The sequence below is a fragment of the Triticum aestivum genome, chromosome 2B, assembly GCF_018294505.1.
Source record: "Triticum aestivum cultivar Chinese Spring chromosome 2B, IWGSC CS RefSeq v2.1, whole genome shotgun sequence".
Taxonomy (NCBI): domain Eukaryota; kingdom Viridiplantae; phylum Streptophyta; class Magnoliopsida; order Poales; family Poaceae; genus Triticum; species Triticum aestivum.
This window is the reverse complement of record NC_057798.1, coordinates 520351366-520423454: the sequence shown is the minus strand read 5'-3', so window position 1 is coordinate 520423454 and position 72089 is coordinate 520351366. Positions and strand designations below refer to the sequence as shown.

The following is a 72089-nucleotide window of genomic DNA, read 5'->3' as shown; positions in this document are numbered from 1 at the left end:
GAAATAAGACGAACTGTGTGAGCGATGTCGGAGACATCAAGCACGAATCAGATTAGAGTTGTGTGTGCGATACGTGGCATACAGTTGATCCGTCCGAGCTGTTTTGATGGAATAAGCCATGTATGTTGCGGGAAAACGCTTGCTGGTATATAACCTTAAATTTAACCAACAAAATTTTAATGCATGTTACAAAAATTGTATAACTAGAAACTATGTTCAAATACAAATCCAATGATATAATCTTTGGCGGCATGCATTCGTATTTTATTAGTTAAATCCTACTTATAAACCAGGACAGGGGTATATTAGGTAATTAAATCGCAAACATTGTTTTATTAACCGTATGTGTACGTATCCTTTCGTCCTCCTCTCGCGCGTCTTGTCACCCCGCTGCCGCAAACGGCTTACAGCGCAAGCTTGCGCAGTGCGCGGGGGTGTTCTTTTGGCCAAATGGTGGCTCAAAGTGGCGCCAATGAATCGTCAGTAAGCCCGTTTCCGCGCAACCTCACAGGTTACCGCGCCAGCTTCCTGCTCGACCCGGTGAAATCCCCCAAAATCCCAATTCTTAGCGGCCTGCTATATAATCCCTCACGGCCGGCGAGTCCTCTGTCGCATTTTCCCCTCCCTCCCTCCCTGTAGATTATCTCGTCTGACACAATCGCCAATGACACCGGTCCGTCGTTGTCGCTCAGCCACTCTACTGTCATCAGAGGACAGCTCCAGCTAGGAGGCTACACCATGGCGGCGGCGCAGTCCCCGGTTTAGTGTAGTGCGCGTGGCGTCCCTGTTGGGTATGCGCGGAACACCCACCACACGCTCCGCCGCCGCTGCCCGTCGGCAGCTGTTGCCGGCCCCCGTTGCCTCCACACCACCATCGAAAGCTACGGCCATCGGCCGCTCCGCCACCGCGGCCCGAAGGCGGGAGGTGGCCGTCGTGGCCTCCACCCAACTGCTAGCAACTGTGGCCATCACCCGCTCCGCTATCGTGGTCCGAAGGCGTGAGGTGGTGGTCGTGGCCGACACCCCATCGTTGGCCGCCGTGGCTACCAAACCACCGTCGATTGCCGGGATCATCACCTATTCTGCCACCGCCGCCTGAAGGAGGGAGGCGGAAGTGGAGGCCTGCACATGCAATAGTGACCTTGCGCGCTACATCGAGTTTCTGCGGGAGGAAGAGGAGCGCCTCGTCGAGCACGCAAAGAGCCTTACCGCAGCCGTGGCCGCAGCACATGCAGACGCAGAGGCGAGGAATCAGGAGATCTACGAGCAGTCTGGCCGCTTCGAGAGGGGTTGTCTGGAGTGGCAGAGGGCATTCGAGCTGGTGAGCGTCGCTAAACATGCAGCAGCGGCAGGCACTATATTGCAGTTGTCCAGCTCATCGGTAGGCTCCTCCTCCTCCTCTGCCTCTTACTGAGTGTGCGCGACAGAGGAGAGGCTGCCGGAACTAGTACAAAGCCCCTCTGTAGTAGTATTTAGGGGCTATTTTGTTCTGTTCATCTAACTATAGATGTGGTGGAACTGTAGAACATACTTAAAATTAGCTAGTATATATAGTTGAACTAGCTATTTTAGTATGTGTTTGGCAACAATTGGGAAAAAGTTTGGTCGGTTTAGTTCTCGAGTTGAACTGTTTTTATAAATAAAGAGTGACTACTTAATCTATGAATGAAATCTATGCTTAATTACTGAATTTTAGTTGCAAAATTTTGATAGTGCTAGTGATTTTTAGCTGCATATTTTGACAAATCACAGTGTTACAAGGATTGGCAAATGGCAATGTTACTAGATCAACAAATGTCAATCTTTCCAGTTTGACAAATGGCAACATACTCACTATGACAGATGCAAATCTTACCAAATTGTTTGTACATGGTTGCACACGGGTCATCCAAAACAACCGTTTGTGTTGAAGGGATGCACAAATCCTGCTCGGCACATTTTCCCTTGGCTTCCTGGGGAAGCTGTCGGTTTGCATATGGGTGTTCTAACTAAAATATTTGTGATCAGGAGCTGCACAAATCCTGCTTGGCACGTTTTCCCTTGGCTTCCTGGGGAAGCTGTCGGTTTGCATATGGGTGTCCTAACTAAAACGTTTGTGATGAGTGTTTTATATTTAAAAATCGTATTACACTGCGGCTAGGTCTCCATTAATGGAGAGGATGCGAGCAAGGCGGTCGGCCATGGAAGTCAAAGGGCTCGCTTCCTGGTGAGCCTGCGCGATGTATAGCTCGCATGCTTCCCGGTGAGCCTTGCATTGGAGTACAGCTCACACGCCTCCCATTTAGTCAAGCACCTGTCCGCATGGCACCACCTAGCCATTAAAAGAGTGATGTGTGGCATCACGTGAATGGTTAAAATAATGCACATGATTTAAATTATACGAAACGTTTGAGATGTTACACTGGCAGCTATTTGTTTCAAAATGCCTTTGTTGGCTATTATTCGAGTGCGCCTTCTCTCAAAATGGACACAAAAATACCACAGCATGTCGGGTGCCATTCCATGGTAGCATGCCAAGTTTCATGAATTTCAGACGAGTTTTGGATTTACTAGAATTTAAAAACAAAGTATCTCAACATTTTGCCGGCAATCAACAGTGCCCCGGTGTTTGAAATTCATTCTAATTTCTTGCATGGGACCTAAGCATGCACCCAATGACACAGGTTTGATTTTTCAACCAATCTGTATGCACTGGAGCATGTGCATGTAGTTCAAATTTGAATTATGCACATAAAATGCCTAGAAAACCCAGTTAATGTATAAAAATATCCAAACGAACCCCAAAAAATTCCAAAATTTAACACAACACTCGTGTTGTTTTGTGTTGACACTAGAAATTTTCTAAAAGAAATAAGAGGCAGCGAATATCATTTCGTCCCCAAAGGTGGCACGTTCCCTACCGAAACCATCAAGCTTGTTGTGAGAATCTTATACCCAAACCTGCCCCAAATGGGACAAAATTTTGCCACGACATGTTGATGTCGCTCCATGATAGCATGCCAAGTTTCATGAATTTCAGACGAGTTTTGGATTTTCTAGAATTTAAAAATCATTTATCTCAATGTTTGCGGCCGAGTGACGGTGGCAGGGTGTTTGACATTCATTCACATTTCTTGCATGGGACCTAAGCATGCAACTAAGGACACATATTTGATTTTTCAACCAATTTATATGCATTGGAGCATGTGCATGTAGTTCAAATTTGAATTATGCACATCAAATGCTTAGAAAGCGCAATTAATGTATAAAAATGTCCAAACGAACCCCAAAAAATTCCAAAATTTAACACGACACTCATGTTGTTCTATGTTGATACTAGAAATTTTTTGAAAGCAGTAAGAGGAAACGGATATTTTTTTGTCCCCAAAGGTGGCATGTTCCCTATCGAAACCATCACGCTTATTGTGAGAAGCTTATACCCAAACCTGCCCCAAATGGGACAAAAATTTTACCACGACATGTTGAAGCGCTCCATGATAGCATGCCAAGTTTCTTGTATTTCTGATGTGTTTTGGATTTACTAGAATTTAAAAACCAGGTATCTCAATGTTTGCGACCGAGTGACGCTGGCAGGGTGTTTGACATTCATTCCCATTTCTTTCATGGGACCTAAGCATGCAACCAGGGACACAGATTTGATTTTCAACCAATTTATATGCATTGGAGCATGTGCATGTAGTTCAAATTTGAGTTATGCACATAAAATGCCTAGACAACCCAGTTAATGTATAAAAATATCCAAACGAACCCCAAAAAATTCCAAAATTTAGCACAACGCTCCTGTTGTTCTATGTTGACACTATAACCAGGTGTGCTATAGTCTTCTTTGTGTACCCAAATTGTGCAATGACGTGGATGACCACTGTAACCAATGAAATTTGAACCAAAATTTTTGATATTCAAACTCATCACACATGGTTAAGCTATCTGAATCGTTTGTGATGTTCACATATCGTACATAGTTCTGAATAAGGGACCGTATCTGATGACACTTTGCACGCCAGTTTTTTCGCTAAACCGATTCCAATTTTTTGGCTTCCGCGGAAATATCTACCTCCCCGCCCCCTCCCCCTTACCAAAAGCCACATTTCCCCTGTTTCCGCCTTCATTTCCAAGTTGAAACCTTCACTCCTTGCTTGTAGCGCCGCCTCCTCACCGGCGACCCTCCTTCATGCTGCGCGGCCTTGTCTATCCAGACAGGTAATCCACATCCGACCCCCATCCTCCTCTTACACCCCACATGCCCCGACCGCCGGCACAACACCTTCCACCCAAATCACCAACCCCTCAAGCAAATAAGCGCCACCCTAAGCCATGCTGCACGCATTATAGCCAGGAACTCAAGGAGCATTTGGCAACGGAGAAGCAAATCGCGGCTGCACGCGCGGATGAAGTCGCGATGGCTGTCATTCGTGACGACCCCCAGATCTTGGAGGAGCACCTCACCGTCGAGGCCACCGTCGACGCCTCGCACACTGACGTCGCGATGCGGTTGGCTGCTTTAAATGACAGTTCGTGGCATTTTTTCGAGGCCACCCTCGGTGCCTTCGACGAAGACTACGAGGTGTTTTCTCAGCATGCACGTGCTTACGTCATCTCGAGAGCCAGCAGGTTGGTGCCCGGAACGGCTCAGGCAACTCATCACTACGACGAGGGCACCCACGATGCGGAGGCCTCGCCCTCTTCCATGTCCAAGGAGCCAATCATCATCGATATCTCCGACAATGAGGAGTAGCTTGTCTTATTAGCTCACTATAAGGACCCATGTTTAGTTTGCTAGCTACTGCCTTTCCTTAACAAATTCTGATGAATTGTGCTATCTACTTTTACCATGTAATCTGTTGCTCTAGTGTATATGTTCTATATGTCGTGCAATGTGGTGCTCACTTATTAACTGTTGATTAATTAGTTGTCGTGTTCAGTTAACTATTTGGTTCAATTCTCCAAATGTGATGTTAAATTTTTCATGATGCAATTTTGTATTGTCTTCCATGTGAGAAATAAATCGAATTTTTCTTTACAAAATACATGAGAAACAAATACAATTGCTATATTTCCAAGTTGTCAAGCATGCTTAGTTTGGTTAACTGTCTGATCTTCTAGTATGTTATACATTGTGCAATGTGATGCTCAGTTAATGTTTGGTTCATTTATTGTGGTGTTCAGTTAACTGTTTGGTTCAATTCTTCAATGCGATGTTCAATTGTTGTGGGTGCATTCGGTTATTGTATACCATGTGAGAAATAAATCGAATTTGGCTGTACTAAATACATGAGAAACAAATGCAATTGCTATATTTCCAAGTTGGTAAGCATGCTTGATTTGGTTAGCTGTCTGATCTTCTATTAGGAGTATGTTATATTGTGCAATGTAGTGCTTAGTTAACGTTTGGTTCATTTCTTGTGGTATTTAGTTAACTGTTTGGTTCAATTCTGCAATGCAATGTTCAATTATTATGGGTGCATTCTGTTATTGTATACCATGTGAGGAATAAATTGAATTTCGTTGTACTAAATACATGAGAAACAAATACAATTGCTATATTTCCAAGTTGTTAAGCATGCTTGGTTTAGTTAACTGTCTGATCTTCCATTAGGAGTATGTTATATTGTGCAATGTGGTGCTCAGTTAATGTTTGGTTCATTTGTTGTGGTGTTTAGTTAACTGTTTGGTTCAATTCTGCAATGCGATGTCCAATTGTCGTGGGTAGAATTTTGTATTGTTGTGCATGTGAGGAATAAATCAAATTTGGCTGCACTTAATATATGAGAAACATATACAAGTGCTATATTTCCTAGTTCTTAATCATCCTTGGTTTGGATAAATGGGTTTTCCATGTAGCTTGAATTAATCTGATGAACTTGCAATGTGCTTATTTTTCATCAATATATTTCAATGATAGCATGCGAACCCTTACTTAACCTGATGACTATATATCTTATATGTGTTGTAGGGAAACAATGGGAAGCACGGAGGTTTACAGTCGAGGTTTGCACATGCATGGTACTTTGTCTAATAACACATTATTGTGAAATTGCAGGAACCATTCTAATATTTAGGTTTTGAACAATTTGGTCTTGCACATGTAGGTCCTCCTGTCAGAGGTTTTGACCCACTGTTCGACCCTTTTTGCATATGGGGAAATGAGTTGTCCATAAATATCAGTCAAGTCAAGAAACTTGGAAAGATTGTTAGGATATCAAAATTTGCGACAAAAAACAACAAGATCTTTGTCTGCACAATGAAGAAGACATTAGTTCACTACAGGATGGTGTTACCTTGCTTTTTTATTCCTTTGCCCCATTTCCAATATAGAGAGATATTTATGCACATCCTTATTTTCAGGCCTTTCCAAAGCAATTCACTAATGATTATCTCTCAAACCACCTCTATGGTCAGGAGGCGAGGAAGGTATTCAAACAACACCCACGGTTCAATATTGAAGTGTTCCTAAAGAGGACGAATGATGGACGGTCAATCATCCACAGGCACTGGCCTAAAGTTGCAAAGACCTTCAACATCAATGAAGGCTCAATATTCGCCTTATGCTTTAGCAGTTTTCCAGATGAGATACATCTGTCTATGTACCGTCTATGATGCTAATTTCGAAAGGTTATAAATGTTGCATGTGAAACTTGGTGCTGGTGTAGTTGTGTAATGGGATAGCTGAGTGCTGAAGCTATATGATGTTGTACTCTGATGTACTTCAATTACGAAAATGAAATATATTGTGTGCTTAATATGAAATGTCAATTAGATTAATAAATGGATTATTAATAATAGGATAATTAGCCTGCTAATTGGGTTTTTCTATTGCAAACGTTTATTGAGAAAAAACCGTGGGCGATGACCTCAGGCAACGCACACATTTTCTAGGAATAAACCATGTTGGATTAATGAACAATCACACACGACATCCTTTTGAAAACTGTTTGCGTTAGGCCACCTCGCACAAACGTTTACCACATAAAAACTATGTGTGATGGACAACTTTTGCCACACAGTTTCTTTTACGCACCGTGTGTGATGCATTCAATAATGCAAACGATAAAATTGTTAATATCGTGTGCAATGGAAACGCTATCACAAACGATTTAACGGGAAAAATTGTGTGTGATGTACATGTGAACAGAAACGTTTTCCTTGGAGCGACTGTGCGGGATGTATATACGAATAGAAACGTTTAGCGAGGATTAACTGTGTGGGGTGTACTTACAACCGGAAATGATTTCGCATGTATAATTGTATTTTTGTTAGAACTTCTATACGTAAAACCGTATTTGATCGCTCACCGGTCGCATACGACCTCATTTTGCTGAGCGTGTGTGCCTAGAGGGCATATCCCCGATGGTTTCTGGGTCATGTGGGAAGGACCCCCCTATCGCCCACACTCACTAGGTGAAGGTCCCAAATACTGTCGCGGAAAGGGGTTAAAAACCGTTTGTATAGCACCTCGTTGTACTAGTGACACCTAAAATATCTAGAATTATATTAATTATACCTAAAACACCTAAATTATTTTAACTACACCTAAAACAACTAAATTGCCTACTAGAACCTCCACCAATAAAAATTCCTAAAATAATTTTTGTATCCTAATTTGATACTTAGCTAAATACCAATAAAAAAATCCTAGAATAATATTTCTGTTGTAATTTAATACCCAGCTAAATTCATATATATCACAATAGCTACCTAGGGTTTATACCAAAACCTATCTACCTAGGGTTCATACTTAAACCTAGGGTTCATACCTAAATTCACCTAAGTAAATTAACCTACTGCCCTCTTGCAAAGTATTCACCTAATGTACTACTACTACTCTGCTTAAACCTAGGGTTCATAAGTAAATTCACCTAAGTAAATTAACCTAGAGAGGAGGGGTGGGGGCACTTACAAAGAGGCTGCTCGGGGGAGACTGTGGCGGGGAGGTGCTCGGGGAAGACGGTGGCGGGGAGGGCATCGAGGGTGGCTCCAGTGTCATCTACAGCGGCTCCGGTGACGGCGAGGGATTCAGGGGCGTCGACGGAGGCTGGGACGGTGAGGAGCGGACGAGGGTGGCTCCAAGGGCGTGTGGCTACGTTGGCGGTGACGGCACGCGGCTCCGATGGCGGCTCCGGTACAGGGACGGAGGTAGTGACGGTGAGGGAGCAGGGGCGGCAAGGGAGAGGCAGGAGACACGAGAAGAATGGGGAACTGGGGGAAGGAGGGACAACCGTGAAGGGGCAAGTCAAACTTAGTGGTAGCACGGTTTCTGCAAGAGCGCTATATATAGCTACTTTAGCTATACCGCGGTTTGGGGGCAGTGCTACTGCCATAGCTAAGTTAGCTATAGCGCGTGTCGGGAAAACACGCTATAGCTAAAGTAGCTATAGCGCTGTTTGAAAACCGGCACTACTGCAATTGCTTTGATTTTTTCTTTTTCTTCAATTTCCCTTTTTTTTCTTTTCCTTTCCTTTTCTTAGTTGTAGCGTTGTCGCCTTAAACATGCTACTACTATTTGCTTAGTAGTAGCGCTGTCTGTAGACAGGCGCTACTACTATACCTAGCCTGTTGGTAACGGTGTGACAGTTATAGTAGTAGCGCTTTTTATTTGTGCCGCGCTACTGCTATTTGTATAGCAATAGCGGGCTTTTGTCTCTGCGTTGCTGTTAAATAACAGTAGCGCCTGGTTTTAACCAGCGCTACTGATAATCCTCTGTGTATAAGGTTTTTTCTAGTGTGTGCTAGCACTGTGCACTTACGCCCAGCCACACCAGAAGTCTTTTGCCTTTTTCTTTTTATTTCTTTTATTTATTTATTTTAGCCACTAAATGGATTTAGTTAAATATGAAACCTGTCATACAATTATAATGCAATAGTTTGAGAAGGCACACAATGTTTCAGGCCATTTGCAAACATTTACATTTGGGTTTATGTTTAATTGACTTAAATAGTTGCTCTTGGTGCACTTTATATATTTCTACGGGCATTTTGGGAATTCAAACAAGGTTGGTTTCTTCATGAAAATTACTTTCGGCTGATTTAGAATATTACCAACATTTTTGTTTTACTGTTTGAATAAACAATATTTTTACTTGTAATTGGAATTTGAATTTGAGTTTGATTTGGGACAAGTGGCATGCTTTTATTGCAAAACATGATGACATGGCAATAATTAAGGGGAGATCACTTTAGCTTAATTACAGGAATGTTACAATGAGTTGGACATTCTCATCGGCAACAGGGAGGCACGACGAGATATAGATTACCAAGGGAGCGAGGTGGACCGGTGAACCAATATAGTGTAGTTGTTGATTTATCGGTTTTTTGATTCTTTCGTACTAGTTGACATGAATTAAATGGTTTGCCAAAGATTTATTGTTGATTGATTTGTACCAATTGATCTGAATTAATTGGTTGACAAATATACCAAAGATTTATTAGGTTACCGTAGATTAATCCAAATTTATTTGTACCGAATAATGCGAATTTAATGGGTTGCCAAAGATAGCAGAAGATTGGCTGTTGTTGGATTTGTAGAGGTTAATCCAAATTTAATGTGTTGCCAAAAATACGAAAGATTTATTAGGTTACTGGTGACTGCCTTATTTGGCCGGTCACATGAAAACCATGTGATGCCGTGTGGGGATGGATCATTTTTGTAATTCATGATCATTTTTTTTTGTTTTGATGAACTTTTTCGAAAAATGCATGATTATTTTTCTAATACATGATTTTTTTGAATCGGTGAACATTTTGGAATCGAAGTTTGTTTGCAATTCACAATTATTTTTTGAATTTTGTGAACATTGAAAAATTCATGTCCAATTTTTGAATTTGTGAACATTTTTTGAATCCAAAAATATTTCTACAAAATCATGACCTTTTTATTTCTAGAACATCTTAAAATATCATGAATATTTATTGAATATGCAAACATTTGTTTTAATCACAAACATTTTTTTGAATCAGTGAATTCTTAATGATTTCATAATTATTTTTTGAAAATTCTCAATTTTTTGAATTTCAGAACTTTTATGAAATCCTGAATTATTTAAAGCGGGAAAATAGCACCAAAATGGAAAATAAAAAATGAAGAAAGTGAGAAAAATAGGGTGCCATGTACATAGGTAAGAGAGACGGGTGTGCGTTGCCCCTCCTCCCAGCATGCATCGCGCAAAAAAGGACCTCCCCAAGAACTGCCTCCCCCATGTGAACTCCTATCTGCAACATTTCACGGTGAATAGCAGCCCTACGAACGCCCAAACAAGAGTTGGGCCGGTCCAAAAGTGGAAGCGTTATGCAAAATTCCATAAATTAATGTGCTCGCAGTTCTCAAAAAAAAAAGTGCTCGCTAGGGGTCAAACACAGGAACTCCAGCTCTCACCTGCACGAGCCTAGCCAGTGACTGGATCGAGCAAAATTTCGTTACTAATGAGTAGCGCGGAGTCTTAAGAACTACAAACATCCATAGATTTGAAGGTTTTTTGAAAAAAATTGAGCATATTTTTTCATGAAAAAATCGATGCTTTTCTGAAATATGGACATTTTTCAAAATTTGAGCAATTTTTTTAAAACAGATTTTTTTGAAAATAGGAACACATTTTAAATTCTAAAGAAAATTGATTTTTTTGATTATTTTTGAAACTACAAACAAATTTTGTACTAAATCGGGGACATCCGATCAAATTCCCCTCGCAAACCAGCCCAGGTCCACACTCCCAAATGTTGACCAAGGCCCACCAGCCGCCAGCCCAGCCTACGCGTTACTCGGTCAAAATCGGGGACAGTCGAGAAAATCTATCGACTAGATCGCGCCTGGTAGTTTTAACATCCATAAAGTTGTCAGCCCTGTGTTCAAAAAAAAAAAGTTGTCAGCCCATGTTTAACGAACTTGTTGTATTCATATCAAAGTTACTGGCTGATAACTTTTGTACTAAGGCAACTTCATAGAAAATTTTGGCGACACCATTCAGGAAAAAAACGTCAATGCTTATCAACATATAGTCTAATTTAGATGTCCTCGTTGAAAAAAAGTGGATCATGAAGATAGATCATAAATCCGAGTAATGGTCTGAGAGAGATATCATTTTGAAGTTTCAAAAGTAACACTTAGAGAGCTGACGTCATTGCTTTTGTCGCTAATAGATGCATGCATATCGCTGGCGAATCGTTCCGCTATATTTTTTGTCCCTTTAAAATTAGCATGTATGGTCTCACATGGGATAAAAATATGGAGTGTGATCATGCCGAGCTCATCTGACGCTGTCATGCTCCAAATATGGTCAATATTTTGTTGCTTGGTCATTGTTCCACGAAAGATTAAATCAAGGCACCTCTTGTCCGAAAGTTATGCGGATTTGTCAAGCCACCGCCTGTACAAGGTACTCCGTTCCTTCTGAAGAAACAAATCACCTTTTCATCAATTGTCCGAAAGCCATGCGGATTTGCCAATAACTCATTGTTCTACCGCCAACATGGTTCCGCGCGCAAGGCGTGGGAGGGGGGGAGGGGGGTCGTTGCTAGCATAGAACAATCAAAAATTATAGATACGTTGGAGACGTATCAGCGGGTACTCTCAACTTCCCATCTTTTTTACGGTCTTCTTTGTGCCATCGCATCAACTTGGCATGCTCTTTGTTTTGAAACAAACATTTCAACCGTGGTATTATAGGAGCATACCACATCACCTTGGCAGGAATCTTCTTCCTGGGATGCTCGCCCTCGACAACACCAGGGTCATCGCGGCTGATCTTATAGCGCAATGCACCACATACCGGGCATGCACTGAAATCGTCATACTCACCGCGGTACAGGATGCAGTCATTAGGGCATGCATGTATCTTCTCCACCTCTAATCCTAGAGGGAAGACACATTAGTGCAGAACCGGCCTTTAGTGCCGGTTTGCCAACCTGCACTAAAGAGTGGGGACTAAAGCCCCCCCCCCCCCTTTAGTACCGGTTCGTCACGAACCGGCGCTAAAGTGACACCACGTGGCATGAGCCAGACCCGTGTGCGCGTAGGACATTAGTACCGGTTGGTAACACCAACCGGTACTAAATGTTTGGGGGGGGGGGGTTGGCTTTATTTTCCATTCAATTTTTTTTGTTTGCTGGTATTTCACGATACTACAAATTGTACACGTTATGCATATATATAAATAGATTTTCTCGTACGTAGAACCGCATATATATATATCATCGAATGTCTCACAACCAACACCATTAATTATTCACACATACACATGTATATACATATACAATTTCTCCTACATATGTTGCCTTTGGTGCCTCCGGAGCACGATGACAAGTGGTTCATGGGGGAGGTAGCGGGTAATAGTATTCTCCTTTGGGATCTATGACCTGGTCGAGCAAAAATCCGGCTATTTCCTCTTGAAGTGCTAGTATGCGGTCCGATGGTAGGAGCTTATCCCGCACCTCTCTGAACTATTAAGAAGGAGATCAATATGCATGTGTGTTAGTTGTGTGACTAGATATCGATAATGGTGTGAATAGTGTTCTGACAAACGTACCCAGTCCTGTCTATCAGATCTGCTCCTTTCACACGTCATCATGCGAATGTTCTCACAAACGTAGAATGCACACAGATTATTCCCCGGCGCCTGCTTCAGGGCCTTTACGAGAATGGAATTGAATCAGATAATGATTAATCAAGCATGATAATTAATTAATGATATTGAAACAAGAATTAAAGAGATGGTAGCTAGCTAGTACTACTTAATTACTTACCTTTGGTCGATGCCAAAACAACTTTTTTGCCCACTTGCCTGGAGTCACCTTGATGAACTTTGCCCATGCCCTGCCCGCCGGCAAAGAAAATTAATAAATGGGTTATTAAATAGTTCATATCAGGAAATGACAAACTAATAATAGGTCGAGATATAGTTAATAATGATTGAAATTACCTGCTGACTATCCCCTTCACGACGGTGAAGTCTTTATCTTCTTTAGTTAGTGAGTCCAGTAATTCAACTTTTCCTTCCTCAACTTTAATGTCTAACAAGACCCAGTGCCAACTGCATGCGCCCACGTTTGCATGTCTTAATTAAGCGGACATGTGCATAAAATTAATCAACTACCGTAAACCGTATACACTTAATTATTAACATCTAGCTAGCTAGTAAGCAAAAACAGAATTTGTAGTACAAGACAGTGTGACTCACGGGAAGTTGTAAGGAAGTAGTATATCTTCATTGGTATTGAGGCGCTTCAAGAACTCTAGCATGCTTTCCTCTACACCATCTTGACAATATTCAATCTGCCATATGTCCTCATTAATGGTATTTGGGTCAATGAACCCAACGCCATAGCGTCCAGATTTTTTCATTTCATACATCTTCATCCTGCATATAATACCACAGAAAAAGAATATAGTGAGGATAATTACATGTAATGATTGATCAAAATTATCACTACATAACTAGCTTGAGACTTAAATTGCAGAAAGAAATCACTTACAGACAATAGCAACTGATGATAGACTTGTCGAGTGTGTCTTGATTGTATAACTGAAATAGTTCTGGATACTCAATGGCCAGAGCTTTCTCATGGTAATAATGTTCATGCTTGACATTCATCATGAGGGACTCTCGATTGGAAATCTTGGTAATGTTCATGTACCATTGATGCAATTGATACATTCTCGTTGGGAGGTCCTTGACCTTGTCTGGATGGACCAAAGGTTGGCCCCGGACATATTTCCATGCTATTTCTGATTCTCTAAGCCGAGGCATGGGCTCGATTTTGAGGAGTTGTCCAACAGAGATATTGAGCATTTGAGCCTGCATTATATGATCCTCCGTTATTACCACATCGCCATGCTGGGGAACGCTAACGGTTTTCCCACAACAATATTTGGCGCGCGTACTCCTCTCATGTGTTGTTGGCACAACAAGCGGGGGGATCGCTTGCGCCGCCTATTCTCCCAACTAGGGAACGGTTTTCCACATTTTTTGCCAGCTGCTTGTTGGCTCGAGCTCGAGCTCGCTTCCTTCTTTAGCCGTTCTCGATGGAGTTTCCTGATTTGGTGCTCATAGTCCGAGTCAACAGGCTTGGGAGCTGGTTCTCTAGCCATACGAATGAAGTGGTCAATTACTTTCTCAGGCACTTTCTCCTTTGGCGGCGGTGCCGGTTTCGGTCCAAAATGGGCGTCCACTTGGGCTTGCACTATGGCTGCGTTTTGCTCCTTAGTCATGTCGTAAGGCCTCCGAGGAAGAGGAGCGAGGCTTGGACCATATTTATATCGCTTGTCTCCGCATGTACTTCCTGAACTACCTCGACTCGTACCGCCACGCACCAAAGTTGCGGCATGTCTCTTCTGCGATTGCTGAGATGGCGGAGATGGCTGACGTGGCTGAGTTGGACCAGGAGAAGTGGTCTGACGATGTGCCGGACTTGAAGCAGGAGGTGTGGCCTGACACGGTGCCGGACTTGAAACCGGAGAAGTGGCATGACGCTGTGCCGGACTTGAAACTGGAGGAGTCAGCTCACGCATTCGGGGACTTGGAGGAGGTGGCGGACTTCAAGGAGGAGTCGGCTCACGTGTTCGTGGATTTGGAGGAGCGGGAGTCTGCTGACTCGATGGCGGACTTCGAGGAGGAGTCGGCATACGACGCGGTGTCGGTGGACTTCGAAAGATGATGCAATCCTTTCTCCATAGGATGATACGATGTATGGCCTCTCCCAGTGTGCGCTCGTCTTCACCTCCAGGAATGTCAAGCGTTAGCCCCGAATATGGGTCCACCACTTCATCAACCATGACACGAGCATAGCCCTCTGGAATCGGGATGCAATGGAAGGTTGCTTCGGGGGTAACTGGAAAAGCAACGCCGTCCGCCACCTTCATGGATATGTTCTTCATTTTGGAGTGTAGCTCACAGTTAGTGTTCTCTATGATGTCATCCACAGGGTATGTATCCAGCAGTGTGTCGCCCGGGGCAGAACCAACGCTGCTTCTCGGCATGGATGGGATGGTGCTATCCAATGCTGGATGATCATCTGCTTGCTGCTGATGCTGCCGAGACCCCCTTTCCTGGCTAAGTGAGTCGATCTGCTGCTACTGCTGCTGGAATTTGAGTGCCAGGTTCACGTGCCTTGCTTCTAGGCCTTGAAGGCGTTCTGCGTCCTGCTTCCTCTGCTCCTCCTCCAGCTTCCTTTTCTTCTCCTCCTCCATCTTCCTTCTTTCACGGGTCCTGTAGTCCTCGTTCCATTCTGAAAAGCCCTCATACCAGGGAATAACGCCCTTGCCTAGTGTTCTTCCCGGGTGTTCAGGATTTCCCAGGGCGCGCGTAAGCTCGTCGTTCTCTCTGTTGGGCATGAACACCCCCCTTCGAGCTTCTTCTATTGCGTCAATTATCTTTTGTTTGGCTCCTTTTAGATTTGCCTTCCGCGAAATTTCGCCTGTCTTCGGGTCCAACGCCCCCCATGCGCATAGAACCAAGTTCTGCACCTGGGGGGCCAGTTCCTAGTAACCGGAGTGACCCCTGCATCCTCCATCTCTTGCTCATACTTATCCCACTTAGGCAATCCCACTGCGTAGCCACCTGGACCCAGCCTATGGAATTGCGTCTTTTCTACGGCATTTGCCTTGTTTTTCATCGACCGTTCCTTAGATAATTCTGCATCCTTGAAGGTCACGAAATCGTCCCTGTGCTTTCTTTGCTTCTCCAGTGTTCCCGTGAAATCTAGAGTCTTCCTTTCATTAGCAAGGTAGTTGGCCCATACAGTTTTCTTGTGGATGTTGAATGCAATTGCCATCTTCTTAAGAGCAACGGCCTTGACTTTCTCCACATCTGCTTCAGTGAAATGATCTGGTAAGGTGAAATGTTCCATCAGAGATTTCAAAAGGTCTTTTTTGGCTCCGTCGTCGACCCAATTAACACCTGGACGTTTAGTCTTTGGTTCTTTCCATTCTTGAATGGAGATCGGGAGTTTGTCCTTCACAAGAACTCCGCACTGACGAGTCCACTTGTCCGCAACGTTCTTAGGCGTGAGGGGTTCGCCACTAAGTTTGGTGGATTCGATGTGGTACTTTACACCATCCTTCAACAATCTGCCCGGGCCTCGCTTTGTCTTGCTGTCTATAGAAGTAGATTTGCTCGATCTGGAGGGCTGAAAGAAGAAAGATCGATTCGTTAATATATCTTCAATAAAAAAAACATGTGATGATCACCATGATGCATGCTTATATAAATATACCTCGCCGGTAGTCTTTGTTATTTGAAGATCAGCATTGTCTGTGTCATCACAAACATTGTCTGTGTCATCATAATCATAATCATAGTTCATGACTTCATCAGCTCGGTCGTCGAGATCGAATATCTTTTCATCACCCTCTCCGGTATCGTTCAGATATTGGGAGCTGTCATCTGCTTCATTCAGATCATCTAGCCTGTGAGGGCTGCATATGATGTCGAACAATTCCTCTTCTCTCTCTCTGCCGGTATTGTCCGCCATAGCTTTTACTTTACTAATATAGAAGAAATATAAAACAATTTAGTATTCAAATTACAATGCATGGATGCAATTAATCAATAAGGAAAAACTGAATCTCGAATACATCGTCTCGAATATATAATCTCGAATACATCATCGTCTTAATATATATAATCTCGAATACATCGTCTCGAATATTATATATCGAATACATCACTGGCTAGGTACCTAATAAAGATCGAGTACTACAGAAGAATCTAGGGCGCCACTCGCGGTTCCTGGGGCGCGGGCGGTGCACACCCAAAGAGAAGGAACCATCACAGGATCATATCTTCGGTCATCTGCCCAAAGAACCCGCCAAGTAGTGGAGAACCTGACGTCGTCCATAACAGCCATGTAGCGATGGACGTGCTCATCTTCCTTCCTGACACAGCGACGCACCACCTCCGGCGGGGCCGGCTGCCTCTGCACCGAATGTGGCCCACGCAAACGCCACCAAAGAAGATCAGGGTCGACGACTTGACCCGAGGTCGGGTTCCTCACCAAGCGGCGCGCCCCTCCAGGTAGCACCTCCCAGTGCCAGCCCGGCGGAGCCCAGTCCCAGACATGGGTCCTCTGAAGAAGGACGTCGTCGCGAACGGGTCGACGGCGAAGATGCGGGCCGGACATATCATCGAGAACAAATAATATGCCCGCAAAAAGTAACATTTTTTAAATGATTGGATTATGATAACTAAAATTCTATATATATGCAAATTCTAACAATCTGACATTAATCTAATTCATCTAACTAAAACTAATTCTAAAATTTCCTGATTATATAACTAACATTTCTATAACAATTCTAATATTTATATAACTAAAAAACAGAAAAATTGCTAACATTTCTATAAATATTTCTATAACTAAAAGACAGAAAACATTTATAATTTCTATATAACTAACATTTCTAATATTTATATTACTAAAAAACAGAAAAATTGCTAACATTTCTATAAATATTTCTATAACTAAAAAACAGAAGAAAAAAAATTATAACATTTCTATGTAACTAACATTTCTAATATTTATATAACTAAAAAACAGAATAATTTCTAACATTTCTATAACTAAAAAACAGAAAAATTTATAACAAACAAATTAATGTGTGTGTGTGTGTGTGTTTGTGTGTAGTGTGTGTGTGTGTGTGTGTGTGTGTGTGTGTGTGTGTAGTGTGTGTGTGTGTGTGTGTGGACATGGCGGCCGGGGCCACTAGTAGAAAACCACCCATTAGTCCCGGTTCGTAAGGGCCTTTAGTCCCGGTTCATGAACCGGGACTAATGGTTCGTTACTAATGCCACCACCCATTAGTCCCGGTTCAAACACGAACCGGGACCAATGTGGCTCCACGTGGTCCTGTGCACCGAGCCCAGTCAGAGGGCCTTTGGTCCCGGTTGGTGGCCCCAACCGGGACCAAAAGTCAATTTATTTTTTTTACAAAAGTGGCTGCTTTAGGGGTTTTGGGGGTTATTTTTAGGTTGTTATTATAGCTAGCTAATAGAGAGAAGTGTCCTCTCTTATCTTCGTCCTTGGTTTATCAACGCTGCTGCTATGTTCATTGCACCCGCAGATATGACATGCTCATGCATGCTTTGCATCATACATCATCATATATATGTATATAATAAAGTCCTACTAATCATGCATCATCATACAACTTCTACTCGTTATTAATAATAAGTCATACGATCATCATCCTCATATATAGTCATCGAACCCAATCCTACATAATTGTTCTTAGCACATGATCATCAGTATCAGGTATAGGACCTAAACACCCTTAAGGTAAAATAGCATAAAACAATATAGACCCTGACTCTCCATTATGAAGAATGGCGATCATCCTGTCTCCAATTCTTGCCTTTCGCTGCTTATTGCTTCCAAGAAGATCCTTACGACTGTCCATACATTTTTTCCAATCATTGATTGTTATGTCTCCACTTCTTTTAGAAACCCGGTATGGACAGTTGAGATTCGTAGGACGACCTGGTAGTATGTGCAAAACATGAAGGCTACCACGCGTATACATCAGATGAGGCACACAATCATTCGGGATTATCTGTTGAAAAACAGAGTAATAACTTCATAGTTAGCAATGATGTACTAGTTTTAGAAGTGTGCAAAAAGATGCACGGATGTTGTAATAGTAAAAAATAATCTTACCAAGGTATCTCCATGGTAGTTACCGTAGTTCAACACATGCACTAGTGGCACGTATTGACCATAATGTTGAGGAGTTTGATTGTAGATATTGTAATTCTCAAGATCAGTACAAAATCCGACCAGATGTTTTTTCTCCTGATAAGTTAATTCGGAGCCTTCGGTGTAGTACGTTCTGTCTACCATCTTCCGCACATTCTTTGAAGAATGAAAATAAGCTGTCAATGGAGATAAGTTGTCAACTATATATTTTGAAATAAACAATATAAATTACTTAATAACTATGTTTAGCTCACATGAGGGAAGAACTGGAGGTGTATCCACAAAGACCCAAATTGAAGGTGTCTCTTGCTCGATTATAGGATCACCAAGATCCATGGTGACAATCATACCCTCATCAAGACCATACATCTTGCAAAATGCATCCCAATTTTTGCAACCAAAATGGGTTACACTCTGAGCATTGTACAGCTTTACTTGAAAATCCACACCATGTTCGGTACTTAGGATAATTTTTTTGGTTTCGAAATTTTCATGGTCTTCAAAATCCATCCTCTCCAAGACATAGCGTCTTGCAAAGCATGGGATAAGCTAGTCGAATTGGAAAAGATGAAAAATACACGCTAAAATAGTTGAAGTCGTGCTTAATTACGAAAAAAACTATTGTCGTCGTTGTGTACCGTATGAACATCGCAAGTCTCCTCGAGCTTAATGCTGAAGCGCTGATCTTCGTCCAGCTCAATGAATCTGTCGCACATACCTCGGTCGTCGTGGCACCAGTCGCACTCCCCCGGGCGATTTTCGTTGTCCGATGAGTACGACATTTCCGGCCTACGTTCATAATTCAAATATTAAACTAGATCATTATTATTAATCACGGGTTGACTATCGATGATCGATGTACGTACGTAGCTCCTCTTTCATTCCCGAATGCATTATTATACCAAATTGTCTAGCACACGGGAATGAAGGAGAACTTATCCAATATGAGCATTCAATAAGCAAAACCAAATCACAAAATAAAGTATATATAGTATTCAAATTAGCATGCATTCAATAATTATAAGCAAAAGTACATCATCTCTTGGTGTCCGTACATCATCGAATATTATCACTAATACAACTAGAACCGTAGCGTCCGACAGGTATCGACGCGGGCGGTGGACACCCAAAGATAAGGAACCATCACAGGATCATAGCTCCAGTGAGATCCCTGAAGAACCTGCCAGGTATTGTCGAACCTCCCCTCCAATGCAACCATGTAGCGACGGACGTGCTCGTCCTCCTCGCTGACACGGTGACGTACCACCTCCGCGGTGTCCGGATGCCTCACCACCGTCACTGGCCCACGCGACCGCCACCAAACAAGGATCGGGTCAACAACGGGCTGCCTCCTCACCAACCTACGTCCCCCGGAAGGTAGCACCTCCCAATACCAACCCGGCGGAGCCCAGTCCCGAACATGACCCTGATCAAGCAGGCCTCCACCGCCGAGTCGACGACGACGAGGATGCGGGATAAGCATCGCCGACGTCGACGCGGGAACTACTTCTATATATAGTTAAATAAAAGTAGTCTTATTAATTAAATCAACTATCTAGTTCAACTACTAAACACTTACTATAAATAAATAAGTAGTACTTACTAAAAACAAACTACTTCATTATATAGTAAAATAAATTAGTTTATTAAATCAGCTAGCTAGTTCAACTATATATAAACTACTTCTTCTTTTTTTCCTTTTTCTAAATACTATGAACAAAAAAATCATTAAAATTACTACACATAATATAATACATATCTAAATTACTACACATCCAATCTAACAAAAAGATCTAAATTACACGATATGAACAAATCTAACATAAAAAAATCTAACATAAAAAAATCTAACATAAAAAATCTATTTACAGAAAAAAGATCTAACATAATATAATACATATCTAAATTACTACACATCTAATCTAACAAAAAGATCTAAATTACACAATATGAACAAATCTAACAGAAAAAAAATATAACATAAAAAATCTATTTACAGAAAAAAAATCTAACATAATATAATACATATCTAAATTACTACACATCTAATCTAACAAAAAAATCTAAATTACACAATATGAACAAATCTAACAGAAAAAAAATCTAACATAAAAAAACTAACGTAAAAAATCTATTTACAGAAAAAAATCTAACATAATATAATACATATCTAAATTACTACACATCTAATCTAACAAAAAAATCTAACATAATATGAACAAATTAATTACACAATCTACATTAACTACATATCTAAATTACTACACATCTAATCTAACCAAAAAAATCTATGAACTACAAAAAATCTAAAAACAAATCTAACAAAAATTAAAAAAAGAGGCTCACAGGGGCGACGGCGACGGCTCGGTGCGGCGCGGGGCGGCGACGGCGTCGAGGCGGCGTGGGCCGGGGCGGCTGCAGGGGCGGGCGGCGACGGCGCGCGGGGCGGCCGGGGCGGCACGGGGCGGCGACGGCGTCGGGGCGGGGTGGGGCGGGGCGGGGCGGCGACGGCGTCGGGGCGGGGCGGGGCGGCGACGTCGAGGTAGCGGCAGGGGACGCGGCAACGACGGAGGAGGAGAGGCCGGAGATATCGAAGTCGGGAGAGGAGGACGCTAAGTGCTGTATATATAGCAACGGCATTGGTCCCGGTTCTTGGCAAAAACCGGGACCAATGCCTCCTTTAGTCCCGGTTGGTGCCTCCAACCGGGACCAAAGGCCTCTTTTCAGCAGCCCAAAGGGCGGGAAATGAAGACCTTTGGTCCCGGTTGGTGGCTCCAACCGGGACAAAAGAGGGTCATTGGTCCCGGTTGGAGCCACCAACCAGGACTAAAGATGGGCATTGGTACCGGTTGGTGCCACCAACCGGTACCAGTGGACCCGTCTAACTACTTTTTTATCTTCTGCAGCTGTTTTTTTGTTGATTCTTCCTGCAGCTGTTGTTTTAGTCCCACCTCGCCAAGCGAGAGGCACTCGCAGCTGTTTATAAGCCCTGAGTGCAGATATAATGACGAAGAGGCTCAATGCTCCTGCACGTTGGTTAGCTTCAAGCCTTGCGGAATACGGTAGACTGCACAGGGCTATGTGCAGTGCAGTTGACACTATTCCAAAAGGCTTGAAGCAAATTAACGAGCATTGCGCCTCTTTTTTATTTTTAATGACTTATTACAACTCAGAAATAAAAAGAAAAAAAAATAAATGTAGCAGAAAAGAAAAAAATATATAAAAAACCACTCAGAAATAAATAGAAAAAATAAAAAGAAAATAGTTGTGATTAATTTTACTAAAAAAGGAGCATATATGCTTATTTTTAATGGCTTATCACAACACAGAAATAAAAAGAAAAAATAATATAGCAGAAAAAGAAAAAAAAACTATATAGAAAACTACTCAGAAATGAATAGAAGCAAAAAATAGTTGTGATTAACTATACTAAAAAAGGAGCATATATGCTTATTTTTAATGGCTTATCACAACACAGAAATAAAAAGAAAAAATAATATAGCAGAAAAAGAAAAAAAACTATATAAAAAACTACTCAGAAATGAATAGAAGCAAAAAATAGTTGTGATTAACTATACTAAAAAAGGAGCATATATGCTTATTTTTAATGGCTTATTACAACTCAGAAATAAAAAGAAAAAATAATATAGCAGAAAAAGAAAAAAAAACTATATAAAAAACTACTCAAAAATGAATAGAGCAAAAAATAGTTGTGATTAACTATACTAAAAAAGGAGCATATATGCTTATTTTTAATGGATTATTACAACTCAGAAATAAAAAGAAAAAATAATATATCAGAAAAAGAAAAAAACTATATAAAAAACAACTCAGAAATGAATAGAAGCAAAAAATAGTTGTGATTAACTATACTAAAAAAGGAGCATATATGCTTATTTTTAATGGCTTATTACAACTCAGAAATAAAAAGAAAAAAATAAATATAGAAGAAAAAGAAAAAAAAACTACTCAGAAATGAGTACAGATGCGCTTATAGAGGAAATTCAACTTAAATTCATAACGAATTTCAAGAGAAATCCGTATGAATTTATGCTAAATTACCTATATAAGCGCATCTATTTTCATTTTCGGAGGAGCTCAATAGGGTAGAGAGGGAGGGGCTTATAAACCGGTCCTGTTCCCCTTCGGTTGGCAAGGTGGGACTAAACTCTGGTCGCAACGGGTACCAACCATTTAGTCCCGGTTGATGGCTCAAACCGGGACTAATGGAAGCCCATTGGTCCCGGTTCAAGTCGCCAACCGGGATCAATGGTTTTGGGCCAGGAGCGAGGACCATTGGTCCCGGTTCGTCCCGTCAGCCGGGACCAATAGGTCCAGACGAACCGGGACCAATGGCCCACGTGGCCCGGCCGGCCCCCGGGGCTCACGAACCGGGTCCGATGCCCCCATTGGTCCCGGTTCTGGATTGAACCGGGACTAATGGGCTGGGCCGACCTGGACCATTGGCCCGTTTTCTACTAGTGAGCTCACCGGCGAGGCGACGACAGGGCGGCGACGACGGGCCGACGGGACGGGGCGGGGACGATAGGGCGGGGCGGGGCGCGGCGACGGGGCGGCCGGGGCGCGGCGACGGGGACGACGGGGACGGGGACGGCCGGGGCGGCGACATCGACGGGGGCGGCGACGAGGGGCGGGGACGGCCGAGGTCGGCGACGAGCGGCGGGGGCGGCAACGTCAACGGGGACGGCGTCGATCGGGGCAGGGCGGCACGACAGAGGGAGGAAACAGAGGGAAAGTGAATTTTTTTCAACTGGTGTATATATAGGATGGACCTTTAGTACCGGCTGGAGCCACCAACTGGTACTAAAGGTCTGTTTTGGCCAGGCCAAGCGGCGGGAAGCGCACCCCCTTTAGTACCGGGTTGTGGCTCCAACCGGTACTATAGGAGGGGTCTTTAGTACCTGTTGGAGCCACGACCCGGTGCTAAAGGGGGTGCGCTGGCTCCAGGCGGTGCGCAAGATTGTTGAGATCCACTGTTGTCATTCCGTACTGCGGGTCTTCCGTTACCCCGCCTCTTGTCATATTGACCCATTTGCACCAAAACAAATGGACCTTCAAATCACCTCCATAGTTAAGTTCCCATATGTCCTCTATGTAACCATAATATGTTTCCTTACCCGTGTTGGTTGTTGCATCAAAGCGGACACCACTGTTTTGGTTGGTGCTCTTCTTATCTTGGGCGATCGTGTAAAATGTATTCCCATTTATCTGGTACCCTTTGAAAGTCATTATATTCGAAGATGGTAACTGGGACAGCGAGTACAGGTCATTTTGAATATCGCCATCATTCAGGGCACGTTTCTGCAACCAACCGGCAAAAGTCCTCGTTTGTTCGTGTGTAATCCAGTCGTCAGACTTCTCCGGGTGTTTGGACTGTAGAAAATTCTTGTGTTCCTCCATATACGGAGCCACCAAGGCGGAATTCTGTAGAACTATGTAGTGTGCTTTAGTGAGAGAATGCCCGTCCATACATATTATTTGATGCCCTCCTAGCGTGCCTTTTCCTTCCAGTCTGCCCTTATGCCGCGATTCAGGAACACCAATCGACTTAAGGTCAGGAATAAAGTCAATAAAAAACTCAATGACCTCCTCATTTTCATGGCCCTTTGAGATGCTTCCTTCTGGCCTAGCACGGTTATGAACATATTTCTTCAAGACTCCCATGAACCTTTCAAAGGGGAACATATTGTGTAGAAATACAGGACCCAAAACGTTAATCTCTTCGCAAAGGTGAACTAGGACGTGCGTCATGATGTTTAAGAAGGATGGTGGGAACACCAACTCGAAACTGACAAGACATTGCACCAAATCATTCTGTAACCTTGGTATGATTTCTAGATCAATTACCTTCTGAGAGATTGCATTGAGGAATGCACATAGCTTCACAATGGCTAATCGAACGTTTTCCGGTAGAAGCCCCCTCAATGCAACCTGAAGGAGTTGCGTCATAATCACGTGGCAGTCATGAGACTTTAGGTTCTGGAACCTTTTTCTCTGCCATATTTATTATTCCCTTTATATTCGACGAGAAGCCAGATGGTACCTTCATGCTGAGCAGGCATTCGAAGAAGATTTCCTTCTCTTCTTTGGTAAGAGCGTAGCTGGCCTGACCCTGATGTATGCCGTCCTTTCCGTGCATATGTTGCTGGTCCTCCCGTGCCTCTGGTGTATCTTTTATCTTCCCATACACGCCCAAAAAGCCAAGCAGGGTCACACAAAGATTCTTCGTCACGTGCATCACGTCGATTGCGGAGCGGACCTCTAGGTCTTTCCAATATGGCAGGTCCCAAAATATAGATTTCTTCTTCCACATGGGTGCGCGTCCGTCAGCATCCTTCGGAACAGGTTGTCCGCCAGGACCCTTTCCAAAGATTACCTTCAAATCCTTGACCATATCATGTACATCAGCACCAGTACGGTGGCGAGGCTTCGTCCGGTGATCCACCTCACCTTTGAAATGCTTGCCTTTCTTTCTTACGGGATGCCTTGTTGGAAGAAATCGACGATGTCCCAGGTACACATTCTTCCTACAACTATCCAAATATATACTGTCGGTATCATCCAAACAGTGTGTGCATCCGCGGTATCCCTTGTTTGTCTGTCTTGAAAGGTTACTGAGAGCAGGCCAATCATTGATGGTCACGAACAGCAATGCCTTTAGGTCAAATTCTTCTTGTCTGTGCTCATCCCACGCACGTACACCTGTTCCATTCCACAGCTGTAATAGTTCTTCAACTAATGGCCTTAGGTACACATCAATGTCGTTGCCGGGTTGCTTAGGGCCTTGGATGAGCACTGGCATCATAATGAACTTCCGCTTCATGCACAACCAAGGAGGAAGGTTATACAAACATAGAGTCACAGGCCATGTGCTACGGTTGCTGCTCTGCTCCCCAAAAGGATTAATGCCATCTGCGCTTAGACCAAACCATACGTTCCTTGGGTCACCTGCAAACTCCTCCCAGTACTTTCTCTCAATTTTTCTCCACTGCGAACCGTCAGCGGGTACTGTCAACTTTCCGTCTTTCTTACGATCTTCTGCGTGCCACCGCATCGCCTTCGCATGCTCTTTGTTTTGGAACAAACGTTTCAACCGTGGTATTATAGGAGCATACCACATCACCTTGGCACGAATCTTCTTCCTGGGGCGCTCGCCCTCGACATCACCAGGGTCATCGCGACTGATCTTATAACGCAATGCACCGCATACCAGGCAAGCGTTCAAATCCTCATACTCACCACGGTGGAGGGTGCAGTCATTAGGGCATGCATGTATCTTTTGCACCTCTAACCCTAGAGGGCAGACAGCCTTCTTTGCTTCATACGTACTCTCGTGCAATTCGTTGTCCTTTGGAAGCATATTCTTTATCATTACCAGCAACTTTCCAAATCCCTTGTCAGATACACCATTCTCTGCCTTCCATTGCAGCAATTCAAGTGTGGTGCCCAACTTTTTTTGTCAGCTTCGCAATTCGGGTACAACAATTTCTTGTGATCCTCCAACATGCGCTGCAACTTCGTCCTCTCCAGATCACTTGCGCAGTTTCTCTTTGCATCAGCAATGGCCTGACCTAGATCATCAGCGGGCTCATCTGATGCCTCTTCTTCAGCTTCTTCCCGCATTGCCGGCTCAGCTTCTTTCCCCATTGTTGTATCATCGTATTCAGGGAACCCATGGCCAGGATAGCCGTCATCGTCCTCTTCTTCTTCATTGTCTTCCATCATAACCCCTATTTCTCCGTGCTTGGTCCAAACATTATAGTGGGACATGAAACCGGACTTAAATAGGTGGACGTGAATGGTTTTTGACGTAGAGTAACTGTGACCATTCTTACAGCCAGGACATGGACAAGGCATAAAACCATCCGCCCGCTTGTTTGCCTCAGCGCCCCGCAGAAAAGAATGCACGCCATTAATGAACTCGGGAGAGCATCGGTCATCATACATCCATTGTCGGCTCATCTTCATTACACAACACCGAATAGACAAAATTAATACAAGTTCATACATAAAGTTCATATACAACACTTAATTAAATGCAATATACAAATAACTCTCTAGCTAAAGAATTTAAATGCAACAACAAATGCGATGAAGATCACAACTAAGGTAACAATTGATCCAACAACATAATGATACCAAGCCACACTATCAATGGCATATTTTCTAATCTTTCTAATCTTCAACCTCATTTTCTCCATCTTGATCTTGTGATCATCGACGACATCGGCAACATGCAACTCCAATTCCATCTTCTCCCCCTCAATTCTTTTCAATTTTTCTTTCAAATACTCGTTTTCTCTTTCAACTAAATTTAACCTCTCGACAATAGGGTCGGTTGGAATTTCCGGTTCACATACCTCCTAGATAAAAATATCTATGTCAACTTGATGGGCATAATTTGTCATAAACACGAAATGCAACAACTAGTTTTAAAAGAGAATATACCACATCCGAATCATAACAAGGACGAGGGCCGACGGGGACGGATATCAAAACCATGGCACTATGTATAACAAACAACATACGAGTAAGATAATTATACGAGTAACTATATATCCAAATCACACAAACATCAATTTGGTAATGTAAAACATTCATGAACAAGAGCCTCACCACAAGGTGGTGCCGGCGACGGGACGGTGCGGGCGATCGACAGTGGTTACGACGGAGATTTAGAAGGCACTAAGTAAACCACACCTACATATGCAAACTAAGTGTTATTTTTGACCTCAGATTGCATATAAATCAAATACTAGCAAATATAATTCCTCCCAAATTAATCACTATACAAAGCATTGCAAGAGCTAATCTAGCAATGAGAGTTGAAAGGACAAAGTTGCTAACCTTTTGTGATCATTTGAATGGATGGGGGCCTTCAAATCTTGACAAATTTTGGGCAAAATTTGTGAGGAGCTCGAGGAAGAGAGGGGAAGAACAGAGGAAGTGAGGGGAAAGGGGAAGAAAAGAGTGGCTCGGGTGGACGAAGGGTTTATGTACGTCGACCTTTAGTACCGGTTCGTGACACGAACCGGTACTAAAGGTGCTGGAGGGGCCCCAGACTGACAACACCCTGCCACCACTCTCTTTAGTACCGGTTCGTGGCACGAACCGGTGCTAAAGGTTCGCCACGAACCGGTACTAATGAGAACGGCCGGCTAGCCGTTGGAACCGGTACTAATGGACACATTAGTGCCGGCTCAAAATCAAACCGGCACTAATGTGTCTCATATTAGGTCCTTTTTCTACTAGTGACATCCTTCTTTGCATCGTACGTACTCTCGGGCAATTCGTTGTCCTTTGGAATCATCTTCTTTAACATTATCAGCAACTTTCCAAATCCCTTGTCAGATACACCATTCTCCGCCTTTCATTGCAGCAATTCTAGTGTGGTGCCCGGCTTTTTCTTGTCAGCTTCACAATTTGGGTACAACGATTTCTTGTGATCCTCTAATATGTGCTGCAACTTCAGCCTCTCCTTTTCACTGGCGCAGTTTCTCTTTGCATCGGCAATGGCCCGCCCAAGATCATCAACGGGCTCATCTGATGCCTCTTTTTCAGCTTCTTCCCGCATTGCCGGCTCAGCTTCTTCCCCCATTGTTGTACCATCGTATTCAGGGAACCCATGGCTAGGATAGCTGTCGTCGTACTCTTCTTCTTCATTGTCTTCCATCATAACCCCTCTTTCTCCGTGCTTGGTCCAAGCATTATAGTGGGGCATGAAACCGGACTCAAACAGGTGGACGTTAATGATTTTTGACTTAGAGTAATTCTGATCATTCTTACAGCTAGCACATGGACAACACATAAAACCATCCGCCCGCTTGTTTGCCTTAGCCGCGGGCAGAAAAGTATGCATGCCATTAACGAACTGGGGAGAGCATCTGTCATCGTACATCCATTACCGACTCATCTTTATTACACAACACCGAAAAGACCAAATTAATACAAGTTCATTCATAAAGTTCATACACACTTATTCTCATAAAACAACATACAAACTCTCTAGCTAAAGTGTTTAAATTCAACAACAAATGCGATCAAGATCACAACTAAGGTAACAATTGATCCAACAACATAATGATACCAAGCCTCACTATCAATGGCATATTTTCAAATCTTTCTAATCTTCAAGCGCATTTTCTACACCTTGATCTTGTGATCATCGACGACATTGGCAACATGCAACTCCAATTCCATCTTCTCCCCCTCAATTCTTTTCAATTTTTCTTTCAAATACTCGTTTTCTCTTTCAACTAAATTTAACCTCTCGACAATAGGGTCGGTTGGAATTTCCGGTTCACATACCTCCTAGATAAAAATATCTATGTCAACTTGATGGGCATAATTTTTCATAAACACGAAATGCAACAACTAGTTTTAAAAGAGAATATACCACATCCGAATCATAACAAGGACGAGGGCCGACGGGGACGGATATCAAAACCATGGCACTATGTATAACAAACAACATACGAGTAAGATAATTATACGAGTAACTATATATCCAAATCACACAAACATCAATTTGGTAATGTAAAACATTCATGAACAAGAGCCTCACCACAAGGTGGTGCCGGCAACGGGACGGTGCGGGCGATCGACAGTGGTTACGACGGAGATTTAGAAGGCACTAAGTAAACCACACCTACATATGCAAACTAAGTGTTATTTTTGACCTCAGATTGCATATAAATCAAATACTAGCAAATATAATTCCTCCCAAATTAATCACTATACAAAGCATTGCAAGAGCTAATCTAGCAATGAGAGTTGAAAGGACAAAGTTGCTAACCTTTTGTGATCATTTGAATGGATGGGGGCCTTCAAATCTTGACAAATTTTGGGCAAAATTTGTGAGGAGCACGAGGAAGAGAGGGGAAGAACAGAGGAAGTGAGGGGAAAGGGGAAGAAAAGAGTGGCTCGGGTGGACGAAGGGTTTATGTACGTCGACCTTTAGTACCGGTTCGTGACACGAACCGGTACTAAAGGTGCTGGAGGGGCCCCAGACTGACAACACCCTGCCACCACTCTCTTTAGTACCGGTTCGTGGCACGAACCGGTGCTAAAGGTTCGCCACGAACCGGTACTAATGAGAACGGCCGGCTAGCCGTTGGAACCGGTACTAATGGACACATTAGTGCCGGCTCAAAATCAAACCGGCACTAATGTGTCTCATATTAGGTCCTTTTTCTACTAGTGACATCCTTCTTTGCATCGTACGTACTCTCGGGCAATTCGTTGTCCTTTGGAATCATCTTCTTTAACATTATCAGCAACTTTCCAAATCCCTTGTCAGATACACCATTCTCCGCCTTTCATTGCAGCAATTCTAGTGTGGTGCCCGGCTTTTTCTTGTCAGCTTCACAATTTGGGTACAACGATTTCTTGTGATCCTCTAATATGTGCTGCAACTTCAGCCTCTCCTTTTCACTGGCGCAGTTTCTCTTTGCATCGGCAATGGCCCGCCCAAGATCATCAACGGGCTCATCTGATGCCTCTTTTTCAGCTTCTTCCCGCATTGCCGGCTCAGCTTCTTCCCCCATTGTTGTACCATCGTATTCAGGGAACCCATGGCTAGGATAGCTGTCGTCGTACTCTTCTTCTTCATTGTCTTCCATCATAACCCCTCTTTCTCCATGCTTGGTCCAAGCATTATAGTGGGGCATGAAACCGGACTCAAACAGGTGGACGTTAATGATTTTTGACTTAGAGTAATTCTGATCATTCTTACAGCTAGCACATGGACAACACATAAAACCATCCGCCCGCTTGTTTGCCTTAGCCGCGGGCAGAAAAGTATGCATGCCATTAACGAACTGGGGAGAGCATCTGTCATCGTACATCCATTACCGACTCATCTTTATTACACAACACCGAAAAGACCAAATTAATACAAGTTCATTCATAAAGTTCATACACACTTATTCTCATAAAACAACATACAAACTCTCTAGCTAAAGTGTTTAAATTCAACAACAAATGCGATCAAGATCACAACTAAGGTAACAATTGATCCAACAACATAATGATACCAAGCCTCACTATCAATGGCATATTTTCAAATCTTTCTAATCTTCAAGCGCATTTTCTACACCTTGATCTTGTGATCATTGACGACATTGGAAACATACAACTCTGTTTTATCTTGTCTTCTTCAATTCTTTTCAATTTTATTCAAATACTTGTTTTATTTTTCAACTAAATCTAACCTCTCGAGAAGAGGGTCGGTTGGAATTTTCGGTTCACATACCTCCTAGATAAAAATATCTATGTCAACTTGATGGGCATAATTTGTCATAAACACGAAATGCAACAAATAGTTATAAAAGAGAATATACCATATTCGAATCATAAACCGAACGAGAGGCGACGGGGACGGATATCAAAACCATGTCACTATGTATAACAAACAACGTCCGGGTAAGAAAATTATACAAGTAACTATATATCTAAATCACACAAACATGATTTTTTATATAAAAAAGATAAGAACAAGAGGCTCGCCAAGGTGGTGCCGGCGACTGGATGGTGCGGACGATCGACGGTGGTTAGGATGGGGACGGGAAGACACTAAGTAAACCACACCTACATATGCAAACTAAGAGTTAATTTGAGCTCAAATTGCATATAAATCAAATAAACTACCACATATAATTACTCCCAAACTAAAACCCACAAATCAGTATACTTATAAAGCATTGGAAGAGCTAATCTAGCAATGAGAGATGGAAGGACAAAGTTTCTAAGCTTTGTGATCACTTGGATGGATGGGGGGCCTTCAAATCTTGACAAATTTTGGCAAAAATAAAGGATGAGCTCGAGCAATGGGGAAGAACAGAGGAGAGGAAGGAATGAAAGGGGAAAACAGAGAGAAATGGGCTCAGGCTCGACGAAGGGTTTATATAGAGGCTTCTTTAGTCCCGATTAGTTATATGAACCGGGACTAAAGGTGCATCTCTAATACCTGTTCGTGCCACGAACAGGGACTAAAAGTGTTGATGGGGCCCTAGTCTGCCACCAGCCTGCCGCCACCTCTTTAGTCCCGGATCGTGGCACGAACCGGTACTAGAGATTCACACGAATATGAACTAATGAGTGCCGCCCGCCTAGCCGTTGAAACCGGCACTAATGGATTGAACCGAGACTAATGAGGTGAACATAAGTTCATTTTTCTACTAGTGAGTTATAATAGTAGCGCTTTTTATTTGGGCCGCGCTACTGCTATTTGTATAGCAATAATGGGCGTGTTGTCCCCGCGATGCTGTTAAATAGCAGTAGCGCCTGGTTTTAACCAGCGCTACTGATAATCCTCTGTGTATAAGGTTTTTCCTAGTGTGCGTTGGCACTGTGCACTTACGCCCAGCCACACCATAAGTCTTCTTCCTTTTTCTTTTTCTTTTTTATTTCTTTTATTTATTTATTGTATTTATTTTAGCCACTAAATAGATTTAGTTAAATATGAAACCTACCATATAATTATAATGCAATGTTTTGAGAAGGCACAAAAGGTTTCAGGCCATTTGTAAACATTTATATTTGGGCTTATGTTTAATTGACTTAAATAGTTGCTCTTGGTCCACTCTAAATATTTCTAGGGGCGTTTTGGGAATTCAAACAAGGTTGGTTTCTTCATGAAAATCACTTTGGGGTGATTTAGATTATTACCATCATTTTTGTTTTACTGTTTGAAGAAATAATATTTTTACTTGTAATTGGAGTTTGAATTTGAGTTTGATTTGGGACAAGTGGCATGCATTATTACAAAACATGATGACATGGAAATAATTAAGGGGAGATCACTTTAGCTTAATTACAGGGATGTTACAATGAGCTGGACATTCTCCTCGGCAACAGAGAGGCACGACGAGATATAGATTACCATGGGAGCGAGGTGGACCGGTGAACGGATATAGTGTAGCTGTTGATTTATCGGTTGTTGATTGTTTTGTACTAGTTGACATGAATTTAATGATTTGCCAAAGATTGATTGTTGATTGATTTGTACCAATTGATCTGAATTAATTGGTTGCCAAATATACCAAAGATTTATTAGGTTACCGCAGATTGATCCAAATTTATTTGTAACGATTAACGCGAATTTAATGGGTTGCCAAAGATAGCAGAAGATTGGCTGTTGTTGGATTTGTACAGGTTAATCTAAATTTAATATGTTGCCAAAAATACGAAAGATTTATTAGGTTACTGGTGACTACCTTATATGGCCGGTCACATGAAAACCGTGTGATGCCGTGTGGGGATGGATCATTTTTGGAAATTGGGGTACAATTTTTGTAATTCTTGATCTTTTTTTTTTGTTTTGATGAACATTTTCGAAATGCATGATTATTTTTCTAATACATGTTTTTTTGAATCGGTGAACATTTTGGAATCGAAGTTTGTTTGCAATTCACAATTATTTTTTGAATTTTGTGAATGTTCAAAAATTCAGGTCCAATTTTTGAATTTGTGAACATTTTTTGAATCGAAAAATATTTCTTTAAAATCATGACCTTTTTTATTTCTAGAACATTTTTAAAGTTCATGAATATTTATTGAATATGCAAACATTTGTTTTAATCACAAACATTTTCTTGAATCAGGGAATTTTTAATGATTTTATAATTATTTTTCCAAATTCTTGATTTTTAGAATTTCAGAACTTTTATGAAATCCCGAATTATTTAAATCAGAAAAATAGCACCAAATTGGAAAAGAAAAAAGAAAAAGAAAAAAAATGAAAAAAGGGTACCATGTAGATATGACAGCCCGAAAGGGCACATTGGGTAAGAGATGCGGGTGCGCGTTGCCCCTCCTCCCAGCATGCATCGCACAAAATAGGACCTCCTCAAGAACTGCCTCCCCCATGTGAACTCATATCTGCAACATTTCACGGCGAATAGCAGCCCTACGAACGCGTAGAGTTGGGCTGGTCCAAAAGTGGAAGCGTTATGCAAAATTCCATAAATTATTGTGCTCGCTATTGGTCAAACACATGACCTCCAGCTCTCACGTGCACGAGCCTAGCCAGTGACTGGATCGAGCAAAATTTCGTTACTAATGAGTAGCGCGGAGTCTTAAGAACTACAAACATCCATAGATTTGAAGGTTTTTTGAAAAATTTGAACATATTTTTTCTGTGAAAAAATCAATACTTTTTGAAATATGGACATTTTTTTGAAAACACATATTTTGAAAATAGGAACACATTTTAAATTCTGAAGAAATTTGAATTATTTTGATTATTTTTGAAATTACAAACAAATTTTGTACTAAATCGAGGACATCCGATCGAAATTCCCCTCACGGGCAGCCCAGGTCCATACTCCCAAATGTTGACCAAGGCCCACCAGCCACCAGCCCAGCCTACGCGTCACTCGGTCAAAATCGGGGACAGTCGAGCAAATCTATCGACTAGATCGCGCCTGGGAGTTTCAACATCCATAAAGTTGTCAATCCATCTTTAACGAACTTGTTGTATTCGTATCAAAGTTACTGGCTGGTAACTTTGGTACTAAGGCAACTTCATATAAAAAATTGGCGACACCATTCAGGAAAAAAAACCGTCAATACTTATCAACATATAGTCTAATTAAAATGATCTCGTCGAAACAAAGCGGATCATGAAGATAGAACATAAATCTGAGTAATGGTCTGAGAGAGATTTTATTTTGAAGTTTCAAAAGTAACATTTAGAGCGTTGACGTCATTGATTTTGCCGCCAATAGACGCATGCATATTGTTGGAGAATCGTTCTTCTATATTTTGTGTCCCTTTAAAATTAGCATGTATGGTCTCACATGGGATAAAAATATGAAGTGTGATCATGCCGAGCTCATTTGACGCTGTCATGCTCCAAATATGGTCAATATTTTGTTGCTTGGTCATTGTTCCAGGAAAGATTAAATCAAGGCACCTTGTGTCCGAAAGTAATGGGGATTTCTCAACAACTAACTCAAGCCGCCGCCCGTACAAGGTACTCCGTTCCGTCTGAAGAAACAAATCACCTTTCATCAATTGTCCGAAAGCCATGCGGATTTCCCAATACCTCACTGTTCTGTCGCCAGCATGCTTCCGCGTGCAAAGGCGTGGGAGGGGGGAGGGGGGTAGTTGCTACGTCATCATCGACCTAAAAAACTTCACTTAACCACATGTGCCTCCCTCACTTCTCTACAAATTGTGAGACTCGTTTCTCTTGAAATTTCGGGACTAAAACATGCTCAGGTGTTCCGAAGCCTAAATCACCATCCCTCTTTATATTAGGAATATTTGTAGACTCTAATCTGTTGCCATTTGTTTGGGCCAAGCACGGTTGTGCAACAAATCCGATTGCACAATCCTAATCAATTGGCCCATCAAATTTTGTTCTAATTGAGCACATGTTATCACCGACCGAATTAGGGACGCGGATTTTTAGAGCTCAGGTTTCTGGACACCTCTTATCCTTACCCTGCAACATTGCTTTGAGATCCGTACTAGACAACTAACTTTGTACATTAGATTTTCTCTTTTTTGTTTCTTCAAAATAAAACAACATATGAACTTCAAACTTTGCAAGACACCAAAATGTTCTAACTAGAATGTGAGAAAAAACTTTCAGATTTTTTTGTCAAACATAAATATACGAAATTAGTTTTTTTGTATTAAAAAATGTACTTTTTAGTATTTATATTGCACGAAAAATTCTGAAAGTTTTTTTCCCACATTCTAGTAAGAATGTTTTGTTGAGCTGCCAAGTTTGAAGTTCATATGTTGTTCTATATGGGAGAAACAAAAAAGACAAATGTATTCGCACGAATCGCGATGCAAAAATGAGTGGCTAGATAAGGGGGTGTCCCAAAGCCTATGCTCTACAAAATATTTTCCACCGAATTAGACACCCTCTATCTACTGTGCCATCTGTACTTGGCTTCTGGAACCTTCCTGTCATTAATGCCAACACATCTACAAAAGCAGGAGCAGGTCCTCCCAATCTGAGTTATCCCAGGGCATAATCGAACTCTCTCTCTCTCTCTCAGATCCACTGAACATTTTGAGTCGCCCACAGCATCTACCTCTCTAGGCTACAACTTCGGTATCGGTCGGCGATGGCGAACCCTAATCTGACAGCCGGCTGCGTGTTCCAACCCACCGGCCGTGAGCTCATCGACCACTACCTCGTCCCCAGGGCGGGGCTCGGCGGTGACTTCTTCCCCGGCTTCATCGAGGAGGGTGTGGATGTCTTGTCCTTGCCCCCGCGTGAGCTCCTCTTCCGGCAAAACCACATAAGGGATTACGGCGAGGTATGGGGCTTCTTCTTCGCGGCAAAGCCCGCCGGCGAGAGGTGCCCGACGCCGGGCGCGGGCGGGTGCTGGGTGTAGTATGGCACGGAGAAGCCGTACTACGGCGGCGAGGGCGGCCGGGAGGCAGTGGCGTTCAGGCGCAGGTTCGCGTACCGCTACACGTGGAAGGGCGGGGCGGTATGCTCGCCGACGCGCTGGCTGATGAAGGAGTACCGGCTCAACAGGGACGCGGCCGCCTTCCGCCGCGCGCATCCTGACCCCGAGGCGTCGGACGTCGTCTTCGTGGTCCACAAGGTCTACCGGAAGCCGGTGCTCCCCCCGCCTGCCGACAGCAGCTCCAGCGAGGAGGAGGAGGGTTCCGAGCGCTCCATGGTGTTGAAGAGGAGGCGGCGGTAGAATTATGCATCTGCATGTTGATTTCTTCAGAGTTGTTGTGTCTCTACTTCGTTTCATTTCAGTTGTGGATTGTGCGCTCGATCTAGTTGAGGTAGATTGGTTGGTCTGTTTCGTTCGAAGTACAATGTAGTCAGCCTCCCTCGCAGCATCTGCCAGAATAGTTCGGAGGTTTTATCGCCATTTCATTTTATGATTTATGTTTTATGTGGACGTGAGTCTTGGTCTGATGTCTTCCCATGTGTACTCCCTCCGTTCCTAAATATAAGTCTTTGTAGAGATTTCATTATGGACTACATACAAAGCAAAATGGATGAATCAACACTCTAAAATGCATCTGCATACATCCGTATGTGGTTCATAGTAGAATCTCTCCAAAGACTTATATTTAGGAACGGAGGGAGTATAAGTTTAGATTTTATTATCTGTCTTTATGGTCCGCTTTGTTTTCGAATAATTGGAATTGGAGTAGTATATTTAGGAGTAATGGTTACTACTCCAGTTTCAGTTTCAAAATGGTTGGAGAGAGAGATATCAGTTTGAATACCACTACAGTTTCAGTTTTACTAGTATTTAGGAGTAACGGTTTTCAGTTTCAGTCACAGCAATCAAGCTAAAGATGTCTTCACATCTGAATAATTGGAAGCTAAGCTTCGGATGACTTTGCTGGACATAAGCACCATATTAGTATATATAAGCTGTAATGCTCATGCATCTGTGACTTACCTAACAGATTTTAAACCAACAAATAATTAGTATATCCGGTCGTCAGGTCGCGCGGGGACTGTTGCTGAAGCGACTTCTAATGAAGCTTGGATCAAAGATATCAATGGTGAGATCAACATTCACCCTTTCCTGCAGGTGGTTACCTTCTGGAAACTATTTCTTAAACCCCGACGATCCATGGCGTTGAAGATAAGTGGACCTGGAATTGGGATTCAAAAGGAGTTTTTAGGTAAAGTTAGTATATAGTGCTTATTTCACTGCGGCTATCAATTGAAGTACGGATTGCACAGAAGACAATCCTAAGCGCCGTTGAAATGCAAACTTTTTCTTTGGCTCGTCGTCGTGTTTGCCAAGAGGGATTTCGCACGTACATAATGATACTTATTGTTTTCAGGGAGATGAAGTCTCTACATAGGAAGTGGCTCATTTCGATCATTTAGAGCTCTCAGTGCTGCAATGGGCAAATCTAAGTGAAATCATTCCCTCGACTTCCCTTCCAATCCATGATGGTGGTAGCCTGGTAGGTGGCCAAGTCTATAACTCATGGCACAAAGAGTAAGGCTTTAAGTTCCTTGGTGTCTCATGGCACAAAGAGTAAGGCTTTAAGTTCCTTGGTGTCTCTAGTCTAGAGCATATGGCTAGAGAGGCGAACAATAGGGTTTTTTTTTGCGGGGAACAAGAGGGCTTTCAACAACACATACTTGCCATTGCGAAGAGTCATCGATCAGTCTATATCATTCAACCTTCACGAGTAGTTGTTTAGAGAAAAAAACAGGGTTGGTTACAGAAAAGTTGTAATCGCCTAATCATAGTGCCGAAACATGTATATAGATGTGAAAATTGGTACTCCCTTATTTTGTTCAGTGCACATACAAATTTAGAATCATTTGCCCTTCTGTAAATTGGACTGAACTGAGACACTAGTAGTAGATGTTATTTTTGTTTGAACTAGCCTAGTAGTAGATGTCAATGCTACTGACTGGAATTTTGGGTAATCATTGCAAGGATATGCCAGTTTCAGTTTATAAGCCTATGTTCATGATCCAGGGGGCTAAGTTTGTGCTAGTCATTTCACTCCAGAGCTTAGCTCGTTTCAAAAAAAAAAAACCTACAAAGCTTAGCCTTGTCAAGTAGATCTTGTAGCACTTGCATTTGCCCAGTAGCTAGTTTCCCCTTCCAATAGCAGTAGATCATGGGGCCATGGCCGAGGCCGACAAACGAGTTTGCATTTCAAATAACTTGTTGAGTATAATAACCATACTTGTAGAAACCGTAATATTCATGGATATGTGACTTGCCATCCTGACATCAAATGATATATTTCTTGAAAACTTTCGCAAATGAATATTGTGCTACGTTCCAAGCAACGTTTTGGCTGCGCCTTCCAGCCATACACTGTCTGGCCCAGCAATGTTTGGCTGCGTCTTTTCCAATGAAACACTGTCTCGCTCTGCTGTGCATGTTCCACAACCCCGTGCGGTTTTGGGGGCGGACCCCGCTTTTGCATGCGTTTGTGCATGGTGTGCAATTGGCACCGATTCTGCTGCTAGCTACCCTCGTCCACGCCAAGACGCACCCGGTGCAGTGCCTTTGCCGATACCAAGGCCAAGTGTGTTCTCCTACGCCACCTTGCCATTCTACAAGAAGACGAGCCGCTTACTGCTGAGAGTCTGGCCAAGTACTCCAAGCTGTTTGAACAGCCCCTTGCGGAGGACGTCGTCCAGGCGTTCGCGATTACTACGGGGAGATAGAGTGGGAACATCCTGAACCCGTCGGCATATGAACCCATTTTTCAAAAAAGCATTTTAAACGCGTTTTAAAATGTCAAAAATTTCAAAACAAATTAAATACATACATCTTCGCGTGCATGTGTACACGGCACAATTTTTTGTGAAAAATCTCTTCTTATTTTGCCTCTGCGAAAAAGAGAAATTTCAGTGTTGTTGAATACCTTTCTATGATGCATTTTTGTCTTTGCACATGCCCAAGAAAACTTGTTTTCCCGTGAAACTTTCTGCGCGCACATAAAATGTGAACATGTATGCGTGAACATTTTCCAGAATTTTTTGGCATGTAGTAATGAGTTTTTCAAAGTGGGTTAATCCATTTAGTTTCAGGGTGGGGCATGCCTAACACCGTGCTTTCCAGGTTGCACCCAACCCCTGTCAGCTTCCTTTTTTGCATAAGCCAAAGAAAAAGTAGTTTTCCCGTGAAACTTTCTGTGCGCACATAGAATGTGTAGATGTTTGCGTGAAACTTTTTTAAATTTTTTTGGCATTTAGTAATGAGGTTTCCAAAGTGGGTTAATACATGTACTTTTCGGGTGGGACATGCCTAGCACCGTGCTTTCCAGGCTGCCCCCTCCCCCATCCCCCATTGGACCCATCCTTGGTCTTTGTGCGATTTTCTAAAATGTTCGTGGTCTTAATTGTCTTGCCAAACACGTTGTTGTTCATTTTGTTATATCTGCTACCTCTCCTACTGTGATTTGTCTCAAGGAGACCAGACTGGACCTCATTGTGCTGCTCACAGGGATCGAGACGTTGGGCCCGAGCTAGGACTTCTTCCTCCCCACGATTGGCACCCGGGAAGGCATTCTTCTCGCCTGGCAGCGCTCGGCGGTGTCTATCTCCAATCCCACCATTGGCTTCCACCACATTACGGCTCTTGTCTCTATCGTCGACTGGAAGGCGCACTCATGGTTAACTGGGGTTTATGGCCCTCAAGGCAAAGATGACAAGTTGCAGTTCCTGGCAGACCCTCAGGATGTCAGGGTGTTGTGTGCTGTTATGTGGCTGCTTGGCGGTGACGTCAACTTAATCACTTCATGTGCTAACAAGAACAATAACTGTCTCAACCGTCGCACCTCTGGCCGGCTCATGATGGAGCACGTGATCTTAGCCGACCGGCGATGGTGGGGCTTCCTTCCCGGGCAACCTGTGAACCAGATTTGCCCACATAAACTTCTCCACTACCAGCTGGTCGAGCTCCTCAGCGCGGACAGCCGACGTGAATCACTTCCCCATGGTTTTGTTTATCGTCTGACTGCTTCGGCCCGCGATCGTCGGCAACCCTCTTCTGTTTTTGCTTTGCAACCGGTCGCCAGAGCAGCGTATTGTGCAAGTCCGTCCCTGGCCACCCTTGGATTTGGCCATCTCGACGGACGCGGATGATTAAGGCGGAAGGTTGTGTGAGTTGTAGATGTGTGGTAATGGCAGAGGATGCAAGTAGGCGAATGCATGAGGATGAAGATGAAGGAGAAATTACCTTATCGCTCCCTCTTTATAGCCGCCGCTATAAAACTGAATGGGCGGGCCTCATGGCATGACACGTGCCCCACGTCCTCCATGGTTTCCCTTTTCGTGAGATGTGGGCGTGCGAATTCAGGCATTATCATCATGACATCACACGACGAATGGGTTCCCTCAAGGGTCCACGAGCCTATTTTGACAAGACCGGGTGGGGTCTGGCTGTGATGATTCAGCCACTAGAGACCTGAAGTCAGAGCTTAGACCGCGTAGCCTCGGCCTCCATGGAGCTCTGCATTGTAGCCGAGCCCGCAACGGAAGGCGTTCCCGGAGCCCTTGCAGTGAGCAAACTCGCATATGTCTTCAAGGTCGAGCTCCCAGGAAGAAATCCTGACATCCAGACGAGGAGTTCCCCTGGGTTCTCGAAGACCGAAGAAATCTAACCCCAGACAAGCTCCAGGGCTACCGACGGTGCGATGCACCGAGGGTGGATTCTTCGCAGGGAGCCTGGCAGCAGACCTGCCAAGGGACCTAGGAGGCGAGCCACGCAGCTAGCAATAGCAAGGTGCCCGAAGGAATGGGTAGGCGTTTGAGGATCATCTTATCCCCCAAGCCAGCATGGTAGTAGCCGTGATTGGATCTCCCTCTTTTGAAACTATATATAGCCCTCAACTTGCATATAAGGAGAGGGCTACAGGGCTCTCATTCCCATATATTCCCGTAGACTAGACTCTCGGTAACAATCTCATCTCCCTCACTATAATCCCTCGCCCCAGGTACACCTACCATGAATAATAACTCAAAGCATGACGTAGGGTGTTACTCCTTAATGGAGGCCCGAATCAGGGTAAAACCCCTATGCTACCTCCGATCTGGTACATCCAGCCACGTTCACCACCCTACCAATGGTACTGACTAGATTATGCATCATCAAAGTTGGTCAACTCCAGTACCCAGATGGGGAGAGACAACAACGATGAAGAACAGACTGGTGTTGGCCTGGGAGCTGGCGGCGCGCCGAAAGGAACAAGAATGCGATGCACGGTGAGCGGCTGCTGCTGGGGAAGGTGTGCAGCACGCGGACAGGGGTCCGATGGCGCTAGGGTCTGCAGATCGTGTCGTCTCTCACGATTGAGGCAAGCAGAGTGTGCAAGAGGGAGGAGGCAACCGTGCGACACATACCCAAACAAACGCCTCCCAATAGCCACAACGCCTAGGCCCACACTCCCACACGCCGACCAAAGCCCACTCAACCTGCCCCGGTGAAAACTGAGGCCACCAGCCAAATTGAATGCTTCGATCGCTCCTGGAAGATTGTACCCCATGGAGCTTAGTGATTTAGGGGATGTGTATATTTTGAAAAAAGAAAACCATCCATAAAGTTGTCAACCCATGTTTAATGAACTTCTTGTTGTATTGCTATCAAAGTTGCCACCTGGTAACTTTGGTACTAAGAGAGAGAATCATGTGATACAGGCTCATAGGTGCACCCGTGATACGGGCTTCCGGGATGTCGGATCTCAAATCCAACGGCATCTAAGGAGCTGTTGTACTTGTGTGCATTTTTTGGGGTCCTGGAGGGCTTTTTTGCAAAAATATTCATCATCTTAGGTGCTCCCGTAGCACCAGATATTTTCCCTTTGTACTAAGGCAACTTCATAGAAAAATTTGACGACACCCTTTTGGAAGAAAGGAAAAATGCCAAAACTTAACAACATAGGGTCTAGTTTTGATGATCTCGGCCAAACAACTGGCCATGGAGATAGATCGTAAATCCGAATAACTCTTTGAGAGAGATATCATTTCGAAGTTTCAAATAACATTTAGGGCGCCGACGTCATTGCTTTTATCACCCTTAGATGCATGGGCGAAACTTCCACTATATTTTTTACCCCTTTAAAATTAGCATGTATGGTCTCACATGGATAAAAATGTGGAGTGTGATCATGTTGAGCTCATCTAGGGTTGTCATGCTCCAAATATGGTCAATATTTTTTTTCTAGGTTACTATTTGAGGAAAGATTAAACCAAGACAAATATGTTCAACAAGCACCTCAAGCCGCCGCCTATCAGAGGTACTCCGCTCCTTCCGAAGACAAAAATCACCTCATTAATTGTCCAAAAGCCATGTGAATTTGCAGAAACTCACGCCTACTTGCTTCCGAGGCTTATGGGTTATTGCCACGCCAAAAACAACCTCAAAAACTTCATTTAGCCAAAGGTGCATGCGTGGGACTTTCACACGACGGTTTTTCTCCGGTCATTCTTGTGGTACAGAAAGAAAAAAAAACAGAGTTGCGAGGGAGGATGGAAGAAGTGTGGAGCGGAATGGAAAACCTTTCTTTTTTAGATAGGAAGAGATAGATATAGAACTATAGATATAGAGATGGAGATTTTTTTTTCTAAAACATCCATAAAGCTGTCGTTCCATGTTTGCCACCTAGTAACTTTTCTACTAAGCCAACTTCATAGAAAAAAATTATGACACATGTGAAAGATAAAAACGTTGAAGCTCAATATAGGGTCTAGTTTCAATGATCTCATCGAAACAAAGCGTACCATGGAGATGCCTGGAAAATGGTTTGAGAGATATCACATTTTGAAGCTTAAAAAATAACATGTAGAGCACCGACGTCGTTGATTTTGTCGCTATATGTTTGCCCCTTTAAAAATTAGCATATATGGTCTCACGTGAAATAGAAAATGTGGAGTGTAATCATGCCGAGCTCATCTAGCACTGCCATGCTCAATATGGTCAATATTTGTTGCTTGGTTATTGTTTGAGGAAAGATTAAACCAAGGCAAATATGTTCGACAAGCACCTCTCCCGATCCGTCGCCCATACAAGGTACGTCGTTCCTTCGAAAGACACCTAAGGAACGACACCTAAACTCTTCATCAACCGTCCGAATCCCATGCGGATTTGGCAACACGCCTACTTGCTTCCAGGGCTTATGCATTGTTGCTACCCCACAAGTAAGCTCAAAAACTTCATTTCCTCTGAGGTGCTTCTCTCAATTATCTGAATTTGGGACATAGGGAATGTTGTGGCATTCCGAAGCCTAGATCACCCTCCCTCCCTTACCAGTAGAAGTAACATTCAGAGCGCCGAAATCATTGCTTTGTTGAATAGATAAATGCATATTAATGGCGAATCGTTCCACTATATTTTTTTGTCTCTTTAAAATTAGTATGTATGGTCTCATATGGGATAAAAATGTGGAGTGTGATCATGCTGAGCTCATCTAGCGTTGTCATGCTCCAAATATAGTCAATATTTGTTGTTTGGTTGTTGTTCGAGGACAGATTAAATCAACGCAAATATGTTTGACAATCACCTCTCGTAACCGCCGCCAGTGTAAGGTACTTTGTTCCTTCCGAAAACACAAATCACCTCTCAACTGTCCGAAAGCCATGCGGATTTGCCAACAACTTACTCTTCTGCCGCCTACTTTCTTCGGAAAAGCAACCTTAAAAACTCCATTTAGCCAGAGGCGTGCCTCTCTCAATTCTATGGAAATTTTGGGACTCAAGAAATGCTAAGGTGTTCTGAAGCCTAGTTCACCCTGCCTCTCTTATATTAGGAAAATTTCTTGGACTCTAATCCAATGCCATTTTTTTTGGGCCAAGCACGGTTGTGAAACAAAGCCGGGACGTGACCGAAAAAGGCCATTCAGTCTGACCATGTTTTCAGATTGGACGCTCTTGATCAAATGGACCATCAAATTTTGTTCGAATTGAGCACACGTGACCGAATTTGACATCCCCTATCTAGTGTGCCATCTGTACTTGGCTTCTGGAACCTACTCTGCCAACTCATGATGTCGGCCCATCTACAAAAGGAGGAGCAGGTTCCCCCGGATCCACCCTAAAGGAGTTTTTTCGGCAAAGTTAGTATACAGTGCTTATTTCACTGCGGCAATCAATTGCAGTACGGATTGCACCATAAGGCAATTCTGGGCACCGTTGAGATGCAAACTTTTTCTTTGGCTCATTGTCGTGTTTGGACGGCAGACCATCCTGCCAAGAGGGATTTAGCACATAATGATACTTCTTGTTTCTGTACCTCTACACAGGAGGCAGCTCATTTCGATCAGTTGGAGCTCGGTGCTGCAATGGGCAAATCTGAGCGAGAACGTTCCCTCGGCTTCCTTTCCCATGATGGTGGCAGGAAGCCAGGTCGAGAACTCATAGCACAAAGAGAAAGGCTTATATTCCTTGGTGTCTCTAATCATCTGGAGCATATGGTGAGAGAGGAACAAGAGGGTTTTTCAACAACACATACTTGCCTTTGTGAAGAGTCATCAGTCAGTTTAAAACCGATGCTTGGCAATGGGCTGTCACAGGTTATGGTCGTTTCATATTATGATTTAGATTTTATGTGGACGTTTGTCTTGGTCGTCTCCTCCCATGTTTGGGTTGTTCTTAGCTTTGTTACGGTCATCTAGTTCGGGAAATAAGGTTGAGTTATGTAATTACAATATTTTAAAAAAACTGGCAGGATAGTTCAGGAGGTATATCCTTCAACCTTCAGGAGTAGTTGTTTAGAGAGAGAAAATTAGGGTTCGTTACAGAAAAGTTGTAATCACCTAATCATAGTGCCGAAACTTGTAAATATGTGAAAATTCCTTATTTTATTTAGTGCACATACAAATTTAGAATCATTTGCCTTTCTGCAAATTGGACTGAACTGAGACACTAGTAGTAGATGTTATTTTTGTTTGAACTATAGACTAGTAGTACAATAACCATACTTGCATAAGCCGTCATATTCATGTATATCTGTGACCCTGCCATCCTCACTTCAGTTGATATATATTTTAAAAAATGATTCCACAACTATAGTGTAGAAACAATATTTGCTACTACTATACCTCACAAGCAACGTTTTAGCTGTTTCTTCCAACTAAACACTGTCTGGCCCCAGCAACGTCTTGGTTGCATCTTTTCCAGCCAAACATTGCTGCATGGCCCCCATGCGGCTTCGGTGGTGGACCCCGCTTTGCATGTGTTTGCGCGTGGCGTGCAAATTTGCACCCTTGCCATTGCTAGCTACCCCTTCTACGCCTAGACGCAGCCGGTGCATTACTTTTACCGATACTAAGGCCAAGCGTATTCTACGACAGTCATTCTTCAAGAAGACAAACTGCTTACTGTTAAGAGTCTGGCCAAGTACTCCACGCTGTTTGAACATCCCCTTGCGGAGGACGTTGTCCAGGCGTTTGCAGATTACTATGGGTGAGATAGAGTGGGAAAGTCTTGAACTCATGGGCATATGAACCCACTTTCAAAAATGCGTTTTAAACGCGTTTTAAAATGTTAAAAAAAAACAAAACAAATGCATACATCTACGCACACATGTGTATGCAGCACAAAGTTTTGTGAAAAAAGTCACTTTTTATTTTGCCTCTGTGAAAAAGACAAACTTCAGTGCTTCTAAAAGCGTTCCACGATGCATTTTTTGTCTTTTTTGCACATGTCAAAGGAAAAGTTGTTTTTCCGCGAAACTTTATGCGTGCACATAGAATGTGAAGATGTATGCGTGAAACTTTTTCAGAGTTTTTTGGCATTTAGAATGAGTTTTCCAAAGTAGGTTCATCCATTTACTTTCCGGGTTGGACATACCTAACACCGTGCTTTCCAGGCTGCACCACACCACTGCCAATGTTCGGACTATCGTAGATTAGTGTCGTGCCCCCTCCCCCATCCCCCATTGGACACATCCTTGGTCTTTATGGAGTGCTTCATGTGATTTGTTGGAATGTTCGCGGTTTTAATTGCCCTACCAAACACGCTACCGTTCGTCCTATTATTTACGTTGCCTCTCCTATTGTGATTTGTCGCAAAGAGATCAAACTGAACCTTGTCGTGCTGCCCACGGTGATCAAGACGTTGGCCCAAGCTTTCAGGACTTCTTCTTCCTACCCACGATTGGCACCTGGGAAGGCATTATTCTCGCCTGGCAGCGCTCAGCAGTGTCCATCTCCAGTCCCATCATTGTCTTGCACCACATTACAGCTCTCGTCTCTGGTGAACCTGTACTCGTTGTTGACTATGGTTTATGGCCCTCAAGGCAACGACGACAAGTTGCAGTTCCTGGTAGACCTCTGGGATGCAGGGTGTTGTGTGCTGGTCCGTGGCTACTTGGCGGCGACTTCAACTTAATCACTTCATGTGTTGGCAACAACAATAACCATATCAATCACCGCACTTCTCTCCGAAGAACTCCTGATGAAGCACGTGCTCTTCGGCGGCTGACGCTGGTGGGGCTTCCTTCTCGAGCATCCTGTGGACCAGATCTGCCGGGGTACACTTCTTCACCACCAATTGGTCGAGCTCCTCAGCGCGGAAGGATGACGAAAACCACTTCCTCGTGGTTTCATTCGCCGCATGAGGCTACTTTAGCTTGCGGGTCGCGGCCATCGGCGGCCCTCTTCCATTTTCGCTTCGCGGCCACGGTCGCCTAAGCGGCGTATTGCATGAGTCCGTCCCTGGCCATTCTTGGATTTTTGCTATCTTGATGGATGCAGAGGATTAAGGCTGAAGGTTGTGCGAGCTATAGATTTGTGGTAATAGCAGAGGATGCAAGGAGGCGAATGCGTGAGGATGAATATGAAAGGAGGGGAAGGAGAAATTACCTTTTCTTCCCTGCTTTATGGCTGCCGCAATAAAACTGAACAGTCGGGCCTCACGGTGTGACAAGCGCCCCACATCCTCTGCGGTTTCCCATTCCGGGAGATGTGGGTGTGCGAATTCAGCCATTATCATCTATGAGCTTGTTTGACAAGACAACACAGGCCTGGTTGTGATGATTCAATCAACCGGAGACTTGACATCATAGCTCAGAACACGGGGCCTCGGCCTTCAGCGAGCTCCATGCCACAGTCGAGCCCGCAGTGGAAAGCATTCGCGGTGAACAGGCCCGCAGACGTCTTCAAGGTCGAGCTCCCAGAAAGAGGTCCTGACATCCAACACAAAGACGAGGAGTTTGCATGGGTTCTCAAAGACCAAAGAGCTCCAACCCCACACAAGCTCGGGGGCTACTAAAGGTGTGATAAACCGAGGGTGCCTTCTCCATAGGGAGCACGACAGCAGACCTGCCAAGGGGCCCAGGAGGCCGACCACATAGCTAGAAAATAGGAAGGTGCCCGAAGGAATGGGTATGATTCCAAGGATCATCTTGCCCTCCAAGCCAGCATGGCGGCAACCATGATTGGATCTCCCTCTTGTAAAACTATAGCCCTCACCGTGCATATAAGGAGAGGTCTACAAGGCTCTCATTGTGATGTACTCTCATAGACTAGACTCTCGGTAGCAATCTCATCTCCGCCACTGTAATCCCTCGTCCAAGGTCACTCACCATGAATAAGAACTCAAAGCATGACATAGGGTATTACTCCTCACTAGAGGCCTGAATCAGGGTAAAACCCATGTGCGACCTCCGGTATGGTACATACAACCACGTTCACCACCCCACCGAGGGTACTGACCAGATTATGCGCCGCTAGAGCTTATCAAGTCCAGCACCCAACGGGGACAGCCAACGCTGACGAAAAATAGGCAGGTGTTGGCCTGGGAGCTAGCGGCGCCCGACAGGAACAAGAAGGTGATGCACAGTGAGCGACAGTGTGCGATGCGTGGATGGGAGGTTTCAGAGGCGCTAGGGTCTGTAGACCGTGTCATCTCTCGTACTTGATGCAAGCAGAGTGTGGAAGAGGAAGGCAACCGTGCGACACGTACCAAAACAAACCCCTCCCAATGGCCACAATGCTTAGGCCCACACCCCCACACGCCCGACCAAAGGGGCCCACTCAACGCGCCTGCCCGGTCAAAATCAAGACCACTAGCGAAATCGGCCGCCTCGATCACTCCTGGGAGATTTTGTCCCATGGAGCTTAGTGATTTAGGAGATCCGTATATTTTGAAGAAGGAAAGCCATCCATAAAGGTGTCAACCCATGTTTAATGAACTTGTTGTTGTATTAGTATCAAAGTTTCCACTTTGTAATTTTGGTACTAAGGCAACTTCATAGAAAAATTTGGTGACACTTTTGGACGAAAGAAAAAACATCAAAGCTTAACAACATATGGGTCTAGTTTTGATGATCTTGTCTAAACAGCAGGCCATGGAGATAGATTGTAAATCTGAATAATGGTTCGAGAGATATATCATTTTGAAGTTTCAAAATAACATTAAGAGCGCTGGCGTCATTGATGCCTGTGTGTAACGTTCCACTATATTTTTACCTTTATAATTAGCATGTATGGTCGCACAGGGATAAAAATGTGCAGTGTGATCATGTAGAGCTCATCTAGCATTGTCATGCTCCAAATATGGCAATATTTTTTGCTTGGTTACTATTCGAGGAAAGATTAAGCCAAGAAAAATATGTTCGACAAGCACCTCAAGCTGCCGCCTGTCGGAGGTACTCCGCTCCTTCCCAAGACACAAATCACATCTTCATTAACTGTCCGATTGCCATGCGGATTCGGCAACGACTCAGGCCTACTTGCTTCCGAGACTTATGGGTTATTGCCACACCAAAAGCAACCTCAAAAACTTCATTTACCCAGAGGTGCATGAGTGGGGCTTTCACACGATGAATTTTCTCTGGTCTTTCTCGTGGTACCGAAACAATACGGTGGTGCGAGGGAGGATGGAAGAAGTGTGGAGCGGAACGGAAAACATTTCCCTTTTTTAGATAGGAAGAGACATATATAGATATAGATATAAAAGTTAGATATAGAGATAGAGATGCTTTTTAAAACATCCATAAAGTTTTCGTTCTATGTTTGCCGCCTAGTAACTTTGCTACTAAGCCAACTTCATAGGAAAACAAATTATGACACATGTGAAATATATAAACGTCGATGTTCAACAACATAGGGTCTAGTTTCAATGATCTCGTCGAAACAAAGGGGACCATGGATATGCACAAAAAATCGTTTGAGAGATATATCATTTTGAAGCTTAAAAAATTACATTTAGAGCGCCGACGTCAATGATTTTGTCGCTATATGTTTGTCCCTTTAAAATTAGCATGTATGATCTCACATGGAATAAAAAAATATGAAGTGTGATCATACCGAGCTTATCTAGCACTACCATGCTCAATATGGTCAATATTTGTTGTTTGGTTATTGTTTGAGGAAATATAAACCAAGGCAAATATGTTCGACGTGCACCTCTCCCGACCCGCCGCCCATACGAGGTACCCTGTTCCTACCAAAGACAGATAACCTCTTCATCAACTGTCCGAAACCCATGCGGATTTGGCAATAACCCACACCTACTTGCTTCCGGGGCTTATGGGTTGTTGCTACGCTAAAAGCAAGCTCAAAAATTTCATTTAATTAGAGGTGCCTCTCTCAATTATCTAAATTAGGACCTAGGGAATGTTGCGGCGTTTCGAAGCCTAGATCACCCTCCCTCTTTCACTAGTAGAAGTAACATTTAGAGCGCCGACATCATTGCTTTGTCAGATAGATGCATACATATCGATGGTGAATCGTTCCGCTGTTTTTTATCTCTTTAAAATTAGCATGTATGGTCTCGTGGAATGTCCTCATGCCAAGCTCATCTAGCGCTGTCGTGCTCTAGATATAGTCAATATTTGTTGCTTGGTTATTGTTCGGCAACAAATTAAATCAACGCACATATGTTTGACAGTCAACTCTCATAAGCCGCCACCCTTTTAAGGTACTTTGTTCCTTCCGAAAACACAAATCACCTCTTCATCAACTGTCCGAAAGCCATGCGGATTTGACAACAACTTACTCTTCTGCCGCCTACTTGCTTCGGGAGGGGGAGGGGTGCTATGTCAAAAGCAACCTTACTAACTTCATTTAGCCAGAGGCGTGCCTCTCTCAATTCTCCGGAAATTTTGGGACTCAAGAAATGCTAAGGTGTTTCGAAGCCTAGATCACCCTGCTCTCTTATATTAGAAAAATTTTGTGGACTCTAATCCGGTGCCATTTGTTTTGGGCCAAGCACGGTTGTGAAACAAACCGGCGGGACAAGACCGAAAAAGGCCACTCGGTCTGACCTGTTTTCAGATTGGACACTCTTGATCAAATGGGCCATCAAATTTTGTTCGAATTGAGTACACGCGACCGAATTTGACATCCCCTATCTGGTGTGCCATCTGTACTTGCTTCTGGAACCTTCCCTGCCACTGCCAACTGCCATGATGCCATCCCATCTACTACAAAAGGAGGAGCAGGCCCCCCGGATCTGAGTTCTCCCATGGCATAATCGAACTCTCTGATCCACCCAACATTTCCCGTCGCCCACAGAACCTACCCCTCCTAGCTAGGCTACAACTTCAGCATCGGTCGGCGATGGCTAATCTGGCAGAAGCTGGCTACGTGTTCCAACCCACCGGCCGTGAGCTCGTCGGCCACTACCTCATGCCCAGGGCGGGGCTCGGCGGCTTCTTCCTCCCCGGCGTCATCGAGGAGGGCGTGGACGTCTTGTCCTTGCGCCCACGCGCGCTCTCCTTCTCGGAAAACCACAGGAGGGATTACGGCGAGGTATGGGGCTTCTTCTTCGCGGCAAAGCCCGCCGGCGAGACGTGCCCGACGCCCGGGTGCTGGGTGCAGTACGGCCAGGAGAAGGCGTACTACGGCGGCGAGGGCGGCCGGGAGGCAGTGGCGTTCCGGCGCAGGTTCGCGTACCGCTACTCGTGGAGGGACGGGGAGGTAATATCGCCGACGCGCTGGCGGATGAAGGAGTACCGGCTCAACAGGAACGCGGCCGCCTTCCGCCGCGCGCACCCGGGCCCCGTGCCGGCGGACGTCGTCTTCGTGGTCCACAAGGTCTACAGGAAGCCGCTGATCCCTCGGCCGCCGCCGCCGCCCGTCGACAGCAGCTCCAGCGAGGACGAGGGCTCCGAGAGCTACATCGTGTACCCGCGACTCGATGAGCTCATGCGGCGGTTAACGCTGGGGAACTAGGGCGACCAAGGGGCGGTGCTCCTCCTCCTGCAGGAGTAGCATTACGCCACAGCTGCATGTTGATTTCTTCAGCGTTGTTGTGTCTCTTGTGTTTTCAGTTCTTGATTGTGCGCTCGATCTAGTTGAGGCAGATTGGTTGTTGTAGTTCGTCGATCACTGTTTTCATCGTTTTGGAGTTTTCTTCTGTCGCTTAACATAGCTTTGGTCTTGTATGACTTTGCTATGTTTGTGTGTGTTGGTGTGGGTGTGTATCCTAGCTATGTAGAGGTTGTGATTGTGCTCATTGTGTTTGTATTTGGTTGATGCTTCATTTGAATCAATAAAACTCACCCTTTGTTCAAAAAATTGTGATCCATCCCCCTTGCAACATCTATCAGAACAGTTCAGAGGTTTTATACCTTTTAGAGAACTTACAGTTTTTTCTGCATATTTATTGTTCATACTAGAAAATTTGTAAGCACCAAATCATGTTGCAGAAATTCGGTGTCCGTTTCTTTGTAGATATATGAATTGGACAGAACTGTGAGGGTAAGGATAAGGGAAACTTCTCCATAAATGCTACTGGCTGGAATGTTATCAAGCTTACAATAATTGCTTCAGGGTTGCACGAGTTATTTTTGGCAGCACTTTGATGTGTTAGACTCAAGAGTCAAGACCTTCAAGTACAAAATATTGCTAGCCATTGCTCTCCAGTCTCCTAGAGCTTAGCCAAGTCAAGCAGATTTTGTAGCAATTGCATTTGCCAAGGAGTAATGGTTTAAATCAATAAATAATTAGTTCCTTTCTGACTTATATCTAAAATTATGTCCTTATGTAGCACATTCACCTTGCATAATTAATGTACTGCCAGAACAAAATTTCAGAAAACTGCCAGTATACTTCAGGAGGTATATCATTCGACCTTTAGGTAACCCTATGATTTTATTTGCTTATACTTGTTTAGAGATTATAATTTCATAGGGTTGGTCACAGAAAAGTTGTAATCACCTACGGCCCGAGAACGGATTCACCGCCGTATGGCTGACCGGCGATTACTAGCAATTCATGCTTTATGCAGGCGAGAAACAATCTATCAATTTCCATAATCACACCTATCATATGGAAGATGAGAAAACATTGACTTTGTAGTGTAGTATTCATAAAGTGATCACGAGGCCACCGATACCCTATGTGGATAGGATCATAGTGCGAAAATTTGTATAGATGTGACAATTGGTACTCCCTTATTTTGTTCAATGCACATACAAATTTAGAGTCGTTTTCCATTCTATAAATTGGACTGAACTGAAGCACTAGTAAATTTCAATGCTACGTACTGACTGGAATATTCATGATCCAGAGGACTAAATTTGTGCTAGTCAATTCAGTCCAGAGCCTAGCAATGACTGGTAGATCTTGTAGCACTTCATTTGCCGAACATTACTATTAATAGCAGCAGATCATGACGGAGGAACGTTTTCTGTGGAGGCCTCTTTTCTGTGTGTTCGAAACGAGCGGCACGCAAACGATTTTGCAGTCCAGATAACTTGCTGAATATGATCTCCACACTTGGATCCATCATCCATGTATCTGTGACTTACCATCCTACTGTTTTTTTGTTGGAGGAAAATGCTGTCCACAACAGCACATTTTGTAGGAATCTACCACTGCTGCTACAGAAAGTCCCAGGAGGCCAGAATCGGCTACTCCCAGGATTTTTAGAAGCTTATTATTCACTTCGAAGGACAATCTTGGATTTGCAATTGGACTTGGCTTGGAGAACACCACTGCTTGCCATCCACGATCGTGCCACTATATATACAGCCCCTAACCCAAAACCTCCCATGACTCGAACTCCTCTTCTCTCCGAAGCCCAACAACCCGACCGCGCACCTCCTCGGGCTCCTTCGCTTCGCAAGTTTGCAACTCTCCATCTCCATGGCGACGCCGCAACCCGCCGTGCTGGCGCTGCGGCCAGGAACGGTGTTCAGGCCCAGCGGCCGCCAGCTCATCACGTTGTACCTCGGCCGCAACGCGCTCCGCGGCGAGCTCCCCGACGCCGTCGTCATCCCCGGCGGCTGCGTCGTCACGGCGGGCGTGGACGTCTTCGCCGCGAGCCCCAGCGCGCTCCCCTTCCAGGCGAGCCACAGGGGGCCGCACGGGGAGGTGTGGGGTTACTTCGCCGCCGCGGCCCCGACCGCCGACAGCGCCCAGCCTGCGCCGGGCGGGTGCTGGGTGCGGCACGGCGCCGAGAAGCGGTACGACCTCAAGGGGGAGGCGCTCGGCTACCGGAGCAGGTACGCGTTCTACGTCACGCGGGCGGAGCGGGCTCGGGTGGTGTGGACGCCGACGCGGTGGCTGATGAAGGAGTACCGCCTCGACAAGGATGCGGCCGTCTTCCGCAGCAAGCTGCCCGAGCACCCCAACGCCAACATGGATTTCGTGGTCCGCAAGGTCTTCACCAAGCCGGCGGTTCCCGTGCCGCCGCCTGCCCGCTCCGGCTTGGTGGTCCGGCGGGTAGGAGGCAGCGTTCCGTCGCGCCAAGCCCAACCAACCCGGGCGGCGTTCGTCAAGGCCCGAGGGGGCGCTCCACCGCTACTGCCGTGTGCCTGCCGTGGCGAGACGCTCCGGCCAGGAGGAAGCCCCCTTCCGCCGCGCTCGGACCGACCACCTAAGGTCATCGCGAAGCCGGTGATCCCCGCGACGCCTGCGCACTCCGGCGTAAACGAGGACGCTGGCAACCTCAACGACAATGCCATGTCGTGGACGCGCGTCGGCGGGGAGTACAACTACAGCTACAAGGTACCCAGCGGCCGCCAGATCATCGTCGAGTACCTCGGCCCCAAGGCGACCACTGGCAAGATCGCTGACCGCGCCGCCCCGGGCTTCGTCGCGGAGGGCGTGGACATCTTCGCGGCGAGCCCGGACGCGCTCCCCTTCCCGCCCAGCCACAGGAAGCAGGACGGGGAGGCGTGGGGCTACTTCTTCGCGGCGAAGCCCGCCAGCAGCATGCGGCGGGCGCCCGGCGGGTGGTGGATGCAGTACGGCGACGCGAAGGGGTACGAGTTCCGCGGGGAGGTGTACGCCCGCCACCGCAGGTTCGCGTTCCGCGCGGCGCGGGCGGACGACGGCGGCGGCAAGGTGACGTGGGAGCAGACGCGGTGGCTGATGAAGGAGTACGCGCTCCACAAGGGCGCGGCCGCCTTCCGCGGCGCGACAGCCGGCCCGACCGGTGCCAACATGGACCTGGTGGTCTACAAGGTGTTCACGAAGCCGGTGGTCGCTCCGCCGCCGCCGCCTGCCCGCTCGAGCGACGCGGAGAACCAGGCGAGGGAGGGCGCCGGATCTAGTTCACGCTCGGATGCGCCCAGGATTGTTTTCGACATTGATCTGAACAACTAGCCGCTCACGCCCCGGGCTCGTTGTAGCAGAGGTCTCGTTTGATCACCCGGCTGTTTCTTCAGTGATCTCCGTTGCAGCCAGCAAACGTTCACGAAGCTCTTGATTTGCCTTGCAAGGATTTTTGTTGGCAACTGCATTACTCTCTGAAAGTGAAGAGAAACTTGTACAGGTGAGAGTTGGTAGGAATGTTGCCGCTTGTTCTTTGCATATGATGACATTTTGATCATCTCGTACTGACATTGTACTGATATTGATTGCTGCAATTGGCAAAAACAGATGAACTGTTAAGTTTACCAGATAGCTGTTTTTTTTAGAAAAGGAGGACGACCCCCGGCCTCTGCATCTGGGCGATGCATACGGCCATATTATTAATTATTGACACAAGACCGTACAGAGTCATACAACAATAAGTCTAAAGCCACCAAAACCAGCGACAACTGTCGCTATCCCTATCCAGTTGATGTAGGGGCGCTGAAAGCCTGGGCCTAATACCAAACAGACCACGCAGCCAAACCTAAACATCTAAAGACTTGAGGTCCCACCCAGGACGCCTGCCTGGTATGGGCACCCACCAGTCCGGCGTGCTTCTCAACCAGGACCCCTGCCGGGTATGAGGCCGCCGCAGCCGCCTGCCACCAATCCATCTTCAGAGCTGTACTGTTGCACCGACCTTGCCAGGCCTATCTGCCATCAACGCCACCATGACGCCAGACAGCTACCACCTCCTGCACGAGTCCATCTCCGCGCATCAGACGCCGAGTCTCGACAGCGCCACGCCGCCGAGATCCGTCACCATCAAAGTGCAAGATGAAGCACCGCTCCACCAAAGTCACCGTCCTCTAGTCCCTCGAGCCCGTGTGCACCTCCAAGAATGACGCCCCAGGGGGGAAACGACACTAGAGAGCCGCCGTCATCCGATCTACTGATCTAGGGTTTCCCCCGGAGGTAGCAGAGAGTGGCCTTGAACTTCTCCACGACGATGCCTTCAGGACGGGAACGACGCAGACAGCGTCGCCATCGCCGGCCTTCGCAATCGCCAATAGCAGGTTTTCACCCGGATTTGATCGAAGACCTCCATCCCTCGTGCACGGGTCGCCAAACCGCCGGGCACGCACCACCGGAACCACAATCTGTCGGCCGACCCCAAAGCGTTGCCGCCGCGAGGTCAGCTTTGGCTGGGGCGCCGGCAGCCATCCCCGACCCCCGGCCCATCCCACCTCCTCCCCCCCGGATGAAGAAGAGGAGGGGAAAGCCGAGGCCGAGGCCGCCACTGTTGCGCCGACCCCTCCGCCAGCCGCCACGGCGGAGGAATCCGCCCGCAGCCCGCACCGCCCGCAGCCCGCCCCAACCGGACCTGGATCGAGCCGCCGCCGTCACCACACCAGCCGAGCACCACCGAGGAGCAGCCCATCACGCCACACGCACACCCGCGCGCTCCTGCGCCGATGAGGGGCCGCGCCGCGGCGCCCCGCGAGAACGCCGTGACCAGATCCAGGTCAGCCGGCCCGCGCCAGCCCTCCCGAATGAGGCGATGAAGACGCCCCGCCGCCGCCGGCGCCGGCCGGGCTTCGCCCGGGCGCGCCCTCTGGCGGCGGCAGGAGGGGGAGGAGGAGAAGAGAGGTGGAGAGGCGGCCGGCGGCTAGGGTTCCTCCCCTGCCGCCCGCGGGAGCGCCAGAGGAGGAGGAAGTTTCGCTCTCTGTTAATCTGCCAGATAGCTGTAAGACATCTTATCTTTCTGTAAGGCAGATGGTGCCTACATTTTCGCAAGCAAGTACACATAGCCATTCATACTGAAATGAAATCATGAAAAGATATCAGTAATTTGATTGTGCACGTCAGTTTGACTATACATCCAGAAGCAACAATGCGATTGATTATACACAGAGATATTCTCAAAGGAAACACTAGCAAGTTACACTCCCAAGAGAAAAACATGAACTGATGAAGCTGCAGCCTGGAGGTAGCCCTTCTTTACTATTTATAAATCTCGGGTAGATAATGGTACTAGTAACTAATCACTACTTGTTGCACAAAAATTCTACTGCCTCCAAGATCATGGACTTCCATTCATCTGTTCTAACACTGCATAAAAAACTTTAGAAATGATTCCCTTCCAGCATGGCCATACAACATCCTGTTAACAACGAACTGCTCAAGCCTCAATCGTCTCCTCTTCGTCAAATAAGTCCCAAAGGTCACCATAGTCACTTTCTGCTTCCAACCTCATCTTAGCAGATAGATCCATCTCTCCTAGGGATTCAAGACCCTTGACCAGTTTTATATATGTTGTCCTGTCAGGTTCCGTGTCCCATAGTTTCATAAGACGGAAGCAGTCCATTGTTAATTGTGTGAACTCAGCATCTAAGAGTGTCTTCAGAAGCAGATTGAAACCATCCGTGTCGGGTTCCAATTGCTCCCTCTTCAGATACGAACAGGCTTTGCCAACCTCGGACCTCAATCCTTTGCTAGCAAGCACTGTAATAAGATCAACATACCAGAACAACCTAGGCTTGTACCAGTGCTCCTTTCGAATCTCCTCAAAGACCTGACATAGGTGACAAAACAAGAGGCATCTTAGTGTGCATTTCTAAGTTCCAGTCAAGAAGTATCTGCTTGCCAGCATCATCTATTAATCCAAATGCAGGTAATAATACTATGGTAGAAACTGTACTGATGAATACAAAGTAAATTGCCATGCAAATACTCCAAAAGGAAGCATTTACGAAACTCATAATGGTTAAAGGGCAACAAGAACAGACTAAATCTCGGCATCCCCGTTTACTGCCAATGGATGATCAGTATTCATGACCAGCACCAGCAGGCTCACAGCACGAGCGCCTTGTGTGGGCTGCAATATCAGTAGTTAGCGTGTTTTATGGTGTTTCAGCATGTTCCGTCTAAAAGGATGACCACCATCTCCTGCTGGTTGGCGGTTGCTCGAGTAAAATTTATCACTCATGTAAATTTTGCGCGTACATCATTCTTAATGTAGACTAAAACGAACTTGCTATTTAAGGTTCCTGTTGCAAGAATGATAAGGAACTATACCCACATTCATCACTTCACAGATTCATTCCTGCTGGTATGCTTAGGAAATGTCATCTATGGCTCACCTACTACAGCCATATAATGAGATAACCTTGGTTCAGAACAAAGCAGGAACAATTTAGAGAGCTGTGACTCATAAGTGGCCAGAGCTGTTTCCAAACGATGGCAGATGATCTGAACAGACAGTTCATTAATAGCCTAGGTTTCCTGTTAGAGTTGTGTCGAATATATATAGTGTACAAGGTAGATTACAGTTGGACTTATAGTTGTATCGTATTTATATAGGATGTGGAGTCGTGTCCTAGTAGGACACTTGTATCCTAGGCCTCTCTTATATAGCAAGGGTAGACACACGATGTAACATATGCCAACATAATAGCACCGGAACGCAGGGGAAGCCGGCGGCATGTGCCGGATCCAGGGCGACCGGGTGCGGTATTGTAGCGGTGTCACGGGGAGGAGCGCCCGTAGTCAGGCCCCGGGGATGTAGCCATATCGGTGAACCTCGTTAACAAATCTTGGTGTCGTGCTCGTGTGATTGCTTGGTCCTCGGATGATCGACGGTATGCCTCGGATTTATTCTAACAAGTGGTATCATGAGCAAGGTTACGATGAGGTCGCGGTTGTGTTTGATCTAGAGGAGGAAGATTCGATGTCATGATCATCGTCAGCGTGTCGCAGCGGACGGAATTGATCTGGAGACGTCGTGTGATCGGAAAAAAAAAAGCAGTCGGATTGGCAAGCGGCGGCGGAGCGAAGCACTCGGCGAGATCGAATTGGTGATACACAGCAGCAGCCAGCGGGAGACCTATCGTGCGGCAGCGGCGGCTGGTCGATCGATCAGATCGAGTCCGCACGTGATTTGGCAGCACACAGCAGCGTGACGGCGAGGCGCTTGGGCCAAGGCTGAACAGCGGCAACGTGTCGCATGCTGGGCCGTGTGGAGGCTGTGTGCTGGATGGGCCAGGCAAGCGTGGAAGCTGGAGGTGTGTTGCGTTCGATTGGAAGGCAGGGTAGCGCTCAGCAAACAGATTTGTTAAAAGGAAAAGGCAACCTGCATGTGGTATGAACGTGGCTTGGGATTGCAACAGGATTTAAGAAAGGAAGCTTTGGAGGTTATGGGAAGCAAAGGCTTTGCATCCATGAAGACTACGAGAAAAGTAAAAAAAATATTCTTTTTGAAGTGTTGCTAATTGTGCACGGGTTTTATCAGGAGTTTGGCAGGTTGGCGACGTGCGTATAAGGTTCGGAGGAGCTTGGAGCGCGTCGTGCGGATCATGCAAATACAGGGCGTCAAGCAATGCATGAAGAAGTGCTGGGCAGACATGACGCAGGGTGGAGCATGATTGCAGTCGGATAAGTTCGGCTGGGTCAGACTTGTCAGTCTGATGGATCGACGTAAGTCGGTTGGAACAGAAGATGGTGCGGGATCAGCGACGACGACATAGGAGCGTGCTGCTGATGGTGACCGACTTCTGGGCGTGGAAACACGTGGCACAGGCATGAGTGCTTGTGTGGCTTCAACAAGACTATGGCGCGGGATTGATTCAAGGTGGTGTATACACGGAGCTTGAAGTCGATGAGGCGCAGGGGTGGACTGATCATCTACCATGGAGTCATGTTGAAGGTGGAGCTGGAGTCTGGAAGACTTCACTCTGTGCTGATTGAGGGGCTACGGCATAAGTCGACAGAGAGTCGAAGCCTATTCAGCGGGAAAAAAAGCGAGAGGCGCGCAATTCGGACTGGAGCCCAGTGGTTTGATGGAAGCGTGAAACTCGTCATCGGTCGGTGATGATCGGTGGTACTTGGGGGTTGAGTGGTGTGGGTTCGCGACCCTTGAGACTCGACCGGGACAACGGAGGCTCGACGCGGTAATAGTAGCGAGGCATGCGGTATGCACGGGACATGGAGACGGCTAGGGCTCTGGTGGTCATACATGTGGTGAGACAACTGCGAATTTGACTTGGGATGACTACAAGCAATGGTGAAATTCCTTCAAGTTTCAGACAGGACGGTCAAGAAAGAGCGGTGATGTTGAGTTCAGGTAACTCTTATGTGTGACACCCAATATGTGAGTTGTTCACTTTCACGCAGGTCAGTGATCGGTGTGTGATGGCGTTGGACGGACACTCTGGAAGTTGGGAGCACAAGCTAGAGTAACAAGGAACTTAATTTTGCTCGAGGGTTGACTGTGGTCAAGAAAAGAAGGGACTACAAGTTGCAGGTGGAGTCATATGGAGTCTTTGGAGTAGCAGCGGTACTCATGGGATAAGCTCAAGTCCAATGTACATGAAAATTTGACGCATGGACAAATTCAAGGTGGTGGAGAATATTCGCCAAGGTGGAGTTTGTTAGAGTTGTGTCGAATATATATAGTGTACAAGGTAGGTTACAGTTGGACTTGTAGTTGTATCGTGTTTACATAGGATGTGGAGTCGTGTCCTAGTAGGACACTTGTATCCTAGGCCTCTCTTATATAGCGAGGGTAGACACACGATGTAACCTATGCCAACATAATAGCACCGAAACGCAGGGGAAGCCGGTGGCATGTGCCGGATCCAGGGTGACCGGGTGCGGTATTGTAGCGGTGTCACGGGGAGGAGCGCCCGTAGTCAGGCCCGGGGATGTAGCCATATCGGTGAACCTCGTTAACAAATTTTGGTGTCGTGCTCGTGTGATTGCTTGGTCCTCGGATGATCGACGGTATGCCTCGGATTTATTCTAACATTTCCTGTAGTGATAAATTAGTGCAAATTGGTGGATCAGGCCAGAAAAACGAGCCCATCCACCCTAATGTCCAGGAAGGCTTCATAATCAGCAACTGTGAGTACACAGCAGGGCTAATCAACAAATGTGAACTATGAATCCTAGCTCAATACACTCTGCTCCCAGTAGTGCACACACAAATACGGTTGTACCTTGAGTGCCAGGTGGGCCTCGCCCTGCGCCGCGAGCTCGCGGAAGACGGCGACCATGTCGGCCTTCAGCAGCCGCCGCAGCTTGGGGTCCGTCACGACGGCGCCGCCGGCGGGTGCTCCAGAGAGGGTGGCGCGCTTGAGCGACTGGACGGCCTGGATGGCCTCGGTGCTGAGGTAGCGCCCCCGCTGCATCGGCTTCCGGTTCTTGCCCCGGTCCCGCATCGTGATGGTGGAAGATGTGCTCCGGCGAACAGCGGCGGGGGAAGGGGCTAGGCGGTGGGGTGAGAAGGCGAGCGACGAGGAGAGCATCGCCGTGCGGCGGCGGAAGTGCGGTAGTTTTGGATGAGGTGCGCATCAGGGAGAGAGGAAAAAGAATCACTGAATTTTGTTTTTCTTATTGGAATATATGAAAAAACAAAATCTTGCAACGGAAACATTCTGCCCTGCAGCTGAAACTCCTAACCAAAATCAGACCAATACTTTCCTATTGATGAAAAGAATACATTCTACTTTGCCATACTATTTGAACCGCACTTCTCTTCCTCCTTAATCTTCAACTTGTCAAGATCCTTCGCCTGCCACTCCGGCGGCGAGAGAGGCCGGGGACCACGGCAATTTCGCTCCAACGAGTATTTAGGTTAGGCCTGGTCTTCCTTGGAGGCATTGCATCAGTTTGGGGGGGGGGGGGGGGGGGGGGGGTCGGAATAAGATGATCTTGCTTCTCCCCCATCTTGATGATGCTTCAGTCGGGTGCGCCTGGAGGGAGTTGGCCCCTATGTCTTGTTGGGCATCCGATCTGACGATATTTGGTTGTGGTGACCAGCGTACATCGCCCTTTCGAGCGAGGGTGTTGGTTGGTGTAAAATGTGTTGTTATTGTGGATTCTTTTTAGAGTAACCCATTAAAAAGCTTCCCCTCTTAATTGTTGGGAACCACTGTAGCATCATAAAATTTAATTATCAATACATATTTTGGCATTTTGGCGTCGCCCGCCACCTCACGTTGTCACCACGAGCGCCGATATATCCTGTCATGCCTAGAGTCATACTAGCTAGAAGGGAATAGAGAGAAGATTGACGGAATATGATGGATGTTGTATTGAGGCTCACGGACGAGTATATATAGAAGTACAGACTTGGAGGATAAGAAGCCTCTTCTAGAGACAAGATAGGAGACGGATTACAAATCCTAGACTATACCTGGCCAAACCTCGGGCCGGGCCTAGCCAAGCCCGACACAAAAAACTCAGGCCTGTGCCCGGCCCGGCCCGGCCATCGGGCCTGTGTTTCTGGGCCCGAGCCCGGCCCAAGCATGTAAAAGCCCGTCGGGCTTCGGGCCGGCCCGGCCCGACCTTCAGAAAATGGCAAAAACGACGGGCCCAGGCCCGGCCCGGCCCGGCCTTTGGGCTCAAAAACTAGGCCCGAGCCCGGCCCGGGGGCAGCGTCGGGCCGGGCCTGGTCGGGCTTTTTCGGGCCGGGCCGGCCGGGCCGGGCTTCCCATGGCCAGGACTATCCTAGACTACCAAATACACAAATACATGTAAACCAAATATATCTCTAACAATACTAGCCCCACACGTGTCTCCGTCCATTCCTGATTTGACCGCCACCTATATCCCCGTTCAGAACCTTGTTCTATCGCCGCCACATCCCACCATCGAGGGGATGTGAGGTAAGAGCAACTCTAGCAAAGCCTTCGTATCGGCCTGGTCTTCATAAAAACTGCCATTATGCCAAGTTCTTCCATAAAGGCCCATCTAGCAGAGTTTCATCCCGTCCTCTATCATTTTTGGTGGGTGCTCCAAATCCAGCTCGCGAGCCTCCATAGGGGGGGGGGGTCGGAATAAGATGATCTTGCTTCTCCCCCATCTTGATGATGCTTCAATCGGGTGCGCCTGGAGGGAGTTGGCCCCTATGTCTCGTTGGGCATCCGATCTGACGATATTTGGTTGTGGTGACCAGCGTACATCGCCCTTTCGAGCGAGGGTGTTGGTTAGTGTAAAATGTGTTGTTATTGTGGATTCTTTTTAGAGTAACCCGTTAAAAAGCTTCCCCTCTTAATTGTTGGGAACCACTGTAGCATCATAAAATTTAATTATCAATACACATTTTGGCATTTTGGCGTCGCCCGCCACCTCACGTTGTCACCACGGGTGCCGATATATCATGTCATGCCTAGAGTCATACTAGTTAGAAGGGAATAGAGAGAAGATTGACGGAATATGATGGATGTTGTATTGAGGCTCACTGACGAGTATATATAGAAGTACAGACTTGGAGAATAAGAAGCCTCTTCTAGAGACAAGATAGGAGACGGATTACAAATCCTAGACTATACCTGGCCAAACCTCGGGCCGGGCCTAGCCAAGCCCGACACAAAAAACTCAGGCCCGGGCCCGGCCCGGCCCGGCCATCGGGCCTGTGTTTCTGGGCCCGAGCCCGGCCCGAGCACGTAAAAGCCCGTCGGGCTTCGGGCCGGCCCGGCCAGACCTTCAAAAATGGCAAAAACGACGGGCCCGGGCCCGGCCCGGCCCGGCCTTTGGGCTCAAAAACTAGGCCCGGGGGCAGCGTCGGGCCGGGCCGGGTCGGGCTTTTTCAGGCCGGGCCGGTCGGGCCGGGCTTCCCATGGCCAGGACTATCCTAGACTACCAAATACACAAATACATGTAAACCAAATATATCTCTAACAATACTAGCCCCACACGTGTCTCCGTCCATTCCTGATTTGACCGCCACCTATATCCCCGTTCAGAACCTTGTTCTATCGCCGCCACCTCCCACCATCGAGGGGATGTGAGGTAAGAGCAACTCTAGCAAAGCCTTCGTATCGGCCTGGTCTTCATAAAAACTGCCATTATGCCAAGTTCTTCCATAAAGGCCCATCTAGCAAAGTTTCATCCTGTCCTCTATCATTTTTGGTGGGTGCTCCAAATCCAGCTCACGAGCCTCCATAGTTGAAGATTGGGCAAGACGTGCGCACTCCATCCACCTAAAAATTGGCGCCACAGACATTCAGAATGTGGGCTCCCTTTCCTCACCGCCCACATCCCCACGCCGTGATTGTTTGGTGCCAGTCTATCGCCTGAACCGCCGTGATTTATCCCCATTCACCACCATTGAGACGTCGCTGGGCTTCCCATGCTTCCTCGCAGCTTTGCAAACTTCTTCCAGTAGTCCGGCCACGCCATCCCTCCGACCGCGCGCCCTCAAGGTGTTCAGGAGCTTGCCTGGAGGTAAATTTCTCCAAACTTTTCTTGTATATTTTGTTTAGCGGCTCATAAATGACATAGAATTCACATTATGTGTAGATGGATTTAATGGTGGATGTGACATCCCGGCTTAATAGAAATGATAGACCACCTATATCAACAAGCTGCATCTTTTTTTTCATGAGCTCATCCAAAAGAAATCTTAAAATTAAGCGTTCTTAATCTGGAGCAATTTGAGGATGGATGACCACTGAAAAGGTAAGCACAACACGTCAACACTTCATATGATTGCAAATAACGGTGATTTGCTTGCGTGCACCCTTCAAAAATATGGTGGGCTGCCCACTTGACCACTAGTTGCTCTAAGAATAATAATTGGCTGAAAAAAGGAAAAGAAAAAAGGATTGCCGTCTTGAGTTGCGGCCTTGCGGGGAAGGGGAGACCATAGTTTGCACTTTTGCAGTTTTCACTTTTGCAATTCGTACAGGGTTTTATTGATCGATGCAAACAACGACAATTCACAGCCTCACTTGGTTCAACCGTCAATAATCGACTGAAGCTTAGCTCTCTCTGAAAAGCTCAGAGTTACACTCTCGACGTCAATAATCGACTGAAGCTTAGCTCTCTCTGAAAAGCTCAGAGTTACACTCTCGACGTCAATAATCGACTGAAGCTTAGCTCTCTCTGAAAAGCTCAGAGTTACACTCTCGAGCCAACAGGCAGGCAGAGGCCCCGCCAAATAGCTACGTCACGCGTCTCAGGCCGCCATTCGAGCGAGCGCCTCGCCGGCACGCTCGCCGGTGGACAGCCGGAGCTTCCTGTAGTCATCGTAGTTGAACGCCTTGAACCGGCGCGGGTGCTGCGGGTCGACGAACGCCTCCGGCGCGCACACCCTGTCGTCCTTGGGCGCGAGCAGGAACATGGCGATCGAGATGCGCGGCACCGCCGCCACGCACTGCACCCGGTGCTTCACGGTGTGCAGCCTCCCGTTGCTCCACGCCTGAAACACAAAACAGGGTGCTCACTCAGAGGCTCAGCGCACCGGACGGAAACGAATACTCCCAAGAATTTCCAGATGAAACAAATCGATGCTCGATGCTACCGTGCCGACGTCGCCGATGTTGACGAGGAAGGAGCCGGGGACGGGGTCGACGCGGACGAACTCGCCGGTGGTGGGGTCCAGCACCTCGAGGCCGCCGACGCAGTCGTCCTCCTGGAGCACGGTGAGGAAGCCGGAGTCCGTGTGGATCTGCACGCCCGAGGAGCCCACGGTGTCCTCCGTGTAGTTGTACCTGTTGATGCGGAACTGGCACGGCCAGTCCTCGAACGGGTGGCCCTCCAGCCCCAGGCTCGCGGCCACCTTGCCGGCGACGTCCACGATCAGCTCGTGCATCGCCTCGGCGTAGCTCTTGACGGTCTCCCTGCGACAGATTAGCGCGAACCGAGGTCAAAACCGGAGGATCCGAAATTGATTTGGTGCCAAGAGAGGTGCGGTCGATTTGGTCCGACCTGGCGCGGGGCGGCGCGTCGAGGCGCGCGCAGAAGGCGTCGACGTCGGCGGGGTCCGCGGCGTCCAGGAGGCCGAAGGCCTCGTAGAGCGGGTTGGCGGGGCTGGGCGCGACGTAGCCGCTGCCGGCGATGATGTCGGCGTTGCGGCGCTTGGCTTCGTCGGGGAGGTCGAAGAGCGCGCGCACGGCGGCCTTCATCTCCGCCTGGAGCGCCGCGGGCACGCCGTGGCCGGACACGCGGAAGCAGCCCAGGCGCTCGCACGCGTCCCGCAGCCGGGCCGACTCCTCCGGCTGCGCGCCGGCGAGCCGCAGGTCGACCACCGGGATCTCCACCATCTGCGCTGCTCTACTAGCTGCGCGGAGTTAAGCGACGCGCCGATCTCGCTGGCTTGCGTGCGGGATCTATCTACTGCAGGGGGCCGGCCGTGGAGATGTAGGAGTAGTATTTGGAGGCCGGCCGTGAGAGGGACGCAGGGGGCAGGGCGGCGAGTCGCGCCGCCGCTTGTCGGGACAAGCTTACCCGAACTGGCGGCACGGAGCAACGAACAAGTTGCTGTGTACTGAGGTTGGTGAGACAATCAGCCGACACATATCCGTGTAACACTGCCATTTTTCTTTTCTTTTTTGACGGGTTGTTTACTGCGCTGTCAACCACTCGAGGTTTAGTCTTCTTCAAAGCTTATCCAGCGCCACGCTATATCATAATTTAGTGCATATGAATTTTTGAAAATTCAAACCTCGGAAATTTTCACCAAGTTTGTGAAGAAAAATATTTGCATCTAGAATGTCAAACACATACCATTAGATTCACCGTAAGACGTAGTTTCATCTTTCATATATTTGGTTCATCTTTCATGTACTTGGTAATGTATATGTGAATAGTTTTCTCTATAAACTTGCTCAAAATTTTCAAAAGGTTTACTTTTTAAAAAACTATACGCACTACATTATGTAATGGAGGGGGTACTTGTAGGATTATGGACCACAGAGCGTGCGGGGGCTATATTTCGCTTATAACGAGATGCATGCTCTCCTCGGCGAAGCTTTCAGTCCCTTGCGTAGGTATTGGCCCGGTCTATCCTTTTTTCTGTACGCTGGCGACTCATTCGGTTTTCGGATAAGGATGCTCGTTAGCTGGGGTATTTCGTTGCTTTTCTATGGGTTTTTCGGTTTTCCATTCCTTTATTTTTTTTCTTTCTCTGTTTTTTTTCTTTGTTTCCTTCTCGTTTTCACTTTTCTTACTAGTTCCCCTCGGATTTTTTAATTTTTTTTGGCTTTCTTTGTTTCTTTCTCGGTTATCATCTGTTTTCTTCGTTTTACTTTGTGGTTTTTTCTTTCTCGATTTTCTTTGGATTTTTATTTCTTTGTTTCTTTTCCTTTTTTGCACTTGTTTTTCTCTAGTTTCCTTTTTACCTTTTCTCTTCGGTTTTCTATGTTTGTTTCTTTGGGTTTTTAGATTCTTTTTCCTTTTTCCCCTTTTCTAGCACATGTCTACATTCTTTTTACACATTGTACATTTTTTGTATTCGTCAAGAACATTTTTGAAATATATGTTTAATATTTTTCAAATAATTGATTAACATTAAAAATGTTTTTATGTTTATTGTTTTCATACATATTATACATTTTATTATATATCTAAAACATTCTTATACTGGTTTAATATTTTTCGTATACAGGATTAACATTTTTACATATATATGTTTTGATGCCTACTTTTCTTCGTACACATCGTACATTTTTCTTATACATCCAAAATATCTTTTATACACTCTTAATATATATTTAGTTACATGATTATTATTTTTTTGAAAATATTTGTTTTAATGTGTATTGTTTTCATACACATTATACACTTTTGATATATATCTAAAACACTTTTTATCCAGGTTCAACTTTTTTTTATACATGATTAATTTTCTTTTCAAATATATGTTTTGATGTCTAAATTCTTCGTACACATTGTATATTTTCCTTATACATGTGAAATATTTTTTATACACGTTTCAATTTCATGAATTATACGAACATTTCTTTACATTTTATAAACGCTTTTAAAAAATCTTTGTACATGTTTTGGAAACACGTGAATATTTTTTAAAGGTCACAAACATTTTTTAAGGCTATCAATAGTTTTTTTGTGGTAAATTATTGATCTTACTTTTTTCTTAAATTCTTGATCTTACTTTGTTTTTGTGGTAAATTAATTTTTGGAATATATGTGTTTAATATATATTCAAAATATAAACAGAACTAGCAAACCTGGAAGTTGGGCTGGACCATTAGTCACAGCTGGAAATACTAGGCCGGCTCACCAGTGCATCCTTGACGCGAGCGTACGTTAGGTCCCGCTATAAGCAAGACATAGTCGCTCTTGATCGAGCGAACCAATCTCACTTTGTCGAATGTTCACTTTAGCGGGCACCATCTTGAGCCCCCATGCTAGTCGAGAGAACATACAAGAAAAAAGGGCTAGGCCTATTTAACTGCTTCTTGCAAGAAAACAGATTTGCCATTAGAAAAAAAAAGTTGATACATAAATGGCATAAAACATAAATTTACAAACTGACATGTTGTAGTTTAAGAAATTTGTAATGCTATATTCTATAAAATCGTCATCCTCTGATACAATAATTTACCATGGTATATTCAATAAATGTGCCATGTTAACTTAAAAAAATTAAAATACCAATGCGCTAATCTATATCTATTAATAAAGAAAGGTGTTTTCCCTGTATTTTTCATCCATTCACCCGATTTTTCATCCATACACGAGGTGGTACTAATTCGTAGAGCCAAGGTTCTTTCATGTTTCGTGCGCGCCAGGATAACAGAATGGCCCACCTATCCCGAATACTTGCTGGCCAACCTACCCCGTTTGAGGTAAAATAAAACTTGCTTGTGAGCATAATCGAACTCAAAACCTATCACCCACTATATAATGTCACGGCCAACTCAACTAGCTCATATTGTGTGTAAAAGTGAAGGTTGATTCACATATTTAGTAGTCCCACCTCGCTCCCTTACATACAATCTACCCAATTTATATACGTCTTTGAGTTTCCCCGTCTTGGAGATAATGACAGAGAAAGGAGGAAATAAAAAGAGGCTAATTAACTGCACGACCCGTTAAAATCAACAAGATGGATTCACATAGAGGATTCAAAGGCGACGTCACGGAGAAATGAGGAGGAAGGATAGTGAGGCTAATTAACCTTTTGATGTAGGGCGGAACCCTATAGCATCGATCTTTCACGTTTGGAGTGGATCCTACGGAGGAATCACGAAGAACACGTGGAAGCACAAGGGGAAACACGGGGAAAACGAGAGAGAATCACTCAACCAACAAGGAATCGATCACACAAGTGCTAGATCACCACACACATAAGAGATCCACAAGAGACAAAGTCAACTAAGGTAAGGATACAAAGGAACCGTTCATCTCCAAGAGGAGGCCTTGATGTTCTTCCCTAGATAGGGGTCTTGAATCCGCTGGGGGATCTTCTCCGAAGAGGTCCTGATCTCCGTGGAGAAGTAACCGAGTGGATGAGCAAAGGCTCTCACACAAATATGAGCTAATCCAATGCTAACCCTAGAAAGAGGAAGGGGATGGAGTATATATAGTCTACGGGGCGAAAGGGTACATGGGCTTCGGCCCTTCACTGTTCACGCGCAGGTGAGGCCGGATGTCCGGGCGTCGGGCCGGATGTCCGGGGCTTCATGTGAGGCCGGATGTCCGGGCTGGTGGCCGGATGTCCGGGCTGGCTGTGCGACCTTCTGTAGTCTCTGGTGCGGGGCGCCGGATTTCTGGGCAGAGGGCCGGATTTACGGGGCTTCGTGGGAGGCCGGATGTCAGGGGCCTGGGGGCCGGATGTCCGGGCCCTGTAGCCTTCTTGGCTGAGCTGCGGCTGCTGTGTTGGCGTCTCCAGGGGCCGGATGTCCGGGGTCTGGGCCGGATGTCCGGGGCCTGGAAGGTGAACTTGTCCGTTTCAGCTGGTTCTCTTCATCCGTGGAGTGGGTAGCTTGTCCATCTTCACGTGCATCCTCGGGAGGTTCTTCTTGACACCTAATCATGCATAGTGTATCTGATTTAGGTAGTAGCCATGTCTCGAGAGGGTCATATGAAATATCATTTAGGAGATAAGTCACCTCAGTTTCAAGAGCTCTTGCACGTGCTCGAGTCATAGGTCCTTGTGGGGTTGGATGTGTTGATGTAGAGTCCATGGGGATGATGGAAGGATGCTCCGCATCATATCCCCTCCCTTCGAAAGGATCCGACCTCGGATCAAAATCTTCATCACCATGGAAAGGCGAGAGGTCTTTGACGTTGAAGGTGTCGCTCACGTTGTACTTGTCGCTTGGTAGGTCGAGCTTGTAAGCGTTGTTGTTGTAGCGTGCTGACACTTGAAGGGTCCATCGGCTCGAGGTAGAAGTTTGGACTTTCGTTCGTTGGGGAAGCGTTCCTTGCGAAGGTGTAGCCACACTAGATCGCCTATGTTGAAGATCATGGGTTGCTTGTTGATGTTGAGCTTGGTCGCTAGTCGTTGTACTTGGCGCTCGATGGTGGTTCTTGTGTCCTCATGTATCTTCTTGATGTAGATTGCTCGTGCGCTCGCATCCATGTTGGTGCGCTCTTGTAGAGGTAGAGGTAGAATGTCCAATGGGGACAACGGGTTGAAGCCGTAGACGACCTCGAAGGGGGACTTGCCGGTCGTTGAATGTCTTGCACGGTTGTAGGCGTACTCGGCGATGGGTAGACACGCCTCCCACTCCTTGATGTTCTTCTTGATCAACACGCGAAGTAGGGTGGATAGCGTCTGGTTCGTCACCTCCATTTGGCCGTCGGTTTGAGGATGGTATGCGGATGAGAACAAGAGCTTGATTCCGAGCTTGGCGCATAGGGTCTTCCAAAAGTAACTCAAGAACTTGACGTCGCGGTCGGAGACGGTTGTCTTTGGTACTCCATGGAGGCGCAAGATTTCCCTACAAAAGAGATTTGCAATATGTGAAGCATCGTCTACCTTGTTGCAAGGAATGAAATGTGCCATCTTAGAAAATCGGTCCCCAACAACAAACACGGAATCCTTTCCATTTTGAGTTCTAGGCAAACCAAGTACAAAATCCATGCTAATGTCTTCCCAAGGTTGATAAGGAATAGGAAGAGGCATGTAAAGACCATGAGATTGAGCTTTTGACTTAGCTTTGCGGCATGTAGAGCATCGGGTGGTAAAGCGTGAGACGTCTCGAAACATCTTGGGCCAAAAGTAGTTCTTGGAGAGCGTGGCGAAGGTCTTGTCGCGTCCAAAATGTCCCATGAGTCCACCTCCATGAGCCTCTTGCAAAAGGAGTAAACGAAGAGAAGACTCGGGAATGCATAGTTTGTTAGCTCTCATAAGATAACCATCCTTGAGGTAATATTGTTCCCAAGATGTATGCGTCAAACATTTAGCATAATGAGGTGCAAAAGATGGATCATTAGCATACAAATCTTTTATGTGGTCAAAGCCAATAACATTCAACTCAAGTTGGGTGACAAGCGTGCATATGCGTGAAAGTGCATCGGCAACTACATTTTCCTTGCCCTTAATGTACTTGATCATATATGGGAAAGATTCAATAAATTCACTCCATTTGGCATGACGCTTGTTCAATTTAGTTTGACCTTTCAAGTACTTAAGCGTTTCATGATCGGTATGGATGACAAACTCATGAGGTCTAAGATAATGTTCCCAAACATGTAGGACACGCACTAAAGCATACAATTCTTTGTCATATATGGGATAGTTAAGTTGAGCACCAGAGAGTTTTTCACTAAAATAAGCAATGGCTCGTTTTTCTTGCATCAAAACTCCGCCAATTCCGGTACCACTTGCATCACAATGAACCTCAAAAGTTTTGTCAAAATTGGGTAAAGCAAGAATCGGAGCATGAGTAAGCAAAGACTTAAGCTCATCAAAAGTGGTTGATTGCAAAGATCCCCAAACAAAAGGAGTATTCTTCTTACTCAAAGCATGCAAAGGAGTTGCAATAGTGCTAAAGTTTTTCACAAAGCGACGATAAGAACCTGCAAGACCAAGGAAACTTCGCACTTGTTGCAAATTGGTGGGTTGGGGCCAAGTTTTAATTGCTTTGATCTTAGTTTCATCAACATGGACACCCTTGGAGAGACAAAGAAACCCAAGAAAACCACTTTGTCAACGGCGAAAGTGCATTTTTTCAAGTTGGCATAAAGAGTTTCCTTTCGAACTGTTTGCAAAACAAGCTTAACATGATCAAGATGCTCTTTCATGGTTTTGCTAAACACAAGAATATCATCGAAGTAAACCACAACAAAGATTCCAATGTATGGACGAAGTACATGATGCATGAGACGCACAAATGTTCCGGGAGCTTCCGACAAACCCATAGGCATAACCAACCACTCATATAAGCCGAATTTGGTTTTGAAAGCAGTTTTCCATTCATCACCCTCATGGATGCGGATTTGATAATAGCCACTTTTAAGATCAATTTTTGAGAAAAAGTTGGCTCCACTAAGTTCATCAAGCATATCATCTAAGCGAGGAATGGGATGCCTATAGCGCACGGTGATAGCATTTATGGGTCTACAATCGGAACACAAGCGGAAACTTCCATCGGGCTTAGGCACAAGTATAACGGGGACGACACAAGGGCTTAAGCTTTCACGTACATGACTGTTGTCGATTAGTTGTTGTACTTGCC

The 72089-nt window shown here is 45.5% G+C and overlaps 3 protein-coding genes and 1 pseudogene across 3 annotated transcripts; 2 read left to right on the top strand and 2 right to left on the bottom strand.

The window, feature by feature from the left end:
- The first annotated feature begins 35699 nt into the window (after positions 1-35699).
- On the top strand, positions 35700-36576 carry LOC123041553 (NAC transcription factor 56-like; annotated as a pseudogene).
- A 14027-nt stretch (positions 36577-50603) lies between these two features.
- On the top strand, positions 50604-51627 carry LOC123041552 (NAC transcription factor NAM-B2). Its single transcript, XM_044464149.1, has one exon. The coding sequence runs from the start codon at positions 50689-50691 to the stop codon at positions 51301-51303; it is 615 nt and encodes a 204-aa protein (XP_044320084.1). The 5' UTR covers positions 50604-50688; the 3' UTR covers positions 51304-51627.
- A 4853-nt stretch (positions 51628-56480) lies between these two features.
- Positions 56481-61031, bottom strand: LOC123041550 (protein THYLAKOID ASSEMBLY 8, chloroplastic-like). Its single transcript, XM_044464148.1, has 2 exons — positions 60651-61031; positions 56481-57229 (listed from the first exon to the last, which is right to left on the bottom strand). Exons 1-2 carry the CDS (start codon positions 60957-60959, stop codon positions 56837-56839), a joined length of 702 nt encoding a protein of 233 aa, XP_044320083.1. The 5' UTR covers positions 60960-61031; the 3' UTR covers positions 56481-56836.
- A 3259-nt stretch (positions 61032-64290) lies between these two features.
- Positions 64291-65922, bottom strand: LOC123041549 (2-oxoglutarate-dependent dioxygenase DAO). The gene is made up of 3 exons (XM_044464147.1): positions 65368-65922; positions 64961-65279; positions 64291-64858 (listed from the first exon to the last, which is right to left on the bottom strand). The coding sequence occupies exons 1-3, from the start codon at positions 65700-65702 to the stop codon at positions 64616-64618; spliced, it is 897 nt and encodes a 298-aa protein (XP_044320082.1). The 5' UTR covers positions 65703-65922; the 3' UTR covers positions 64291-64615.
- Between the last annotated feature and the right edge of the window lie 6167 nt (positions 65923-72089).

What these genes read in the sequence shown, in the direction of transcription:
- LOC123041552 (XM_044464149.1), top strand. Translation starts at nt 50,689, where the DNA reads ATGGCTAATCTGGCAGAAGCTGGCTACGTGTTCCAACCCACCGGCCGT.
- LOC123041550 (XM_044464148.1), bottom strand. Translation starts at nt 60,959, where the DNA reads ATGCTCTCCTCGTCGCTCGCCTTCTCACCCCACCGCCTAGCCCCTTCC. An exon ending in AGGCCCACCTGGCACTCAAG is followed by an intron (nt 57,230 to 60,650) that starts GTACAACCGTAT and finishes CACCTATGTCAG; the next exon opens with GTCTTTGAGGAGATTCGAAA.
- LOC123041549 (XM_044464147.1), bottom strand. Translation starts at nt 65,702, where the DNA reads ATGGTGGAGATCCCGGTGGTCGACCTGCGGCTCGCCGGCGCGCAGCCG. An exon ending in GACGCGCCGCCCCGCGCCAG is followed by an intron (nt 65,280 to 65,367) that starts GTCGGACCAAAT and finishes AATCTGTCGCAG; the next exon opens with GGAGACCGTCAAGAGCTACG. An exon ending in ACATCGGCGACGTCGGCACG is followed by an intron (nt 64,859 to 64,960) that starts GTAGCATCGAGC and finishes TTTGTGTTTCAG; the next exon opens with GCGTGGAGCAACGGGAGGCT.